The following is a 72,089-nucleotide window of genomic DNA, read 5'->3' as shown; positions in this document are numbered from 1 at the left end:
TCTAACCAAATTCAATAGAGTTTAACATATTCCAATGGCTGGAATTCCTTACCTTGCTAATAACATTACCCTTGAACTAATCTACCCCACAACCAGCTTTCAATTCCTTAAAGAACTAAGCCCAAAATCCTCCAATTAATCAAAGCCTTCAAACTCCAAAGAAGAGGAAGGAGAGAATTGGAGGAGAGAGAGATTTGAGAGTTTCTGCTTTGTTCTTTTCTTAGTTCTAGTATTTTCTCAAGCCACTAAGTGTATCCACTCTTAACAAAAAGTGTAAAATGCCCCTTAAGTCTACCTAAATCTTCAAGTGCCACCAAGGGTAATTCCATCATTTGTCAAATTCCGCTTATTCCTTGAGTGTTCCTACAAATCCCCGTTTAATCCCCAAATGTCTAAATAATTATTAAATTACTTCCTGTTGCTCAATAGTTCCCGAACACATATAACATTCCCAAAATACCCCTAGGCTTCTCCCGAGCCGGGTATTTGACCTCATTGTGACTTTCTAGCTAAACTGCTCCCTAGGACCGTCTCAGATCGTGCATCACAAATATATCACCACCCACTCGTGGTTTCAATCACAATTAACACATATATTGCATTTATGCCCTCATTGAGCTAAAATTAGAGATATGCCCCTAATATCCAAATGGGGCCCACATGCATATTTAATTCGCCTAACACATGCATTTCTAATCACATAATCATCAAATTCACATATTAACATAATTAAATCAATTATTGCCCACCCGACACGCTAATCAAGGCCCTAATCCTTATTACCAAATTTGGGACGCTACAACTATCCCCTCCTTACGAAAATTTCATCTTCAAAATTAGCTGAATAACTCGGGATGTCGATCCCGCTCAAGTTCCCAAGATGCCTCTTCCACTTTGCTGTTCCTCCACAAAACTTTCACTTAGGCAATGGCCTTACTCCGCAAGACTTTATCTTTCTAGTCAAGAATCTGAATCGACTTCTCTTGATACGATAAATCCTGATCCAGCTCCAAGTTCTCATAACTCAGCACGAGTGTAGAATCTGATACATAATTCCGGATCATGGATACATGAAACACATTGTGAACCCCTGATAGAGTTGGAGGCATCGCCAATCTGCAAGCTACCTCTCCAACCCGTTCCAGAATCTCAAAGGGGCCAACATACCTAGGGCTCAGCTTGCCCCGTACACCAAACCATTTCACCCCTCTTAAGGGAGAAACTCTGAGAAACACATGGTCACCGACTTGAAACTCCACGCTCCTATGTCTCAAGTCTGAGTATCTTTTCTGGCGACTCTAGGAGGCGAGCATTCGAGCTCTAATCTTTTCAATCGCCTCATTGGTCCTCTGAAAAACTTCAGGACCTAGATATCTCCTCTCACCCGTCTCATCCCAATGGTTGGGTGATCTACACTTCCTCCCATATAACATCTCATATGGAGCCACCCCGATGGTCTCCTGATAACTATTATTGTACGAAAACTCAAACAAAGGGAGATACTTAGTCCAAGATCCCCCAAAATCCAGGACACAGGCTCATAACATATCCTCCAGTATCTGAATCGTCCTCTCAGACTGTCCATCCATCAGAGAATGATAAGCGGTACTAAATTGCAATTGTGTACCCATAGCATTCTGCAGGCTCTCCCAAATCTTGGAGGTGAAGGTAGGGTCCTTGTCAGATACTATCGACTTCGGAGCCCTATGCAATCACATGATTTCTTTCACATATAATTCAGCATACTGCTCCACAGGATAAGTTGTCATAACAGGTAAAAAGTGGGCGAATTTGGTATAAATATCCACAATCACCCACACGGAATCATGTTGTCCCACAGTCTTCGGTAACCCAACCATGAAGTCCATGGTGATATCCTCCCATTTCCACTCCGGAATCCCTAGAGGCTGCAACTGTCCTGCTAGCCTCTGATGTTCAACCTTCACCTGCTGACATGTTACAAACTTTGCCACATAATCTATCACAACCCTCTTCATTCTTGGCCACCAATACAGAGTTCTCAAATCTTGGTACATCTTCGTCGTACCTGGATGTATAGAGTAGGGAGTGGTATGAGACTCATCCAAGATCTCTCGCCGAATACCAAAATCCATTAGAACACAAATCCGGCCTTTGTACTTTAGTTGTCCCATATCTGAAATAGAGAAGTCTTTAGTCGCTCCGGCTAAGACGTCCTCTTTATGCCCTCTCAACTGGGGATCCTCCCCCTGCACTTCCCTGATCCTCTCAAGGAGAGTAGACTATAGAGTGATGTTGGCTAACTGACCAACCACCAACTCTATACCCGCTTTAGTCATTTCTTCAGCAAACTTATCCTTATTTGCCTCCAACTGTCCTAGGCCCTTTTGACTCAACGTGTCAGCCACCACATTGGCCTTCCCATGGAGATATAAAATATCACAATTGTAATCCTTTACTAATTCTAGCCAACGTCTTTGGCGCATATTTAGATCCTTCTAAGTAAAGAAGTACTTCAAACTCTTATGGTCGGTGTATATTTCACACTTCTCACCAGATAAATAATGTCTCCAAACCTTTAGTGAAAATACCACCACCGCCAATTCCAAATCATGTGTAGGATATCTCTGCTCGTACTCCTTCAGCTGTCTCAATGCGTAGGCTATTACTTTTCCAGCTTGCTTTAGAACACATCCCAAGCCCCATCTGGAAGCATCACAATAAACTACAAACTTCTCAGTGTGTGAAGACAAACTCAATACTGGAGCGGTGATCAATTACTACTTCAATTCCTTGAAACTATTCTCGCAGTTGTCTGTCCACACATACTTAGTCCTCTTACACATCAGTTCGGTCAATGGTGTGGCTATTCTGGAGAATCCCTTGACGAATCGCCGATAGTACCCCTACTAATCCCAAAAAGCTCCTAACCTCTGGTAAAATACTTGACCTAGGCCAATCTCACACTGCCTCAATCTTGCTTGGGTTAATCAGAATCCCCTCCTTACTGACAATATGACCCAGAAATATTACTTGCAGTAGCCAAAACTCACACTTGCTGAACTTAGCATATAACTTATGCTCCCTCAACCGCTGTAATACCAGACGTAGGTGCTGCTCGTGTTCTGTCTCTAACTGAGAGTATACCAGTATGTCATTAATGAACACGATCACAAACTTGTCCAAATAGTCCTTGAAGACCCTATTCATCAAATCCATAAAAGCTGCTAGGGCATTGGTTAATCCAAAGGACATAACCAAGAATTCATAGTGTCCATACCTCGTGCGGAAAGTGATATTTGGCATGTCCTCTTTAATCCTTAACTGGTGGTAGCCTGACCAAAGGTCAATCTTAGAGAACACTGTCTTCCCTATAGCTGGTCAAACAAGTCGTCGATCATAGGTAGTGGGTACTTGTTCTTAATGGTCAACTTGTTCAGCTCTCTGTAGTCAATACAAATCCTTAAAGATCCATCCTTCTTCTTGACAAAAAAGAGCACCCCATGGAGAAAAGCTCGGTCTAATGAATTCCAAATCTAGTAAATCTTGCAACTGAATCTTCAGTTCTTTCAACTCTACCAGAGCCATTCTATAAGGTGCCCTAGATACTAGCTCTGCCTTTGGCGCCAATTCTATGACGAACTAAATCTCCCGATGTGGCGGCAACCTTGACACATCTGCGGGGAAAAAATCTGGAAACTCACACACCAACTTGGTCTCACTCGGCCCAACCGGCACAAACCTAGAGATATCCACAATGTTTACCAGGAATCCTATGCAACCCTCATGCGTCAGGTCTCTAGCCTTCAGTGCCAAAATCATAGGTACTCGCGGTCCACTCACTGTCTCCACGAATACAAATGGTACCTCTGTAATGACCCAACTAATTCTAGACTTGGACATAGATGTCTGCGTATTGATCTGTTGTGTATGAAGTCTTAATAGGCAGGAAATGAGCTGACTTGGTTATTCTATCTATTACTACCCAAGTTAAATCATGCTGCTTACTTGTTCGTGGCAAACCCGTCACGAAATCCATAGCTATATCGTCCCATTTCCATTCTGGTATGCTAAGCAGTTGCAATAAGCCTGCATGCCACTGATGTTCTGCTTTCACTTGTTGGCATACTAAGCATTTAGACACAAATTTAGCTATATCCTTCTTCATCCCTGGCCACCAATATATTGCCTTGATGTCGTGAGTCATCTTGGTCGACCCTGGGTGAACTGAGTACGGGGTACTGTGTGCTTCTTCTAGAATCATCATCTTAATCCTTTGATCATTTGGCACGCATACCTGATCCTTATATCTCAACAACCCTTGATCTGATATTGAGAGATCTGTGGCCTTACCTTCTCTAACTGCATCTATATATGCTACTAACGTGTCATCATGCCCTTGCCCAATCCGTATTTCTTCTAATGGATTTGACTGGATAGGCAAATTAGCCAACTTACTGATGACTACTTCTATTCTGGCAATGATCAGCTCCTGCTGTAGCGGCTTTTCTATTTTGGCTATTGCTGCTAAACTTCCATAATTCTTCCTACTTAGCGCATCGGCAACTACGTTTGCCTTTCTCGGATGGTATAGGATTTTGCAGTCGTAATCCTTCACTAGCTCTTACCACCTATGCTGCCTCATGTTGAGCTCCTTCTGAGTGAAGAAGTACTTTAAGATTTTGTCGTCTGTATAAATCTCACACCGTTCTCCGTAAAGATAATGGTGCCAGATTTTTAATGCAAAAACCACCGCTGCCAACTCCATATTGTGAGTTGGATAGCGTTGCTCATACTCCTTCAGCTGCCTTGAGGCGTAGGATATCACCTTGTCATCCTGCATCATCACGCAACTGAACCCCTACTTCGACACATCGCAGTAGACTACAAACTTTTCGTTGGGTGTCGGTACACAGAGTACTGGTGTTGAGCACAGCTTATCCTTAAGCAACTGGAAGCTCTCTTCACACTTATCAATACAGTTGAATCTTTGTTGTTTCAGGGTCAGGTTGTTGAGCGGAGTGGCTATCCTAGAAAAGCCCTTTACAAACCTCCTATAATAACCTGCTAATCCCAGAAAGCTCCTTACTTCTGATGCGTTCTTTGTTCTTGGCCAATCCTTCACAGCCTCTACCTTCGATGGGTCTACTGCAACTTCGTCCTTCGATATTATGTGCCCGAGGAATGCCACTTGCGAAGGCCAAAACTCGCATTTCTTGAACTTGGCGTAGAGTTGATGCTCCTTTTGTCATAACAAAGTCATTCTTAAATGCTCCTCGTGCTCAACTTCATCCTTTGAGTACACCAAGATGCCGTCGATGAACACTACAACGAATCTATCCAAGTAATCCTTAAAGACCCTATTCATTAAGTCCATAAACACAGCTGGAGCATTGGTAAGACCAAAAGACATAACTAAGAACTCGTAATGCCCATAACGAGTTCTAAAAGCTGTCTTAGGAATGTCCTCTTCCCATACCTTGAGCTGGTGATACCCAGACCGTAGATCAATCTTTCAGAATATGGTCGCGCCTTGAAATTGATCAAACAAATTGTCAATCCGGGGTAGCATGTACTTATTCTTTATCATCACCTTATTCAGCTTGCGGTAATCTATGCACATCCACATGCTTCTATCGTTTTTCTTCACAAATAGAATTGGAGCTCCCCATGGTGAATGGCTCGGTCTAATGAAATCCAAGTCTAGGAGTTCTTGTAGCCGCGTCTTTAACTCCTTGAGTTCTGTAGGTGCCATCTGATATGGTGCCTTGGAGACAGGCTCGGTGCCTGGTACTAATTCAATCATGAAGTCAATTTCCCAAATCGGCGGCAACCCTGTTAAGTCATCGGGCAATACTTCTGGAAATTCTCTTACAATGCGGACGTCTCCAACCTTAAGTGGTGTTTCCTTTACTACATCTGTGATATTGGCTAAGAATGAGAGATTCTATTAGCGGGGTGTGTAGTCCTGAAACTTGTCCCATGAAGCATAGTCTCTGACCGTCAGAAGTCTTGAACGTCAGTTTCTTGCGTTTGCAATCGATGGTTACGCAATGCCTTGCTAACCAGTCCATGCCTACTATCACGTCAAAGTCTTTGATCTCCAGTTCTATCATGTCTCTGTCTAATTCTACTTCCTCAATCTTGATCGGTACACGTCGTACTATCTGTGATGATAGAACTACTTTGCCCGAAGGCAACTCTGTTACAAACCTAGTTCTAAATCTTTCACAAGATTTGTCTAGTTTTTCTGTCATTCGTAACGAGATATACGAATGAGTGGCTCCTGGATCAAATAATACATAACATATATTATTGAGGATAGAAACCTGACCTGTGGCCACTTTATTGCTGGCATCAGCTTCCCCTTGGGTTAAGGAAAATACCCTGGCAGGAACCATCTTGTCTTCCTTTTCCCCCTCTGGCTTGAGCTGGGGACAGTCTTTCTTCCGGTTACCTTCCTGACCAAAGTTGTAACATCCCTTGGTGTTTGCCCGACATTCATCAGGATGTTTCTTCTGGCACTTAGTGCATTGCGAGTACTCTACATAACCCGACCTACTTCTTCCATTGTTCGTCCGTGCCTTTTTATCGCTATCGAACTGCTTATTGTCAGGATGCCTTCTTTTCTGACCGTTATTGTTGTTGCTGGACTGATTACTGTTGTTGTGGTGGTTGTTGTTCTGACTAGTCTGAGGTTGACTTGACTGTTTAGGCTTGGGCTTACTGGCTTCTTCTTTACTAACATTAGCCTCCAGCCTTTCTACTTCTATTGCCATTTCTAGAACATCGGCATAGGTAGTATTTTCCGGGTTTGCTAGCTTAAGCCCTAGCTCAATCTTCGGTCGAAGTCCTCTAACAAACTTGGTCACCCTCAGATAGTCAGTTGGAACCATTATCGGTGCAAACTTAGCTAATTGGTCGAACTGGCGAGCATATTCTGCCACTGATAAGCTCCCTAGCTTCAGGCCAGCGAACTCCTCGACTCTTGAAGCGATGACAGCCGAATTATAATACTTTTTGTGGAACAGATCCAAAAATCGGGTCCAAGTCATGGTGGCAACATCATGCGTCTGCTAGACTAAGTCCCACCATATTCTGGCATCTTTCTTGACCAGAGACGAAATGCAGGATATGGGGTCCGCGTTGTCGAGGTTCATGTGTGTTAGAATTGGCTCCACATTCCTGAGCCACTCTTCTGCCTCGAAGGGTTCGTGTGTGTTGCTTACGAAATCGCTCATAAACTGGCTCCATGTGCTAAACTGGATATGGCGCATAGTTCGCCACTGGTCATCCCCCATATGGACCAACTTGTTGGGGTGCTGGGGCCATTTGCTGCGGCTGTGGTTGCGGCGGAGGCGGAGGTTAAGGCTGAGCCTATTGTCATTGCTGCTGTAATAGTTCCTCAACTTGTTGTCGCATTCTGGCAATTTCCGCAGTGTTGTCAACCGGCGGCGGCGGCGCGTTTCTGTTGGCAGCAGCACGCACTCCTCTTCTGTGAGCTGGAGGGGCTTCGTTGCTCACTGGAGCAGCATTAGAGGCATTTCCATTGGTGCGAGCAGATATTCGGAGCAACATCTTCAATAGAGTTCTAACAGTTGAGAAAAACATGTTTGAACTTTACCCTAATAGGCTCTAAGACAAAACTTAATCTAAACAAACATAACTTGGACCTATTAATTATGACTTCTTATGAAAAATCACATAAGTCTTCTTTATTATTAGAGTGGGTTTCTATCCTTAGAAAAACAAGCCATCTTGATTATTTTCTAAGTCTGTTTCTAATCATCCTATATGACTTAATTCTTAGGCTCGAAACTCATCTTTGTTCCAAAGTTAACCATATTGAGGGAGGGCTGGGATTAGTAAAATCGTTCGCACTACTATGGCCCCCTAACTCTCAATATAGAGAACCTGGTTCATTGATTTGTTTCCATCCTCACCGAACATAGTCATTATTTATTAAATTTATTATTTAATCAAACCTTATGTTATAATTAATATTCTTAGACTATAGGTTAAACTTATAAAATCTATAAGTCTTGCTACGAGTGTTCAACTAAGTCCCGACTTGAACCAAAATCCACGGAAATAAACATACTATAACTACTACCAGCTATTGCTAGTACTACTACTACTACTAGCTAAGTAAAATTCTTGGACTCTACAGCCTCCCCTTCTGGTTCGAAGGTCACCATTCTGCGCTTACAGTCAATTGTCACCCTATACTTTGATAACCAATCCATCCCTAGGATCATATCAAAGTCATCCATTGCTAGCTCAATCAGATCCATAGACAACTCCCTACTGTCTATCTCTACTGGGAATTCTCTAACCCTAACCCATCTCCTAGAGACTACCAGTTCCCTAGTCGGCCAGAAAGTCTAAATCCCCTAGCTTACAAATCACTAGGTCTACACAGCCGATCTATCACTCTAGCAGAAACAAATGAATGGGTAGCCCCTGAATGAATCAATGCTATAAAATGAGAACCAACACTAGAAATTTGAACTGTCACTACTGAAGGGCTAGCCTTAGCCTTAGTCTGGGTCAAGGTAAATACTCTGGCAGGAGCGAGACTGTCGCTCTGTTTTCGCTCTTCCTTTCTGGCATGTGGGCAATCTTTCCTCAGATGGCTGATGCTCCCATAAGTAAAGCAGGCCCTGATCCTACACTCTCCTTGATGTCATCATCTGCACCGAGGACACACTGGGAAACTCCTCCAGTTGTCTCCTCTGCTCTGACGGCTACTAAAAGCACCCCATGCCATCCTATCCGAGCTAGGAGGAACAAAAGAGTTTGGGCCTTTCTCATCTGCTCACTGGGGCCACTACCTCGACTAGATCCAATAAAAGGAGGCACCATCCTCCGAGCATCGTGCCTAGCAGTGCCCTCTTGTCTACTACCTGTGCATAGGTGGTAGTCCCCGGATCCAAACTTATCTTGACATCACGGGTGATCATGACATTCAATCCTCGCACAAACCGATCTCTCCATGCCATGTCAGTCGGCACCAGATCTGGCGCAAACTTCATTAACCGGCCAAATTTTAGAGCATACTCAGTAAGTGTCATTCGATTATGAGTCAGGTTAGTAAACTCATCGACCTTCGCAGCTCGGAATGCGACACCATAATACTTCTCATTAAATTTGTTTCTGAACTATTTCCAGGTCATAACTGAAACATTCCTTCTCAGCGACACAACATCCCACCAGATGCGGGCATCTTCTCTCAACATGTAGCTGGCACAGGCTACTCTCTCATTCCCTTCCACCCTCATGAAATCCATCCTGGAAGAAATCATGTTCATCCACTGCTCTGCCCATAGCGCGTCTGGTCCACCCTCGAAGGTGGGAGGATGGTGCTTCCTGAACCTTTCATACAAAGGTTCCCATCTATTTTCCATAACAGGCTGGGCTAGCACTAGTGCCATAGCCTTTGGAACCTGCAACTCAATGTTGTGAGGAGGGGCATGTTCCCTAAACTGTCGAAGCTCTTCTTCTGTTCGGTGAAGTCTATCTTCCATCTCAACAAATAACTGTTGCCAATTTGGTGGGGCAGGTGGATGGTCCTGACCCTGGTTGTCATCCTCAACCCTATTGTCACAGAGTCTGATTGATTGCCGAGGCATCACAACAATATGCCTGCAATCAATGACGTTGCTCATCATGCATGATAACAACATCCAAAACCACCTCCCAAATTCATCAACCAATCACAACCAGCAAATCCACATATCACAAGCATCGTACAACAATCAAGGGGGCCATGCCCTAGCATCATGCACATACTGATTCATTCATCATGCTCTATATAAACACTTAGGCAAACAAGGCATTTTAACAAGCAATTAAGTATATAATTCATTAAATACCAACCAACCCCGAGTTTATCTTGTCACTGGCAGTGAGCATACATGTTCAGTTGATCTTTAGGAACCATAAACCTTGGCTCACTCTGATACCAAGTTGCAATGCCCTACTTACATAGAGTCGTTACCAAGTGACTTAAAAACGTGCCATTAGCTCGCTAATCGAGGTTTTAGGTTAAAAATGTAGCTAAACTGTGATAAAAGTAATTTAAGATAAAAATATGGTCATTCATTGAAAACATAAAGAGTTATACGTTCGGGATCCCAAAATACTGTTTAGAAAATACTTTACATTTCAAAATACATTGACGGTCGACTTAGGCAATAAATCTACCAATACGATACATTTTCCCAAAAAAATAGCCCTAGCTGTGGCGGCCAGGTAGGCCAAACATGTACCCGTCACTCCTTGCTCTCCGTACTCATGGTTGGTCGACCTTTTCCTTGCCCTTACCTGCACCATATAGCACCCGTGAGCTGAAGCCCAGGAAGAAAACTTAACACAAAACAAATAACGTATGCATATCTATCCACAACATATAACAGTTAGCCAAAGGCTAAAAACATAGCGACCATACCGTCTCAGGCGCTTTACCAGGCCCTGGGTTCGCGATCTTCACCGAGAGGATGTCTCCAGCATCCTAGGAGGGTCTCGCCCTAAAGGCCTACACTCCACGTGCTTAACACCAATCCCGACCCCTTTCCGTACACAGCTCCCTGCCATTCTTGGCCTTCGCCATTTCCGGGCTTCGTCCTTCCCGGCCTTTGCCTTTTATGGCCTTCGCCGTTCACTCAATCACATAACATAATAACAAATGATATTTAAACACATAATAAACTTAAACACTAAGGCTACACCCTGCAATTCAATTAATAGGGCCACACCTCATAATACAAATAATAGGGCCATGCCCTGCTCTACGGGTACAAAAGTTTTCTTACCTGTGTCCCAAGCTATCTGAGCACCGCAATCCCGAGCACAGTCCTTTAACACGAGCCTCGTTGAAAACCTAGTCACAACACATTTATAATAGGCATCCATCAAGTTCTAATACAATGAATACTTAAGAGACAAAAACTAGCCTCTGGGACCTCAATTTCTACTAAACTTGGTAGTAGAAATTGTCCCGAGTGCCTAGGTTCAAGCCCCCGAGCCTTACCAAACCTAGAAACCAACCAAAGGTAAAAAAGCCCCAGGCGGGCCGCGACTTGCCCCCTAGGGTCGCGACGCGCCCTCAAGACAGAGAGCCCGACCAGGCCATTCTAGGCACATGGGCTGTGGTGCCCCTGAGCTGGATCGCGGCGCGCCCCCACATACCCAAAATTTCTGGGTGTCTCCACCTCTTTCCAGCCAAAAACCACAAAGCTTCAAACTAACTTTCAGCCAAAATTCAAAACCAAGCCTAGAGTTCTTATTCCCACTGTCTAAACATCACAACTAAACTTCTAAGCAGTTCATACTCTCACAAGATACCCAAATTCAAATCAAATACAACTAACAAAACCAGACCTCATGCAAGCTTTAAAGTTCTAACAAAATTCAGTAGAGTTTAACATATTAAAATATCTGGAATTCCTTACCTTGCTGATAACATTACCCTTGAACTAAACTCAACCACAACCAGCTTTCAATTCCTTAAAGAACTAAGCCCAAGATCCTCCAATTAATCAAAGCCTTCAAACTCCAAAGAAGAGGAAGGAGAGAATCGGAGGAGAGATAGATTTGAGAGTTCCTGCTTTGTTCTTTTCTTAGTTCCAGTATTTTCTCAAGCCACTAAGTGTATCCAATCTTAACAAAAAGTGTAAAATGCCCCTTATGTCTATCCAAATCTTCAAGTGCCGCCAAGGGTAATTCCATCATTTGTCAAATCCCCCTTATTCCTCGAGTGTTCCTACAAATCCCCATTTAATCTCGAAATGTCTAAATAATTATTAAATTACTACCCATTACTCAATAGTTCCCGAACACATATAACATTACAAAAATACCCCTAGGCTTCTCCCGAGCCGGGTATTTGACCCCATTGTGACTTTCTAGCTAAACTGCTCCCTAAGACCGTCTCAGATCGTGCATCACAAATATAACGCCACTCACTCATGGTTTCAATCACAATTAACACATATATTATATTTAGGTCGTCAACGAGCTAACATTATAGATATTCCCCTAATAGCCAAATGGGGCCCACGTGCATATTTAATTCACCTAAACATGCATTTCTAATCACATAATCATCAAATTCACATATTAACATAATTAATTCAATTATTTCCCTCCCGACACGCTAATCAGGGTCTTAATCCTTATTTGCCAATTTGGGACGCTACACATAGTGCCCGTAGCAGGTTCTGAATGCAGTTTTAGGGATATCTCCTTCCTTCACTTTCAACTGATGGTACCCAGATCGCAGATCAATCTTTGAGAACACTGTTGCCCCTTGAAGTTGATTAAAGAGGTCATCTATCCTAGGAAAAAGATATTTGTTCTTAATTGTGACCTTATTTAGTTCTCGGTAATCGATGCACATTCTCATACTTCCATCATTCTTCTTCACAAATAGAACTGGTGCCCCCATGGCGAATGACTAGATCGTATGAAACCTTTGTCCAACTATTCCTATAGCTAGGTCTAGACTTCCTTCAACTATACAACTGTCATTCAAGAGGGTGCTTTGGATATTGATGTTGATGTGATTCAAGTTCGATTAGGAATTCGATTTCTTTATCCAGGGGTAAACCTTGTAAGTCCTCGGGAAATACTTTCGAAAACTCATAATCAATGTGAACGATTTATGGTTTTAACTCAGTCTCTTTAGATTTTTCCACAACATTTGCCAAATATGTTCAACACTCATGCTACATCATGTTCCGAGCTTTTAATGCCGGTATAATGGCTGTATGAAATCCCATCACTTCTTCCTTAAAATAAAAGAGTTCTCCTTCCTTCGGTTTGACCTCAACTGTGCTCCATATTTTTCTAACCAATCCATGCCAAGTATAGTGTCATATTCTGGTATGTCTAAGTCTATGAAGTCTGTTGGGCATTCTCTGCCTCAACTACTATGGAAGTTGAGTGTAACCTCCTAGTTGACAACATCATGTCTCCTGGTGGTAACATGGTACTAAAATTACACTCAAATAGTTTACAAGGCAATCCCAATTTATCAATTATAGTCATAGCATCATAAGAGTGAGTCACTCAAGTATCAATGAGGACTCTACATATCATACCAGAAATAGGGAGATGACTTGTGACAATGGTGTTACTGTTGGCTGCTTCCTTTTGGGTCAATGCAAAGACTCTTGTTAGCACTAGATTGCTAGTGCTGCCTTACAGATGGCCTTTCTGACCGCACTACTAACACTTGTTGGTGTTGGCCTTACATTCCCCTAAATGTCGACGCGAGCATTTAAGACAGCTAAGGTACTCAACGTTGTTGTTCTAGTCATTGTTGTTCTAGTGAATGGTACGGTTGTTGTGGTAGTTACGGTTGTTATGATTGTTGCATTTGGGGTCGGGGGTCTACGCCTCTTGTCATCGCCACTGCTCTGTTCCCCGCGGGCCTTCCTCTTGTTACTCTTCTAGAATCCTTTGTTTATATTGGCCTCCCTTCTTGCAACACTGTACTTCCATATGCGGTCCTCCAAGTATTCTCCATCAAGAGCCTTATCTAAAACTTCACTGTAACTAACCATCTCAGCACTGGTCATCTAGACATATCTAGAATTCATGGGCTTAATTCATCTCATAAACCTCTAGACTTGCATGGCCTCAGTTTGTACTATTTCAGATGCAAACCTCGCCAATATATTAAACTTCTGAGCATAATCAGTAACAGAAAGGTTTCCTTGAACCAAAGTCACAAACTCATCAACCATGGTTGTTAGTAAGCTGCACTATATACTTGTTGCTAAATGCTTGAACAAAGTCTACCCAGGTCATATCACTAGTCTACTTGACCACGTCCCACCATATCCATGCATCCATTTTGAGTAGGTGAGTTGCACATGAAACCCTTTGATGGTCTTTCAACTCCATGTGATAAAAGATAGCTTCTACCGACTTCAACCAATATTTTTGCCACCATAGAGTCGGCTTTCCCTTCGAAGCTAGGTCAATCTTGCTTCCTATAGTATTCATAGACTGACTCAAAACAATAAGCCATTGGCTCAGACTGTGCCAACAGTAGTTGGGGTGCATGGGGTACTTTTCTGGCTTGGGCCAACTCCTCGTCTCTCTGCCTTAACTATTCCCTCAATCTTGCTATCTCTGCAGCCAAATCCACAGCTGGTGCAGCTGGGGTTGCTAGATAGGAATGTGTCATTCTTAGGTCAGACATTTATGCAACATTAAGATTTACAGAGGCATTTATTCCTCGGCCTCTTCCCCTTCCACCTCTTCTTCCTCTTCCTCTTGTTGACGTTATGAAATTCTAAGTCACCAAAAGAAAATCATAAGAGGAGATAAATCACATTGTGTTTTGGTTACTTAAAAGCTAATCATGAAAGTTTCCATACATACTCACATTCACACAACATTTATAGTTTGCGAGAGAGAGAAAGGATGAAACTTATAATATCCAAGGTTTTCAAAAAAGTACTCCATAAATCAAACATCCAACAAAGTGTCTAAATAAAACCATAAAAAAGAATCCATAGGTTTTAAAGAGTCTCTATGGAAGCCCCATTTATTTTAAGTAGAATTTATTGAGGGAAATTGAGACAAAGTCTAGTCCTTGATCATGGACTCGTCCCCTGAATTGTAATCAAAGATGTTTTATGAGAAGTGAAGTAGTCTGGGGCGCTAGCCATAGCCCTCAACCTGACACCCACTTTTGGTATGGCGCGTATTGCTTCCTTACGCGCCATTTCTCCTTCAATGTTGTTTACCATCTCAAAATGTTCCTCCATATCTCCATCATCATTATTTACTAGGATCACCTCCAAATGATTGAATTCATAATTGTCCACAAGGTCGTAAATAGTGTACTCGATAGTATCAAAATCGAAGTCATCCTAGATGACGTCATGCCATGCTACGGTCAATTGAAGGAAAGCCTTGGGGTATATTGACAATGATTCCCTTAGCACCAATTATTTCTCAATGGGCCAAAGCAACACTCCTCTCTTGTTAATCATTCCTTCAGTACGCTCACATACTGCTACAGCAAATTTTCAGTACGACGATCCTCCAATCGTTGTTATCCCCGTCGAGTTGCACCTTAGGTGAATCTCTTTTAGCAATTGTTTCTTAATGGTCCTAATGATATGAGGTATATTTTCTATACTCTATTACAGAACTAAATATATAAAAGAAAGAAAGAAAATAACAATTAAAGCAAGTACTTACAACACGGTGAGGTGAGATTTTCCCGTCTTTAGCATGTATGCAGAAAGACCTTGGAAACATGGACAACCTATCTCTGATACCATTTGTAAAGTGCGTCCTAATCTATTACTTTACAAAAACTTCACTCAACTCACATGTATTAGAAAAATACCATTTTAAGAAAAAGTTATGTTTGGCCTTGGTAAAAATGAAATTTAAGCCCAATAGTTTGAAATAAAAATATTATGTCTTTATGCAGTATTTAGAAATAAAATAAACAAAATAAGCCCCACTGACAAAATTTGAAAACACAAGAAGAATATATTCGTATCATAAACACATGGTGTAGCATAATAAATCATAATCATATCATATTCATATCGTAATCATAAGACTTCATAAACATAAGCATAGTCATACATCATGTGATTATGGTACCCCTATTGTCCATGTCACATCAAGAGATACCGATAGAACCTCCTCTATTAGGTAAATAAGAACTCTGGTCCTCGAATAACCTCAGTGTGTCTGCCATATGAGTTACGTCATATCCTTAGCAACTCCTTTGGTGTGTCGCGTTCAGCACGCTAACAAGCCACTACTACAAAATACCCTTTACGGGTCACCATTTTAGGACACACACCTAAATGTAAGCCCTAAAAAATGTCTCAAGAGTTTTTAGGACTCTCTTTGGGAGTCCTTAAAAAACAGATTTTAGGACTCACAATGAGTGTCCTAATAAAATATGCGAGTCCTAAAAAAACATCAAGAGGGAATTTGAGTTGGGATTCTAATGGTGAATTTTAAGGGCTCACTTTGGGTGTCCTAAAAGAATATTAAGGGCACTCAAAGCGTCCCCTTAAAAATTTTAATAATTAAAGTTATTAAAATAATTACACTAAAAAAGGTTACTAAAATAATTTTGAAAAAGCATTCCTTACCTAGGGCACTCGATACTCACTTTCTCTCTCTATCTTATTCTCTTTACTCTTCTCTTCTCTGAGTTCTCTCTTTAGGTTGGTAGGTCTTCCTCTTTCCTCTCACACCCACAAGTCATAGCTCACAGCCTCTGCCTCACCACCAACTTACCTCACGGGTCACAACAACCTGCAATCCTCTCTCTCAATCACTCTCTGGAATCATAGTGGCTCACGACTTAGCCCTCTATCTCTCATATCAAGGTCGGGTGTTGGTACTCCAAGGCTCTCTCTGTGAATTCCCCTCTCCAGTGACATTCTCTCCCTATGTTGTTCACTTTGGTCCTGAAAGCTTCACATAGGCTAACTTCTCAAAGAGGTATAATGTAGAGTCCCAAAATTTTACTTAGCTAGTTAGATAGTAGTAGTAGTAGTATGTTTATTATTTTGGATTTTGGTTCAAGCCAGGACTTAGTAGAACACTCCTAGCAACACTTATAGATTTTATAAGTTTAACCTATAGTTTAAGAATATTAATTGTAACATAAGGTTTGATTAATATAGATGATTATAGGATGTCATTTATTATACTATAAGGTTTAGATAGAGCTAATAAGATCATGACACTTGTCGTGTGCATGTTTATTAAGGAATTAAGTATTTTTCATAAATAGTTTATACAAGAAATATTTAAAAACTCAAGGACTTGCCAGCAGCTTTAATACCATATTATGACTCAGTCAAAGCTATTTATCCAATAAAAATTAAGCTGAAAAAGTGCAATGACTTTTATAATATTTCAACATATGCCGATATATCGCAGCTATAGGGGCGTATATCGCCACACAGGGAATACAAAAAAACACGTCAACTTTGCACAAACGAATCGACGAGCACTCGGGACATAAGCCCAGGCGATATATCGCCTATGATGGGCGATATATCGGCCCTAGGGCCATAATTTCAAACGTTGTTGAAACCGAGCTTAATTCATTCCTTAACCTCTTGAGTAGCCTCTGAACGTTTTGACCAAGTCTTAAGCACCTGTTGAACGAATAGTCAAATATTTTTCAATTAATACTCATTATTTTTATTCAAGCTAAAAGGAGGTAGTTCACTCCTTGAACTTTATAAATAGGACCTAGTACCCAGCCATTTCTCTCATTCTTCAAGCTGTGTTCAGAACCTTCAAGGTGCTAGGGTTACTATAGAGTGATAAACACTTGGGTTGGGATATAAGCTTTATCATTTTAAGCGTTATAAACACTTGGGAAGTAAGATAAATAGTGTATTTTTCAATATCGAGGTGTAGTTCGGTTCTAGCACATCCAAAGGTATTCTTAATCTTAAGTTAATTTCTGTATGTTTCTTTAGTTTCCTTTTGTTTTCTTTTCTCAAATCTTAACTCGTTGTTTTCCATTATGGGTTAGGTATTTAAGTTATTTGAACTTAAAATTTCTTTTCCGTAAGCCCCTTCTTTGTGGTTTAGTTCTCTTTTTTATCATGTCTTATCTTTAGAAATATTCACTATTCTTATTGTTGGTTTTAGGAGTGTTCCAAATCCCATCCTTGTTCTCATATCCCAGTTTTGGTAAGGAAAATATGATAGATTCTATATGTTTATATGATATACTATGCTTATGTTATGTTATCTTATGTTGTGTTATGTTATGTTTACATTATGTATAGTATGTTTATAGTCCTTGGCCATATGACTTGTATAGCTAACAAGCCCCAGTAAATTATGGGCATATGACTTTCTTAGCTAGCAAGCCCCACCAATCTATTGGGCATATGACTTGTTTAGTTAACAAGCCCCAAGTAGTATGATGGCCATTGTAGTATATGACATATGTTTATAGTATATTTTTATGACATAGTTTATGTTTATGTTTTATGTTGTTAGTAGATTTTCCTTGCTGGGCATTAGGCTCATTCCTTTATTTTTATGTATGTAGGAAAATAGATAAGGCCGCGGAAGGATTCGTGGTAGCTTGGCTTGTGTATTGAGGAAGAATGAATTCGATGGACTGCATGGCGATTTGAGGACGACATTATTTTTAGTCTTTTTATTATGTTTTTATGTATTTTATGCACTTAGCTTTGTAAACACTTTCCTTTAGTTTAAAGTGGTTTTATTTTAAAACACTGGGATCCCATACCCCGTATTTATGTATTTTAATATTTACTTTGGAGTTTTTAATAAAGTAGTGAATATGTCTTATGTATGTTTTCTCAAAATGAGTAGCTATGTCTAATAGTTTTAATGGTCCAAGGTCTTAGAATTAGTTGGGGCATTACAGTTGGTATCAGAGCAACGATTCATTCGCATGAAGTTCTCCTTGATACACACGCTCAAGCTCCGAATCTAACCGCCAGTGTAAGTGTTTTTGTTGTAGTTATTATGTTTATATGTATAGCTAATGTTTTAGCCTTATGTTTTCAGTTAAGAATGAATGGAGCATTAACTTATGAGGATATCTGAGCCATTAAGGCCTTGAAAAGAATTAGAGAACCAAGAAACACCGTAGGAGTGCTAGAAAGAATCACTCGGAGACTACTCCTATTCCACTGGTAGATAGGTCACCTCAAAGAAACTAAGCAAATCATGATGAGAGCCACGAAGCAATATGTTTTAGTGATTAGACTTTTTAGAGATTATCCTACTATAATTACAGCCTTAGAAGATACATGGGAGACTATAGATGACGAAGATGAATTACCGGTAGCTATGAGATATTATTTTCTCATACTTAGGTTTACTTCTAAAATGGAATTCCAATTTACAAATGAGCAAAAACATAGAATTTTTACGAATCTTCCTCGAGGGCATTTTGAGGCTCAAGATAATGATGACTATGAGGAGATAGATGATTATATGTTAGTTGAAGGATCAGATGTAGAAGATCCCGATTTTTAGAATAGATTAGTTTATTTTATTTATTTGCATTTATGATTGTAATTAGTGAAAACCTTTTTCCAAATAAATATCATTGTTATTTTGATGACATGTATGAGTTTGATTTTTTTTTTTTTTGCAATCATAATAAATAATAAATTTAATAAATAATGACTAAGTTCGGTGAGGGTGGATACAAATCAATGGATCAAGTTCCATATTGAGAGTAGGGGGCCATAGTAGTGGGAAAGATTTTACTAATCCCAGCCCTCCCTCAAAATGGTTAACTTTGGAACAACGACGAGTTTCGAGCCTGAGAATTAAGTCATATAGGATGATTAGAAACAAACTTGGAAAATAATAAAGATGGCTTATTTTTCTAAGTATAGAAACCCACTCTAATGATAAAAAAAAGGCTTATAAAATTTTCATAAGAAATCATAATTAATAGGTCCGAGTTATGTTTGCTTAGATTAAGTTTTGCCTTAGAGCCTATTAGGGTAAGTTCTAACATGTTTTTCTTAACTGTTAGAACTCCATTGAAGATGTCGCTCAGAAGGTCTGCACCAATGCAAATGCCTCCAACGCCGCTCCTGAGAGTAATGAAGCCCCTCTGGTTCGCAGAAGAGGAGTGCGTGCTACTGCTAACAGAAATGCACCGCCACCGCCGTCGGTTGACAACACTGCAGAAATTGCCAGACTACGACAACAAGTTGAGGAATTACTGCAGCAACAGCAACAACAGGCTCAGCCTTAGACTCAGGCTCCACCTCTGTTGCAACCGTAGCCTCAGCAAATGGCTCAAGCACCCCATCAAGTAGGTCCTTATGGGGCATGTCCGATGGTGAACTATGCGCCATACCCAGCACAGGACATGGAGCCAATCTATGAGCGGTTTTGTAAGCAACATTCTCTTAACTTTGAAGGGATAACAGACCCCTTTGAGGCGGAAGAATGGCTCAGAAATGTGGAGCCAATCCTAACGCACATGAATCTCGAAAATGCGGACCGCATATCCTGGGCTTCGTCTCTGCTAAAGAAAGATGCTAGAATATGGTGTGACTTAGTTTAGTAGACTCACGATGTCGCCACCATGGCTTGGAAATGATTTGTGGAGTTGTTTCACAAAAAGTACTACAATTCGGAAGTCATCGCTTCAAGAGCCGAGGAGTTTGCTGGTCTGAAGCAAGGGAGTTTATCAGTAGCAGAATATGCTCGGCAGTTTGATCGATTAGCCAAGTTTGCACCAGAAATGGTTCCAACTGACTTTCTGAGGGTGACCAAGTTTGTTAGAGGACTTCGACCAAAGATTGAGTTAGGGGTTAAGCTAGCAACCCCAGGCAATACTACATATGTCGATGTTCTAGAAACGACAATAAAAGTAGAAAGGCTTCAGGCGAATGTAAACAAAGAAGAGGCCAGTAAGCCTGACCCTAAACAACAGAGTCAACCTCAAAATGGTCAGAACAATAACAACAAAAACAACAGCAATCGGTCTAGCAATAACAGTAATGGTTAGAAGAAACGACATCCTGACAACAAGCAGTCCAATAGCGATAAAAGGGCATAGACGAACAATGGAAGTAATAGTCCAGTTTTTATAGAATGTCGTGCCAACACCAATGGATGCTACAACTGTGGTCAGGAAGGACACCGGAAGAGAGAATGTCCCTAGCTCAAGACAGAGGAGAAAAAGGACAACAAGATGGTTCCTGCCAGGGTATTTGCCTTAACCCAAGGAGAAGCATGCTAGCAATAAAGTGGTTACAGGTTAGGTTTCTATCCTCAATAATGTATGTTTTGTATTATTTGATTCGGGAGCCACTCATTCGTATATCTCGTTAGGAATGATAGAAAAACTAGACAAACCTTGTGAAAGATTTAGAACTAGGTTTGTAAAAGAGTTGCCTTCGGGCAAAGTAGTTCTATCATCACAGATAGTACGAGGCATACCGATCTGGATTGAGGGCGTAGAATTAGAAGGAGACCTGATAGAAATGGAGATCAAAGACTTTGACGTGATACTGGGAATGGACTGGCTAACAAGGCATGGTGCAACCATTGACTGCAAACGCAAGAAAGTGACGTTCGAGACTCCGGACGGCCAAAGACTATGCTTTATGGGACAAGTATTAGGACTACGCACACCGCTTATATCATCTTTTAAAGCTCAGAGGATGATAAAAAATGGATGTCAAGCATTCTTAGCCAGCGTCACGAATGTGGTAAGGGAAACACCACTAAAGGTTGGAGACGTCCACATTGTAAAGGAATTTCCAGAAGTATTTCCTTAAGACTTACTAGGGCTACTACCGACTCGGGAAATTGACTTCACAATCGAATTAGTACCGGGCACCGAGCCTATCTCAAAGGCACCATACCGGATGGCACCTACCGAACTCAAGGAGATAAAGACGCAACTACAAGAACTCCTAGACTTGGGTTTCATTAGACCAAGCCATTTTCCATGGGGAGCACCAGTTCTATTTGTGAAGAAAAAGGACGGAAGCATGTGGATGTGCATAGTTTACCGCGAGTTGAATAAGGTGACAATTAAGAATAAGTACCCGCTACCCCGGATCGATGACTTGTTTGATCAATTCTGAGGTGCGACTGTGTTTTCAAAGATTGATTTACGGTCCGGGTATCATTAGCTCAAGGTACGGGAAGAGGATATTCCCAAGACAGCCTTTAGAAGTCGTTATGGACATTACGATCTTTTATTTATGTCTTTCGGTCTTAATAATGCTCCTGCCACATTTATGGATTTAATGAATATGGTCTTTAAGGAATACTTGGATAAATTCATCGTAGTATTCATCGATGACATCTTGGTGTACTCAAAGGATGGAGTCGAGCACGAAAAAACATTTAAGGTTGATCTTGTTACGACTAAATCAACTTTACGCCAAGTTCAAGAAGTGCAAGCTTTAGCTTTCGCAAGTAGCATTCCTCGGGCACATTGTATCCAAGGATAGAGTTGCAGTATACCCATCTAAGGTAGAGGCTGTGAAGGATTGGCGAAGACCAAAGAACGCATCAGAGTTAAGAAGCTTGCTGGGATTAGCAGGTTATTATCGGAGGTTTATAGAGGTCTTTTCTAAGATATCCACTCTGCTCACCAACCTGACCCGGAAACAGCAGAGGTTCAACTGGACTGATAAGTGTGAAGAAAGCTTCCAGTTGCTTAAGGATAAGCTATGCTCAGCACCAGTACTTTGTGTACCGACACCCAACGACAAGTTTGTAGTCTACTGTGATGCGTCAAAGTAAGGGTTGGGTTGTGTGCTGATGCAAAATGATAAGGTGATAGCCTACGCCTCAAGGCAGTTGAAGGAGTACGAGCAACGCTATCCAACACACGATACGGAGTTGGCAGCGGTGGTCTTTGCATTGAAAATCTGGCGCCATTATCTTTACGGGGAACGGTGCGAGATTTATACGGACCTCAAAAGCTTAAAGTATTTCTTCACTCAAAAGGAGCTCAACATGAGGCAGCACAGATGGTTAGAACTAGTGAAGGATTATGACTGCAAAATCCTATACCACCCGAGAAAGGAAAATGTAGTTGCTGATGCGCTCAGTAGGAAGAATTATGGAAGTCTAGCAGCATTAGCTGGAATAGAAAAGTCGCTACAGCAGGAGCTGAATAGTGCCAGAATAGAAGTAATCATCGGTAAGCTGGCTAACTTGTCTATCCAGTCAAGTCTGTTAGAAGAAATACAGATTGGGCAGGGGCATGATGACACATTAGTAGTACATATAGATGCAGTTAAAGAAGGCAAGGACACTGATTTCTCAATATGAGGATCAGGGTTATTAAGATATAAGGATCGGGTATGTGTGCCAAATGATCAAGGGATTAAGATGAAGATCTTAGAAGAAGCGCACAATACCCCATACTCAGTTCCCCCAGGGTCGACCAAGATGACTCACGACATTAAGACAATATATTGGTGGCCAGGAATGAAGAAGGATATAGCGGAATTTGTGTGTAATTGTTTAGTATGCCAGCAAGTGAAAGCAGAACATCAGTGGCTGGCAGGCTTATTGCAACCACTTAGCATACCAGAATGGAAATGGGACGACATAGCAATGGATTTCGTGAGAGGTTTGCCAAGAACAAGTAAGTAGCACGACTTGGCTTGGGTAGTAGTAGATAGACTAACCAAGTCATCTCATTTCCTGCCTGTCAAGACTTCATACACAGTAGATCAATACGCAGATATTTATGTCCAAGAAATAGTATGACTCCATGGAATCCCTAAAACAATAGTATTCGATAGAGGATCGGTGTTTACATCGATATTTTGGGGAAGTTTACCGCAAGCCATGGGTGCTAAGTTAAGTCTTAGTACAAATTTTCATCCTTAGAAAGACGGTCAGTCCGAGCGTACCATATAGACTTTAGAAGATATGTTGCGTGCTTGTGTACTTGATTTCAGAGGATCATGGAGTAAGTACTTGTCGCTGATAGAATTCTCCTACAATAATAGTTACCAGTCAATGATCATGATGGCACCTTATGAGTTACTTTATGGAACAAGATGTCGATCGCTGTTACATTGGGATGAGGTAGGAGAAAGGCAGCTTCTTGATCCCGAAGCTGTTAGAAAAGATCAGGAAGCAGTAGCGCTAATTAGAAAGCATATGCTCGCTGCTCAAAGCCGTTAGAAAAGTTAAGCGAATGCCAAGCGACGTGATGTGGAATTCAAAGTTGGAGATCAAGTCTTCCTAAAGATATCTCCTATGAAAGGTGTGAAGTGGTTTGGGAAGAAAGGCAAGCTTAGTCCTCGGTTTATAGGTCCTTTTGAGATATTGGACAAAGTGGGAGCAATTGCATATAGATTAGCCCTACCACCAGCTTTAGCAGATAGCCACAATGTGTTCCACATCTCGATGCTGCGTAAATATGTGTTAGACCCATCTCACACCCTCAACTATGATACGATAGCACTCCAGAAAGACTTGAGATATGAGGAACGATCGGTTAGCTTCCTAGATAGAGGGATGAAAGAGTTACGGTCCAAGAGTATTCCAATAGTCAAAGTCCTATGAAGTAATAGTTCTGAACGAGAGGCAACGTGGGAGTTGGAGGAGGACTTGTTAGCCTGGTGTCCGAAATTGTTTTTAGTAGGGGAGAATTGTAGAGTCCCAGAATTTTACTTAGCTAGTTAGATAGTAGTAGTAGTAATAGCTAATAGTAGTTATAGTATGTTTATTACTGTGGATTTTGGTTCAAGCCGGGACATAGTTGAACACTCGTGGCAACACTAATAGATTTTATAAGTTTAACCTATAGTTTAAGAATATTAATTATAACATAAGGTTTGATTAATATAGCTGATTATAAGGATGTCATTTATTATACTATAAGGTTTAGATAGAACTAATAAGATCATGACACTTCTCATGTGCATGTTTATTAAGGAATTAAGTATTTTTGATAAATAGTTTTATAAAAGAAATATTTAAAAACTCTAGGACCTGCCAGCAGATTTAAAACCGTATTATGATTCAGTCAAAGATGTTTATCCAATTCAAATTAAGTTGAAAAAGTGTAATGACGTGTCAATTATTTCAACGTATGCTGATATATCGTAGCTATAGGGGCGATATATTGCCACACGGGGAATACGAAAAACATGTCAACTTCGTACAAACGAATTGACGAGCATTCGGGACATAAGCCCAGGCGATATATCGCCTATGATGGGTGATATATTGGTCCTAAGGCCATAATTTCAAACGTTGTTGAAACAAAGCTTAATTCATTCCTTAACCTCTTGACTAGCCTTTGAATGTTTTGACTGAATCTTAAGCACCTGTTGAACGAATATTCAAATATTTTTTAATTAATACTCATTATTTTTATTCAAGCTAAAAGTAGGTAGTTCACTCCTTGAACTCTATAAATAGGACCTAGTACCCAACCATTTCTCTCATTCTTCAAGCTATGTTCAGAGCCTTTAAGCTGCTAGGGTTACTTGTAGAGTCCAAGAACTTTACTTAGCTAAATGTTTAGTAGTATTATAGTATGTTTAGTGTTATCTTTGTTACCTTGGATTTTTGGTTCAGACCGGGAATTATTTGGACACTCATAGTAGTACTTATAGATTTTCTAAGTTTAATCTATAGTTTAAGAATATTAAGTATAACCTAAGGTTTGATTAATGTGACTGATATTAAGAATTATATTTATTATATTATAAGGTTTAGACATCAACCAATAGGATTTTAAGCACATGTTATGAATGGTAATTAAGGATTAAGTATTTTTGAGGATTAAATTAAATAAGGGTAAAGTTTGAATGTTATAGGGTCAGTCAGCAGCTTTGAGTACGTTGAGGGCTTAGTCAAGGCTATTTACTCCATTCAAACTTAGCTAAAATGTGTAAATTCGTGTTTAAATATTCAGCGTATGTCGATATATCGCAGCTATAGGGGGTGATATATCGCAGCACGTAGATACGGAAAACACGAATCGATGCACGGTCGCCTCGGGAACAAAGGTCCAGGCGATATATCGCCTATAGGGGGCGATAGATCGCCTCCACCAGCATGTTTTCAAATACTTTTGAATTCATTTCCTTTCAGCCATTCAAACTCCTTCAATAGTCCAGCATCTTTTGAACGAGTCTTCAGCCTCTGCTGAACGATTATTCAAATGATTTTCACCTAAAAAGTCATTATTTTTATTCAAGTAAAATCAAGATATTTTCATTCCCAAACTCTATAAATAGGACCTAGTACCCAGCCATTATTCACCATTTGCTCTAAGTTCAGAAGCTGCTAGTGTTAAGTGAGTGTGAGAGTGTAAACACCTGGTTTGGGAAAATCATAAGCTTAAACATCATAAGCTTATCAAACACTTTGGGAAGTGAGATTCGTTAGTATTTCAGTTGTGGTTAGATTGATCTTGCAAGTCTTTGAGGTAAACCCGAAACTCTAGTTCATTTGATTTATGTTATGTTTCCCTTCTCTTAGTCTTCTACTCAGTTTCCTAACCTCATTCTTATTTTGGTTAGGGAATCCAAGTTCTTAAGCACATAAGCTGTGGTAAGCATAATTCTCAATGGTTTAGTCTTCCTATTCATTTTTATTTCTTCTTCTTAAGACTCACTCTTTCTCATATGGTTTTAGGAGTGTTCCAAAAGTCCCAACTCAGTCCATTATATCCCGGTAACTTTGGTAAGGAAAATAGGCTAGAATCTATATGTTTATGTTTATGTTATCTTATGTGTTATGTTATGATATGTTATGAATATGTTATGCATGTGTATGTTTGTAGGCTTGGGCATATGACCCATACGACTAACAAGACCCCAAATGGGTTATGGGCATATGACCTACTTAGCTAGTAGGACCCCACTAATCCCATGGGCATATGCTTGTTTAGTCTATGGGACCCCAAGTAATAATGGCCATTATAATAAGTGTATGTTATATGTATTATGTTAAGTCTTTATGTTTTCTTATGAAATTATGTATATGACTATGTGTTAGATTTTCCTTGCTGGGCATTAGGCTCATTCCTTTCTGTTTATGTGCAGGAAATAAGCTTTAGAGGTGGAAAGATTCGTGACGCTTAGAGGATGTGTATCGATGGTGAATGGAGTCAAGGGGCCGAGCGTTATTCGATTCGAGGATGTAGTCTTGTTTATGTTTTTATGGTTTTAAATGTATTTTCCGCATTTTCTATGTAACTCTTTTTAGTTTTTAAGTTATTTTTGTTTTAAAGACAATGGGTACCCATATCCTACTTATTTTATGAAAGTAAACTTTGTTTCTACAAGTTTCTGATAAATTATGGTATTTTCGCAAAAATGTAAGTTTTATGTATAGTTTCGTTAATGGTCCAAAAAGTCTAGAGTAGTGGGTCATTACATTACTATAGAGTGATAAACACTTAGGTTGGGATATAAGCTTTATCAATTTAAGCTTTATAAACACTTGGGAAGTAAGATAAATAGAGTGTTTTCAAATATCGAGGTGTAGTTCGGTTCTAGTACATCCAATGGTATTCCTAATCTTAAGATAATTTCTGTATGTTTCTTTAGTTTCCTTTTGTTTTCTTTTCTCAAATCCTAACTCGTTGTTTTCCATTCTGGGTTAGGTATTTAAGTTCTTTGAACTTAAGATTTCTTTTCGGTAAGCCCCTTCTTGGTGGTTTAGTTCTCTTGTTTATCATCTCTTATCTCTAGAAATACTCACCATTCTTATTGTTAGTTTTAGGTGTGTTCCAAATCCCATCCTTGTTCTCATATCCCAGTCTTGGTAAGGAAAATAGGATAGATTCTATATGTTTATATGATATACTATGCTTATGTTATGTTATGTTATCTTATGTTGTGTTATGTTATGCTTACATTATGTATAGTATGTTTATAGTCCTTGGCCATATGACTTGTATAGCTAACAAGCCCCAGTAAATTATGGGCATATGACTTTCTTAGCTAGCAAGCCCCACCAATCTATTGGGCATATGACTTGTTTAGTTAACAAGCCCCAAGTAGTATGATGGCCATTGTAGTATATGACATATGTTTATAGTATATGTTTATGACATAGTTTATGTTATGTTTTATGTTGTTAGTAGATTTTCCTTACTGGGCATTAGGCTCATTCCTTTATTTTTATGTATATAGGAAAATAGATATGGCGACGAAAGGATTCGTGGTAGCTTGGCTTGTGTATTGAGGAAGAATGAATTCGATGGACTGTGTGACGATTCGAGGACGACGTTATTTTTAGTCTTTTTATTATGTTTTTATGTATTTTCTGCACATAGCTTTGTAAGCAATTTCCTTTAGTTTAAAGTGGTTTTATTTTAATACAATGGGATCCCATACCCCACATTTATGTATTTCAATATTTACTTTGGAGTTTTTTAAAAAAGTAGTGAATATTTCTTATGTATGTTTTCTCAAAATTAGTTGCTATGTCTAGTAGTTTTAATGGTCCAAGGTCTTAGAATTAGTTGGGTCATTACATATAAATCCATATCTCTTGTTTTATCTCGTTTGTTTTTTTATCTATTGATTGCTTATGTCGTCGGCAACTGGCAGCGGCAACATTGTCGTGGAGGCCCCAGCTCGGAATTTTACAGTGGCGTCATGGAGGCTCGGCTCTGTAGTAGGCAGTGGCGGCATAGCTCGGCAGTTGGCAGCGGCGGCGTGGACAATGGCATGATCCTAGCAATGGACGACAACGATGGCAGAGGTGTGGGGGTTTATCTTGAATGAAAATTCTCTCTTTCTCTTCTCTATCTTTATGTTTGTTCATTTCCTTCTTCCTCGATGTAGATACATTTTCTTTGCTATGATTTTATTGTTTTGGTTTAACAATTTCTAAAAGTCATTAAATTTTATTTTGTATAGGATTCAAGGGATATCGAAAAAGCCAAAGTATTCATATGAATTTTGAGTATGTGTATGACTTGAAATACAATTTTATCAATTCCTATTTCTTAAGGATTGATAATAAAAAATTTCAAATCTGAGTTGGCTTTTAGAGGTTAATTGTTTCTGTCCAACGATATAATATAAAACAATTGTGGAATTTTTGGTTTTGCAATTCAAAATTTAGTGAAGTCCTATCTTGTCAATACTCTGTTTTTTAAGAGTCGTTTTGGTATGTAGTTCATAAATTGTTTAATTGTTTGTCTTAATGATATTGCATTTCACTTACTTTTATTTTTGTAATTATTAGTCTTGGGTATTTTATTTAATATGACATTGCTTTTATTTGTTAATAGGTAAATGGATATATGTATTTTGTTCATTTTGTCTTGTGGTGGTTTTGATGTGATAGTTATTTTGAAAATAATATGCTTTGCTTTAGGGAGCATAATTTAAAGTTTATACACACATTTAAAGTATCAGGATTTTAGTTAATCTTGTTCAAATTAATCATCATCAACTGTGGATAATAGTGTCTTTTATACTTAATTGCAATATGATGTCTGACTATTGTTGTTATTGTCGTGTTCTTATTATCTCATACTGATTTTGGTTATTTGTTATCTCATTTCTGATTTCTAGGCTCGTGGCTGTATTCTATAAATATGAATGTTATAATATATTGGCAGTTTTTTGCTTGTTTTATTTATAGTTTCATTTCTGCATTGGTTAGGCTTTGACTGTGTGTATTATAACTCTGTACTGGGTTTGGTTGTCCTGATTATTATTTTATGGATATAAAAACTCTTTGACCTTACTAATCTTAAGCTTGCTTAGCAACTTTAATTGTTTATCAGGTATTTATTGGGTTCTTTTCTTGTAATGCAAACCACATGTTAGTGAAAATGTCTCAATAGACTGATATTGTTAAATTAAGTGAGTGATTCTTCTATACGATGATGTGGGTGTTGCTTATTATTCTATGAAGCATTTTTCTGTTTCAATTTTTCTTATTGTTTTAGTAATCTATTTGGCACTGAATTTCAATGGCCTTATTGAAGTTGTTCTTTTGTCATATTTTTGTGGGAGTATGTTTGTGTAGTGTAATGGGACTCTAGGCCAAATATTCTTGACATACTTGCCAATTTCGAAGTTATCTAAAATAAAACAAAGAAGCCCACATGCCTATTTTGTCTCAGAATTTGAAGCACTGTAAGTATTGACTACTTACTTCTTCCCTGATAATCTTAAGATGTGTTGGTATTCTCATTTGGCATACATAATTTTGGTTTCTACGATATTGATTTAATAATGAACTTGCTTGTGAGTAACTATAAAATTAACATTTTATGGATTAGAGACTCATGCACATGTATGCCTTTATTCTTGTTATGTTCACTATTCTTGCTTACAAAACTAGTCAAACATTGAAGTTATTTCTCTTTAATCTTTATTATGTTATAACATTCATTTGCCTTGGAAAGTTAAAAGATATTTATTACTTTTCATTTGAGTGTAGGAGGCCTATTAAAAAATTTGTATATATTACGCTTTGGACAACTCAAAGTAAATGTCAACTAATAAGGAGTTAGCATCAGGATATCAAATGTTCCTTTAGAATTAAATTGCGAATGAATGCTTTTGTCATAGAACTAAAAAATTATTTAATTTCTAATCATGTATGTATTTTTTGAACATTTAAAGTTACAAGTATTTCTTAGAATGAACTGAAAAAGAATAACATGCTAGTTAAGAATAACTTTTAGGAATTGAATTTTTTTCATTCTAATAGTTAAGAAATTAGATATATACATATATATCTTATTTATATGCAAAGTTTTTTAAATTGAATAAATCGTGTGTTCTTTAATTGATAGAAGGGTTGTCCTCTTTGACTGATATAATGGAACCACCTTAGTTTATGTGTTGGGTTTATGAATGCTTGTTTCGTTCTTAAGAGTGCAACTTAAGAAAGATTCTTGTTATTGGGACTTGTTTTGATTGGCTACCATTAATATTATTATACTAGAATTTATATTGGTTTGTCAGATGATGCAATGGTAAGAGAAAAAGAAGTTTAGATATTTTTGTTGTCTTCTGTGTAAATCTGTACTCATCTTTATTATGTATGATATTGATCTAATTTTATTATGCAGGGTTGCAAAGAGCTCTATCATTGGGAAAGTTACAACAAAAAAAGTCATGATGCTGCCACAGTTAATTATTCCAATATTGAAAGTGGACAAGAAGTGTTCATTCAAAGAAAAAGATGGAGAGAAAGGTTGCTAGTCATTGATAAATTTAGTCAATTGAGTTATATATGCTCTTTTATATTGTACTAATAAATAAGAATTTCTTCTATTTTATATTGAATCATGTTGTCGTTTACAATACATGTTGAGAAATTTTAATTTCTTAATTTTTTTTTGTCGTTTTATTAGTATTTTCTTTTGAAATTTTAGAAATCTAACATATATAATACATTTTAGACACTCAATGCGACATACTTTTTAAATCAAAATGAAAAATGTAGCTGCATTTAAAAAAAAACTTTTAAGGGCATGCAAAGAGAGCTCTAAAAAATTTATTTAAAGATACTCAACGGGATCTTTTAGGACACACATTGCGAGTCCTGAAAATATTCTTTTAGGGCACGCAAAGAGAGCTCTAAAAACTTTACTTAAAAGTACTTAACGAGATCTTTTAGGACTCGTATTGCGAGATCTAAAAATATTGAGTCCTAAAAATATTCTTTTAGGGCTCGCAATGTGAGTGATAAAAAACTGCACTTTTTAAGGCTCTCAAATAAAGGGCTCGCGCCCCACGAGTCCTAAAAATATTTTTAGGGCTTGCGTCTTTTTTTGTAGTAGTGAGCTATTGCTTTTCAAAAAAAAAAAAATACATATACAAGTAGCCCAATCATTTCATAACATAATAGCTCATTCATCGCAGAACATAATAGCTCATTCAACTCATAACATAATAGCTTATAGCTTTCATAACATAAATCATAGAAATTCTAGCTAACTTCCTTACCTCAAGTCGGAGCAAAAAGTAAAGTGCAGGTACGTCACAACGAGCCCATAATCATAATCAAATGTTCTTTTTAAAATCATGTATAATCACACATGCCCAACATACATACCCCCCACGTGTGCACACGTGGCACAAGTCGCACTGTAACTCTATTCACATAACAACATCAAATAAAATCATAAAGAATAATGCTAATTCTACCAATTAATCCTTCATTGTAACAAAACAAAAATCATACGTTTGAATAATAGACATAGGCTTGAACGTAAAAATACACTTGTATGTACCATGCATACGTGAGAGTGTTCTGAAAATTAGCGTTCAAGTTAATAATTCTTCTTGTTCATTTTATTGCCACTTTCTTAAAAATTCAGCAAACATAAATAATTTGCCACATTAGTTAATACCACATTATTTCTTTAACTCACATATTTTCATTCATAAATTTTATTACAAAGTTTTAATTTACTAAAATAATTCCTTAGCTTTAATTTGCAAAAAAAATGGTTCGCGATGCGCCTCAAGTCAGAGGCTCCCAACCCCTACATTTCTTGGGACACAAGCCGCGACACAGGCCTGTTGGGTCGCGACGCTCCTCTACGAAACAGAACCCCCTTGGGACTTAGTACACGAAGGTTTGGCGCCCCAAGAACAGGGTCGCGGCGTGACCCTACGAACCCAGTTGTCCATCTTTTTCCTCAAGCCAAATTTTACCCAGAATAATCCTAAATAATTCCCAAAAAAGTAATTCAACCTCAGAACAACATCAACATACTACCACCAACAAAACCCAACCTAAAACTCGAAACTCACCAAAACTCATAGTCAACCCCTTCAGTCTCAGAGCTCAAGAACACTAGAAAACAAAAACAAAAATCAATCAAAACAGAGATTGCTTCTTACCATAGTTGTGTTTAATGATCTCCTAGCTGTAACCAATCCAACCCTAGATTCAAGCCTTCAATTTCCTAGAATTCCCCTAGTTTTCCTCAAGAAATCCACACCAAAATAGAGAGAGTGAGGGAATGGTTGGGAGAGAGAGACAGAGCTGATGAGAGTTCTAAGGCTACCGTGTGTTTTGTGTTTTGTGAGGTTACTTAGAGTTCAAGTAACTCTAAGTAAATCCCGGGGCTTGGGGTACCAAAATGTCCCCCAGGGGTAAAATTGTCAAAATTCCTGAAATTCCCTCCTTATCTCACTAACTTCGAGCATATCCTTCAAATATTTATAACCATTACTCGATATTTCGGTAATGTACTAAATACCCAAAACACCCCTTGACTCACCCCGAGTCGAGTATTGGTCCCGTTGTGACTTTCCCCGGTAACTTGCTCCCGATGATCATCTCGTGCTGAGTAACCCAAATATATCCACATAATAATATGGTCTCACACATATACCACACATATGCACCTATATTCCAAATATACTCGTAATTGGCCAAATTACTAAAATTTCCCTTCTAATAAGAAACGGGCCCACATGCATATTTAATATACCTAAACATGCATGTCTAGTCATATTATAATATAACTCACATAATCATATAATGATACACACATATATATATCACATAAGCACATATTTCATAATTAAATCACATAATTCTCCATAATTTGCCATCCTGGCCCCCTAATCAAGGCCCTAGGAATGATTAGGTAATTTGGGATGTTACAACTATCCCCTCGTTACAAGAATTTCTTCCTCAAAATTTTACCTGAATAGCTCAGGATACTGATTACGAATATTTGACTCTAACTCCCAGGTCGCTTCCTCAACCTTGCTGTTCCTCCATAATACCTTAACCAAAGGTATAATCTTGTTCCTCAGGACTTTGTCCTTCCTATCTAAAATCAGACCTGGCTACTCATCATAGGATAAGTCTGTCGCTAGTTCCAGATCCTCATAACTCAACACATGAGTCTCATATGATACATACTTCCTCAACATGGAAATATGAAGTACGTTCGACACATTAGATAGTGCTTGGGGTAAGGCCAACCTATAGGTAACCTGACCGATCCTCTCTAGGATCTCAAACAGTCCAACAAACCTAGGGCTCAATTTTCCCATCTTTCCAAAAAAAATCACCCATTTCAGTGGTCAAACCCTAAGGAAGACATAGTCTCCCACTTGGAACTCCATGTTCCTCCGCTTTGGTTCTGAATAACTCTTCTGTCTACCAAGAGACACGAGCATCCAAGCTTTAATCTTTTCAATAGCCTCCGTTTTCCTCTGAACTGCCTCAGGACCCAAATATTTCCTTTCACCCATCTCATCCCAATGAATGGGTTATCTGTAGTTCCTACCATACAACATCTAATATGGTGCCACTCCAATAGTCGACTGTTAGTTGTTATTATACGAAAAATCTATCAGAGGTAAATATTAACTCCAGGACCCATCAAAGTCCAATACACATGCTCTCTGCATGTCCTCCAATATCTGGATAGTCCTCTCAGACTGACCATCAGTCTGAGGATGATAAGTTGTAATGAAGGCGTACTATCTCTCTCACATAGTGATCTGCATACTGGTCAATTGTGTAGTCGTCCTCACTGGTAAGAAGCGAGCTGACTTCCTATACCAGTCAACGATGACCCAGACCAAATCGTGCTGGCCCACTGTCCTAGGAAAGCACACCACGGAATTCGCCGTGATGTCATCCCACTTCCCATCTAGGATATCCAGAGGCTGTAGTAGCCCTGCTTATCTCTGATGCTCTACTGACTGGTCAGGTACTTTGCCACATACTCAGTCACGTCCCTCTTCATCCCAGGCCACCAATATAAAGCTTTCGAATCCTGGTACATCTTCGTTGTGCCTGAAAGAAGATAATAAGGGGTAGTATGAGATTCATCAGAATCTTCTGTCTGATAACAACATCCATCGAAACACAGATCCAACCCATGTATCTCAGTAAGCCCATCTCTGACACTGTAAAGTCCCTAGCCACACCAGCTAGGACATCCCCTCCAATCTTCATCAACAGTAGATCATTCAACTATTAGGAGTATGTCCTAAAAGCATGTAAAGACATTTATTATTTCAATGAATAAATAAATACAATGGTCTATTGTTGTTATATTTAGATTATTAAATTATTGTTTGAATAATTTTTATAAATATCAGAAAAATTCTATATTCATTATTGAGGATGTGATTTTGTATTATTACGAGAGAATTAAGATCACATGAATGAATAAAAATAGTCAACAACAACAAATTAAAGTTATGGAATTATTTAATTGGGGTTGTAAGTACGGTTTTCTAAGTATCATGTTGATACAAATAATCTAGATTCAGATTATTGATGTGGTAAAACATCTCGGTAAATGTGCTTTATATAATATGATTATATATGACATTGACCGATATGAATAAAAGTCTTTATCCAAAAACCATTTAATAATAAAGACTTGTAATTCATATCATAACTGATGATCATTTATAGATCAACCTAAATCCTGAGTGTTCATGAACTCCTGTTCATGTTTATTAAATATTTTGATTCATTCGTTAAGGTCTCTTCAAAGAATGAGGCTAATGACTTTTGTTTTGGAGATTTAATATCATGGATGGCTGGGAACATGTATTAACAATACGGAATCTAATCTTTCCTAATGGATCGTATATTAGTTCCCTTAAGGGTTAATTCTGGAACTGAATGATTTTGAGCTCAAATCTATAATTAGATTATAGATTAATTATTCACTAGTGAATTAATGGTACTTAAGGAATAAGAAGTAAATTAGAAAGGTAAAATGGTAATTCTTCCATTCTAATTTATGAACTAATTAATTAGAGGGTTGAACTATTGTAAGATTGTTATATCAATGGACAACTTAAAATAAGATTTGTGTAAAAGTATATCTATAACATAAAGAGTTCAATTATAAATTTATAGTGGAGAAATATCAGAATTAATAAATTAACTATTATGATTAAAAAGTTTAATTATTTAGTTTTAATTTATTGGAGCTTAATATTATAGGTCCATGGTCCCTGAAATGGCTCAAACAAACACTGACAAAGATAAATACAAAAAGGGGCAAAAGGACTTGTTTGATAAGTAAAATATTTTTCTATGCACTAAACATAATTATTATATAATTATGTGTAATTAATTAATTATTTGATTTAACAAAAATTTAATTAATTTTGAATTAATTTATTTTTGGGATTTTTGGTATTTAAATAATAATAAAAATTGGGAAAAATCACATGCCTTCCTTGGCATGTGGTACACGTGTAGCACAATGCGCAGTCACTGTGCTACATGCACAAGAAGCTTATAGAAGTTTCTTTGTTCCACAGTTTTAGTTATTTAAATATTAAATAAATAATGAGATATTGTAATATGATTAAAATATTATTATTTAAACAAAATCTGATAACTGATTAGTTATTTTTCAAATTGTTTAAAAAAACTAATATTTTATTTTTAATATATTGGATATATTAAATATAGGAAATCAATTTTTCAGAGCGATACTTTTCAGTGATAGAAAACATATCGTGAAATCTCCCTGAGAGAAACAGAACAGTGCTACAAGCATAGGTCACTGTTCTTCACAAACTTAGGTAAAAACTTTATCAGATCTCATGTGTTAGGAACATCTGATAAATAGATTTTGCATATTATTTTGTATAGCGAGCCCACACTCGCTCTTTGTGTGCTGAGAATATTTTGGAAGATCCTGGTGTGAGATCTCAAGGATTTTTGTCGTACAAAAAGATAGTAGCAATGAAGGACTTGAGGTAATTTTCTATTCATATCGTTGATTCAATATATATATATATATGTATGTGAAGAAGTAGATCTAGAAATCGGGTGGGGTTAAATTAACAATTTTGATTGTTGTTCCGCTGCGTATAATCTCTGATTTGATCCATAAAAACCAACATCAACTTACTTTCCTTTATCCTCTCAAGAAGAGTAGACTACAGGGTGATGTAGGCTAACAGGCCCACCACTAACTTTATCACTGCTCTGGTGATATCCTTTGCCGATTCCTTGGATATCTACCTCGAACTACATAATTGTCCCGGACCATTCCGGCTTAAGGCATCTCCACAACGTTGGCTTTTCCTGAATGATATTGGATTTCATAGTCATAATATTTCACTAGCTCTAGCCAACGCCTCTGTCTCATGTTCCAATGCTTCTGTGGGAAGAAGCACTTCAGAATCTTGTGGTTAGTATATATCTCACACTTCGCACCATAAAGGTAATGCCTCCATACATTTAATGCAAAGATCACCGCTGCTAACTCGAGATCATGCATAGGGTATCTCTATTAAAATTCTTTCAATTGACGTGATGAATAAGCAATCACCTTCCCAACCTACATAAGAACACATCTCAAACCCTGTCTCTAGGCATCACAGTAAACTACAAATTTCTCCTGATCAGTTGGAAGACTCAGTACTGAAGCCATAATCAAACGCTGCTTCAGTTTCTGGAAGTTATTCTCACACCTATTTGACCACGTAAACTTCTAATTCTTTCGTGTCAATTCCGTCATGTATTGGTCTCGTTGTGACTTTTCCTGCTAACTTGCTCCCTAGGATCACCTCGTGCCGAGTAACCCAAATATATCCACATAATAATGTGGTCTCACACATATATCACATATATGCACATATATTCCAAATATACCCGTAACGGGCCAAATTACGAAAATTTCCTGCCAACATGCATATTTAATACACCTAAATATGCATGTCTAGTCATATTATAATATAACTCACGTAATCATATAATGATACACACACATATATATATCACATAATTACATATTTCATAATTAAATCACATCATTCTCCATAATTTCCCATCTTGGTGTTACAGATTTTCTACACGCAAGTATACGCGTTTGTTTAACAAGTAATATAACATAAGAAAGGTCGAACCCACAAGGACTATTACCAAGTACCAATCGTTAACCCTAATATTCTATTTAGTTAGTAATAATTTGTTTATAAGAAATAAGTACAACTTGTGAAATAAGAACGTAATTGCAGCAATAAAAGATAGCAAAGGAAATAGAATTCAATAATTATATGAACTAGGGCAATTAACTTCAGCTGTGTCTAATTCCCAAAGCCAACTTGACTCAATCCTTAGAATTCAAGAGTTCTTCAAGAAATTCAAAGCTTAGAGAGACAAAGAGACAAACTTGAGAGAGAGTTTTGTTTTTTTTAAACTAAGCTGATAAGCTTTAGCTAACTTAAGGCAGCCCATGGTCCAAATGACCATAATGCCCTCACTCTCCTAAAATCCTCTCAAAACCCCTCAAGGGAAAAATTGTCATTCACAATCCAGTCTCACATTATACTAAAAATTCCTAGCTAACACTACTAGAAATATAGGCTTTTACTTCGTTTTTTACACATAGAATATAAAAAAACTGAAGTAAAAGCCTTTCAATGGGTGTTTACTTCGCTTTTGGGAATGGTAGTACATAAAGATAGGCTATTACTTCGGTTTCTTAAAAAAATGAAGTTAAAATAGAAAATAGACAAGGGTCGTGTTTGGTTTGCACACTATATTGGGGCTTTTCACTTCGGTTTTTATGAAAAAACCGTAGTGAAAAGTGGAGCAAACCAAACGTGGCCCTGAAGGCTTTTACTTCGGTTCTTATATAAGAACCGAAGTAAAAGGGTTTTAATACCCTTAATATATAGCTCCCGCCCCTCATTCGTCTCTCTGAAGCAAAAATCACAAACGCCAAACCCAGAAAACCTCCATTGTTGTCGTACTCCCACGAGGGTTTCACCAAATATACCATTTTTTATGTGTTTTTACCATTTGAAACCATTTTTCTTACTTAAAACAAAAATATTAGTTCCATTTTTATTTTTGGGGGAGAAAATAAAGACTTTGGGTGTGGGTATTTTTAGGGTTCGAAAATGGGTATTGTTATTGGACTTTGACTAGTTTTCTTACATTAAAATAAGTTCTTGAGCTTCAAAAAAGGTATGAATTACTAAATCTTTGTTTGTATGATTATTTTTTATTTTCTATATTATTTTCAGATTTTTTTTTCTTATAGATATAATGTGTTTATTATATATAGGTTTTAGAGTTTCTAATATTGATTTAGAGGTTATTTTGAGCATTAAAGAAGGTTTGTTACCTTGAAATTTTGTTTGTGTTAATTTTTTTTATATTATTCCGAATTTAATACTTATTTTTTAGTATATTTGTGTTATATTTTTTTATTTATTTTGTTATTTTATATAATGTTATTAATTATGTATATATTAGTAAAATTTAAAAATTGTTGTGACTTGCTATTTAAATGTCTAAACATAGCTTCAATAGGTAATGTTGTTGCCAAAGTTAGAACTTGAAATGTTTGGATTATTAGTGACATTTGTTTTTTATTTTCTATAACTAGCTAGCTTGATATGTTGTTTGATGATTATGTAACTAGTTTAATTAATTATGTAATTAATTTTTATTTGTTTTTATTTAAGCTTTTTAGTATGATTGTTGATATAGTTGCCAATTTGGTATTGATATGGGGTGACTTCAAGAGTAATATTGGAGGTGAGTAATCTTTAAATTTTATTTATTACTATTGCAATATTTATTTATAAAATTAGAGTTAAATCATGCATGTTTTACTTTAGTGAAGTAGATTCTAGGAAATTTGTTGTTGGCGGTGATATAAGGATGGAATTATGTATGTTGATTTTGTGTTTGTTTGTGTTGAATTTATATATAACTATAAAATTGGTATATGCTACAAAAACAAAGGAAACTCTGCCAATTTTTTATAGATTTTATTAATTGTGTTCCTTTTTCAATTCACACACTATGTCGAGATATTCTGTGTGTTATTTACAGGTTTTAAAATTTTTGGAGATGTTAAAATGTAGTTGTTATGCTGCCGAAATTTTGTTAGACTTGGGAAAATTTAATAATTAAACTTCAATTATGTTTGATGTCCTAGAAAAAAGAACTAGGAGTGGAAGATGTAGATGGATATGAAATTTGGATAAGAGCGCGAGAAACGAAGAAGACTCTTGTCGAAGATAATTTGGACAACAAAATTGAAGAAAGAGTTGTAAGTGTTTTAAAGCAAAGTAGGACATTTTTGTAAGTGTTGTTACAAGTTACTAATTTAAACTATCATTGGTTTGTTTCGTAGAATGATCTAAATGACAAAGTTACTAGTAGTCAAATTGTCGCCAAGAGTCGGGAGGACATCTTGTCAATCCAACAAGAATAGTTAAGCCGATTGATGACTTAAATTTATTAGTAAGACTATTTTGTTTATACATACCTTTAGTTTTATGTGAATGTATATATAAATGTTTAGGTTATTTTACTTAATTACAATTATGTGAATGTATATATGAATGATTAGGTTATTCTACTTAACAATTATGTGAATGTATAAATATTTAATTTTATAAGAATTTTAATTTTAAGTGTATAGATTTTGTGATTTTTATTTCTGTTATAAATTAAATGAAAATAAACCAATTCCAATTGTAAAAATATATATAACTAAAAATTCATATAATTAGACTATTTAAAAAAAATTAGGGAAAAATATATATATAAATAGAATTGGGCCATTTAAACATAATTAGAAATAATTATTAAAGGGGGGGGGGGGGGGCTTTCTACTTCGGTTATTATGTAAAAATCGAAGTAGAAAGTGGGGATTCTACTTCGGTTATTACATAATAATCCGAAGTAGAAAGTATCCTGCAAGGAAGCGTACCCCACTTTCTACTTCGGTTATTATGTAAAAACCGAAGTAGAATCCCCACTTTCTACTTCGGTTTTTACATAATAACCGAAGTAGAAAGCCTATTTTCACTTTGGTTTTTAACTACTTTTTATTTCGCTCTGAACTACTGCGGTTGCGAATTTATTTGAAAATCGAAGTAAATCCTGCTTAAAAACCGAAGTAAAAGCCATTTTTTCTTGTTGTGTAATTCTAAAATATCACTATTTTTCCCAAAATACGACACATACTCTAGTGAGTCCTAGTAATTCACAGAATTATTGAAATACCCCTTGGCTCACTCGGAATCGAGTATAAATCACATGTTGTGACTAAACCGCTATCTTTCTCAAAAGGACTGACTTCTGCCGAATATCTCAAATATATCCACATAATAATGTGGTCTCAATTATATAATCACAATTATACCCTCAACAGTTCAAAATTACAAATATATTCATTTAAATAAAAGCGGATCTATTTCACACATTGAATAGACTTAAACATGCTAACCAATCATATAATAATATAACATTTGCAATTCACATAATCACATAAATATTCAATTAATTCACATATAAACACATATTATTCATATATTGCCCTCCTGGATCCCTAATCAAGACACTAAGCATTATTAGGAATTTTGGGACGTTACACGTAGTTGAAAGGATTGGTTTATCTTGGTGTATAAAATTGGTTTGGTTTTGAACTTTTGTATGGGTGAGCTGGGTTTTTTTTTTCATAATAAATGTTATGGTTTATTCAGCTCTAAGATGATTGTGTTTATTAATGAATTATGTGGTTTATTTTTCGAATTTGTATTATTGTTAGAGTTAGTTGATCGGCATAATGATTTGGTTATTAGTATGGTTTATTTTTCGGGTTGTTGTTTTTTTGGGTTTTCTTAGGTATAGATAATTTTGCTATTTTTAATTTTGGAAATAAATAGTTTAGTTTAGTAGTTCAATTTTTTTTGACGTTATGGTTGATTTTTGAGGATTATGCTATTTTTTTTCTTCAGGTTTTTGGGTAATTGAGTTTTGGTAATTTTTTTTTCTTTACTTAATGCTTTGTCGTGGGCTATTTATTTATGGTCTAAAATATTTTAATTTAGTTTATTTTATTTATTTTTTTTACCTTTTTGAGTGTTTAATATGTTGTTTATTTGATTAATATATTTGTTATAAATGATTATGTTTATTTTAAATCGCTTGTTTTGGTTTAGTTTTTAAAAAATATTGGTGCTAGTTTATTTTAAACATTTATATCTATTTAAGCCAGATGTGTTATTAAACTAATTAGTTTATTTTTAAATGTTTATAATATATCGTAACTAATAACCAAGTTTGCTATTTTGGTTTATATCTTATTGTTGTGCTCTATTTTTAGTTTATTTTTTTGAGTTTCTTAATTTTTTAAATGAATTTATTTTGGTAAATATAAACAGGTTTGGGATTTATATTTCAAACCGGAGCATAGGCCTTGTGGGAAGATTTTGTACACATTAGATTATGATCCTAGAAAAGTGATCAAGGCAAATCTTTCCGATGAACAACTTGCTATGTTGAAGGAATCGGGTTGTACTATTTCATCCTAGTATTATTTTCAAATATTGTCTTTGTTACGGATTTTGTTATCCCAATTTGGTTCATTAGCAAGATCTTCATGTATACGAAACTGCAATAAATAATGCATGTATTGAACGATAGTATAAAAAAAATCTTAACCTTATATTTCAAAATAAACTTTATCTGGCTATTAGGTCTGGATGTACTCGCTATATGGTGATGTTGTTCAATTTCATTGATGATTGATTTCTCTTTAAAACATATTATTAAATGATGTTGCGTTTGATCCACATTCCTTTTGTGTAGTTCCCTAAAAATTACATCGAATCATCATCACATATCATCATTGGAGGTATAGCAGGACTTGGTTGAAACTGTATTTCAAGACATGTGAAATTTGGATGTAGTCTCAATTTCTTTGAAATCATATCATTCAGTTGTTGTAAGATATATTCACGTGCTATGAGTATGTCGGTCACCTGAAATTCCTTGTAGGTAAAACAATCTTCCCAAATACCATTGTAGTAAACATAAACAATGGTCATTGTTTGAATGTTATTGAATGAAAATAAACAAGCATTATTTAATAACTTATAATTGGCATTATAAATTTAATTTCCTAGCTCATTGAAAAATATAAAAATATAGACAAAATATAGATACTGTATATATGATTTATATATATAACGACATAAATTTTTTATTTTATTTTTCTGTCTCTTTCAAATTGATTTTAATATGTTTCTAATTATGTTATTCACTACAACAAAATTGACATTTAATGACTATCTATAATGACTTACACTAATGGTGTAAGTCATTAAAAATATTCAGTGATATTTAAAGTCTAGAGGTGTAAGTCATTAAAAGTTTTTGTTGATGACTAACTAGGTAAGTCATCAAAAGTGGTGGGAGACGTTTTACTTAAAAATATGATATAATTTTTTATTTTTTTTAAATATCAGAAATTATGCCGAATATAAATAAGGGAAGACTTTTAACGTCTCCCCTGAGAAGACATGCCACATCGGACATCTCTCAAGGGGAGACGTTAGAGGCTAGGCACGTCTTCCCAGGGGTGACGTTAAAGGCCTCCCCTACTATAGTGCTTAGCCCTTTTTCTTCTTCTTCCCCAAGAGCATACGCACGAAACAGAGAGGCAGAGAGGAGGCGTTTTCAGGTGATTTTTCAGGTTCTCTTTGACGATTTTGGCCAATTTTAGGCAATAAAATTCCATTTGATGTATGATTTTATCATTTATAAGTGTTATATAATAGTTAGGATAACTTTTATGCTTATTTTCTCTAAATATTAAGGGATTGATATTGAGATTTTAGGGTTTATGATAGTTGCGGTTTTAGGTGATTTTTGGCTCATCAAAGTGGATTTAAAGCATATTTGAGGTATGATTTCAAGATTAAACAATGTATTGTAGTTATAATGGTTGAAAAAATTATTTTTGTGCTTATTTTTTTATAGTTTTTGTGGGTTTTATTAGAAATATTAGTTTAAAGTATGAAAAATATTTTTTTTTATGTATATTTGAGATATTACATTGTTTAATTTTAACATGTTACCACATTATTTACTATTTATAAATTTTTATTTACTATTTATTCCGAAAATTATATATTTTTAATTAATTTTTAATGTTTGTTAAGTATATATATGTAAATATGTTTTGCTAAAATGTATTTAATAACTTTGTCTAAAATAAAAAAAAATTTACATACTAAATAATAATTCAAGTTAATATGTTTATAAAAAATTTTAATTTATATTATTATTTAATTAGAAAATTATATATATATTTGTAATCTTTATTAACATTTAAGTAGGTTATTTATATATAGTTATATTTTTTTTATTGATTTACTAATATTTTATTATTTAATTAATAACATAGTGCGCGCATTGCAAAAGTGAAGTAAATTTGCTAGTATGTACTATTAATTGCAAGAGGTAATTACATTATCTTATTTCTTGTTTTAGTATTATTAAACTTTTGTTAGAAGAGTTTGTATATCTTAAATATTCATCCATAGTGAAGTAGGTTCTGAGATTAAAATTGTGTGTTGCAGTGATAACAGAAGGTTGAGAATTGTGTGTTTTAGTGAAGTAGATTCTGGAAAATATGGTTATGTGCTGCAGAGCTATAAGGAAGAAACTTATTGTGTGTTGTTTGATTTGTTTGGCTTATTATTCACAGATGGTTAAATCACTATTATAGGGGAAATGCTGCTCGATTTTGTCTAGAATTATGTATTCTATTATTATATTTGTATTGTGTTGTACTTATTTGATTAGATTCACAGATGTTTAGGTTACTAATATAAGGCAAATGCTGGCCAATTTTTCATATGCTTATATAGTTTTATTGTTTAATTTTTCATATACATAGGAAAAGATATGGATAGACCTAGACGTTACTTGAAGAAATAGGTATGTATATATATAAATTTATAAAAAGTTTACGGTTTATTTATTATTAAAGTAGATATAATCAAATAATAATAATTAAATAATATATTGTACTTTATATTTTTTTGTAGCTGAACACTCCGCCATATACACCAGCACAAATTAATGAAATGCGACAACAGTGGGCGAACGAGATATGGTGCCGATAGTTCAAAGTCATCGTCCCAAAAAATAGGTTTTTATTGTTTATTTTTTCTATCTTACTATATGTCTAGCTAGCTACTGTAATATTTGTTAATTTTGTATGTTTAACAACAAATATTACAATTTTGTATATTTAGCTAGCAAAAACATATTACATACACATTTCAGTTTTATTAATGAAAATTCAAAATTTAAATTTGCATATAATTTAGATTTTTTAATTAATATATTTAATTCTATTTAAAAAAAAAATATATTTAATTCTATTAATTAATATACTGAAAATAATTATTTAATTTAAAAAAAAAATACAAAAACCAATGATGACTCGTTATATGAGTCATTGAATGTCTACAAAGTCTCCCCATGAGAGACGTCATAGGTACCTACAACGTCTCCCATGGACATCCAACGTCTCCCCTTGGGAGACGTCATAGGACCACTTTAGATGGCTCCTGCAATGTCTCCCCTAGGGGGAGACATTAAATGTTTACAATGTCTCCCCCATATAGCCATTAAATGCCTATTTTGTTGTAGTGTTTGTAAATATACTTTTATGTAGATATTTTTATATGCCTTATATTGAGTAGTTATAAACAAATTTAATACAGGTACTATATATATTATTTATAAATTGTAGCGCACCAATTTTTTTTATTTATTTAAATTTTGTGCTTTATTTTTATTTAATTATTAAGTGTTATGAATTATTTTATTTATTTGTATAAATTAATTGTTAGAATTGTTTGGTAGAATTTTTGTGAATTTAATTGTTAATTGTTTATTTATTTATTTTAATATGTGAATAATTAAATTTTGGTTGAATGCACCAATGTGCATGGTAGGTAGTGATACACCTTAGTTATTGAGTATATGCATGTGCATGGTTTCATGGTGTATTTGAATGAAATTTTCTACACACTTTATTTTTTTTCCTTTTATTAAATTTATTTAGTCAATATAATTAAAAATAAATAAAAGAAAAGGTAACAAGGACCAGAGTGGATGACAAGTGGGAAAAGAAGGGAAAGTGAGTTGTCTCATTTATTTATTATTTTCTTTCAATCAAATAAATCAAAATAAAAGAAAATAGACACAATTAGGAAACTTACAAATTTTTCCCTTAGGCTGTTTTGGCTAGGTTAGAATAAAGAGGGAAGGAAAAAGGGAAGATACACTACTACAAAAATGGGATTTCCCGACAGTTTTTAGCTGTCGCTATTGAGACAACGACAGTCAACTAACTGTCATATTTGCCTATGCCAACGTAGGAGTAGATACACCGACAGTTATTAAGTGTCACCGTTGCTGGCAACGCTAACAGTTATTAAGTGTCGTCGTTGCTAGCTACGCCGACAGTTATTAGGTGTCGCCGTTGCTGGCTAAGCAGACAGTTATTAGGTGTCATCGTTGCTGGCTACGCCGACAGTCATTAAGTGTCATCATTGCTGGCAACACCGACAGTTATTAGGTGTCGCCATTGTTTACAAAAAAATTATTTATTTTTATTTTAAATTAAAAATTATAATTTAAATAAAACATTTACATACAAATCTAAAAAATTATAAATTAAAATAACAAGACTTATACAAAGTATTTACAAATCTAATAATACAAATTTTGGACAAATATAACCCTACTACTTGACTCAAAAATCATAGTCTTGTCTATAAACATAATCGTCTTGACTTTAAAACTATATAACTAGATTTACAAAGTAAATAATTAATAACTCAAAAAAGAATCATTTACTCAAATAAAAAATACAGGTTCAATCTCCTAGATTGAGACCCTATTACACCTTTCCCTAGCAGTTGATTCGTCCCAACCAACCTAATCAAGTATACAAAAAAATGACGTTAGTATTCTAAAATAACAATAAGAAAAATACTAATAATATCAAATGAAGAGAGGACAAAAGAAACAAGTTGCCCCATAAGCTAACCCGCAAATTACGCCATTGTGAATTCTTCCATCTAGCGGGTCAAGATCACTAATATCCGTGATTGTACCTATATACCTGTCAAAGGAATTCATTTTGCTTTCAGCCCAAAATTATCCTTATTCATCAGTATTACAGAAAATATTCTTGAATTTTAGAAGGCAATATGTTAATTTAGATCCAAAAAAATCTAAACATAAACCAATGTCAGATTCTTTTGTCCGACTATTATCAGAACATGAATAAAGATTCAAGTATAGCTACCTTCTTGTTCCAGACTCTTCGGCTTCAAACATCATATGAAAATGCATGCCAAGAGATATTTGGTTTCAACACACTGTCTTGTAGTGCTTGGCTAAAGGAATAACAAATTTTTATGGACTAGCCCTGTACATGCAAAGAAAAATTACACAATTCACTTTGCAACCTAATTATAATGCCCTCTCAAACTGATCAAAATGTAATAAGATATTGAAATTTGCAATCATGAAAAATTAAGAAGAAAAAAAATGTAGAATCCCAACCTAGGATTGTAGAACACAGTGAAGGAACAAAACTAAATACATGCAGTAATACACACTAAATATAAGAAACACCAGCATTGAATCCAATCCTTGTTTGAGTAGAAATTCTTAAATTATTTCAGGAAATCATAAATCTTAATTCATGCAAACATCTAATGTCCATACATATATTTTGCAAACAACTCTGACAAGATATATTAATTTGTATGTGAGTTCTATTTTGTGTGGTTAAAGTTTAATAAAACATAGCTTTCCTAAATCCCAATTTTTTCCATCTAAAAAACATAGTTAAACAACACTAGTTTCAATTCTTTGGAAACCACAAGCAATTTAAACAATCGACACTAACTGATATAATAAAAAACTTTATCAGATCATAACTATATCTACTAATTAAATTTATTAATGAACACTAATATATGTATCTATATGTGTACATAGTTACAACAATAGCAGCAGGAACAAAAGGAAGGCATTTCTTGAATGTATATTGACTATGAAGACGCCAAATCCTAAGTAAATTATCAAGTCAGTTGTGATAAAATTATACACCATAAAATTATATAGATCTTTTTCCTTCAAGCCTCAGTATTGCAATTATTAGGAGCCTGACTTTCATTTCACTTGTAAATATGCTTGGTCATTCAATACCAGCCCCATCATGCTTTGATCGAGTAATAGTACTTATCCATGGAGATTGAGTAAAGTAACACAAGTGGAGAACATCAAGACACATTACTAACACACATTTAATTTACTATATAAAAAGTAGAAACAAGAACTAATCCAAGATGGCTGACCTGCAAGAGTATCATGTCTATATTTGAGATACTTGGACTTTTTAGTACACACAATAGACTTTGAGCCTCCTTTTCAGTACTTTTGTTTGCATTTTTATTTTGTAATGCCTACAAAATTAAAAATAATGAAAATTGTCAACTAAAACATATGTGTAAATATAGATATCATTTGGTATAAGTCATTTAAAGCTACACTTAAGACCAAAGGTGCAAACACATAATATAGTAGAAAGGGATTTTTTATATTTTTTCTGCTTATACAATTTATCATCATTCCAACATAAAAAAAAGAATAAAAAATAGATTTCATCAAACAGAATAAAAGACAATTAGAAAAACTAAATCATTAAACCATAAAAAAAGTATGATAATTGACTCACAAACACATATAATATCATAAGACAATATATATGATATAAATATATATATATATATTTATATTTAAAACTATGATCATAAAAGACTTACCCACTAACGGATCTTAAGTCTGAACAACTCGTGACAAAGGAGATGCCAAGAGAAAATAAAAGCAATCAACTGTTATGAAAGCAAACCCACAACCTTGACTGCATTGAAATTGAGGAGTCCATCTAGAAAGAAGATAGCAATACCACGTACAAGGCCTTAAACCTTGACTGCATTGAAATTGAGTATTAATTTTTGAGTAACAAGAATCACTCTTCTTCGTGTCCATACAAAAAATTCTGGTTTCAAATATTGATGAAATACATCTATGCATTCATCTTCAATCTTGGCCAAAAAAATACAAATAAAAGGAACAAAGGCATTCAAATAAGCTTTCCATAAGCAACATGACTTGAATTTAAAACACAAAATAAATCAAAAAGAAAACACCTCTAAATCATTAATAAAAATTTGTATATAGTCAATGGAATCCAATAATACATATGAATATATATATATATATATATATACTCAATGGGACATGAAAGATTATAGCAAATAACAACACTAATCCATTGGCTCTTCTCAAGTAAAGATTATACTATATCACCACTAGCATGATAGGTTGGTTAAAATATACACACACAAAAAATAGCATATTTATTGTCCCAATCTTAAAAACCAAAACAAAACAAACAAATAGAAAGCAAAAAATAACATGTCAGCCTCAAGTAGTTTGCATATTTATTGTCGAAATCTCATAACTATCAGCCTCAAGTAGTTTCATAATCAGTCAAAATATAGAAACTGTACACTCCTAAGAGGGCAATTCTTCGGCGTGTATGGGAGGAAATCTACGATCCCTCAAAGCACTACAAAATATCACACCCCAAGAACAACCAAAAATATAAGCTCTCATTTGTTAAAATAGAGGGTAATTATTTTTATTTGAAATGAACAAAAACAACTAAGTATATATTAAAAACACCATGAAAGATAACATCATAAGCATAACAGGTCTGAATTTTTTATATATATATTATAAATATATATTCTTTTGTGACACAGGGCAGTCCATGCCAAGAAAGGAAATGGTTACAATCAATTGAAGTGAGTTAAGTGACATAGCAAAGGCAATCAAAATGCACTTTTTCATTTGTCAGAATTTTTTTCTTCTTCTTTTTTATTTCATGTTCATATTCTAAGGACAAAATTGTGTACAGAAACATCATAAAGATTATCAATTTGAGAACGAGATCACAAGCTAGCAGCTCTAAAGTTATCCATTACATAACTTTGAGACTCTATATTGTCGATCGCTGCATATAGGTTTAAATGGTTCAATAATTTAGAATCCGTTATAAAATGAAAAAATCATTAAAGATATATGCATAACATGAAGTCCCTCATTCAAAAACTCTCAGAAGCACCATAGAAAAAATATGTGCAGAACTTTCCGTGAGAATCTAGTCTCTAAGTGCATCTTCTCATTAAATTAGAGTATGGAAATATAATTTTGTTTAAGCAATGATGACGATTAGCTCTTTTGTTTTGTTTATTCTTGGGGAGAATGGGGGTTAGCATTGTCAGCTTACAACCATGTTCCAAGTCAGAAAAATACAAACTAAGAATTATGCAGAGGTGCTTGTTGGAAATAATTTTAGTAGCACATAAGGATTAGAAAATTCGATCATAAACAGATTAAAAGTATTAAGTAAAAAGGAACACAAAAAATACCATAAAACTGTAATGTCATCATCAAGAGCCTGAAGTAATATAATAGATATATCAACAGGCAATAAAATAACATTCCCAGCAAACAAATAAGACTAGAAATATCTTAAAAGAACATATCAAAGAAGGTAATATCAGGAACAGAAAGTGAACAAAAGTTCAAAAGATAGCATCAGAGCCACCCAACCCAATTTCAATCATATATAATTCCTTGATTAAAGCAATATGTTTCAAAAATAACAATGGTATCAAGGATAAAATATATATATATACTTAGTTGTTTTTGTTCATTTCAAATAATTTTGGACTACCCTGTGTCACAAAAGAATATATATATTTATATATATAATACTAATAATAAAAACTAAATATATATATATATATCTATACCGTAGATGGAGAGGAAGATCGGAAGAACCGTCTACGATGGAGCTTGGAAGAACGTCTCCGATGAAGCTTCGAAGAACCGGAACCGTCAATCTCAACACTTGATAGTCTTCTTGTAGACAAAATCTCAAATTAAGTTAAGAATATTAATAATAAAATAAACTATATATATATACCGTAGAATGCCGAGAGGAAGATCGGAGGAGAGCTTGGAGACGCCGTCTATGATGGAGCTTGAAGGAGCTTGGAGGGGCCGTCTGTGTTTGGGGTTTCGAAGATTGGGGTTTGGGTTTTAGTCTGCAAGACGTTTGGGGTTGAGTCGTTTGGGGTTTGGGGATTGAGGTCTGAGAGGAGAGAGACTTACAGAGGGAGTCGTTTGGGGTTTCGGAAGAGACTTACAGAGAGGTTTTGGGTATGGGTCTGAGAGGAGAGAGAGTTACAGAGGGAAAATAAAATTGGGTTTGGGTTTTTTTATTTGGTTTGGCGCTAAATAAAAGAGATATACCTGCATGTCTCTCAAAGTACCTCTAGCGACAAATTTTTAATGTCGTCGCTAGAGGTGTAGTCGCTAAAGCCTATTACTCTTGTAGTTAAAGAATAAAATAGTTTATAATATAGTTAATTTTGTAAATATGTTGAGGAATAATAAATTTAAATTTTGATATAGAAATTATTTTAAATACAAAAGTTAATAATATGAAAAATTTAGAAACAAAAAAAATACAGTTTTAAAAGTTTTTAATAAATACATAATTTTTATAAATATACATGTTCACATAATTTAGTTTATTTTTAAAATTAAACTATTCATTAATTTTTTTACAAGTCGGCTCACTTCCTACCGGTGCGCATGACTTATTCTATGGATCAGTTCGCCGAGTTATACATGAATGAGATAGTACGGCTACATGGGACACCGTACTCTATTGTGTGCGATCGGGATGCTCGGTTTACATCATCATTCTGGGAGAGTTTGCAGAGAGCCATGGGAACTCGGTTGAAGTTCAGTACAACTTATCACCCAGAAACGGATGGTCAGACCGAGAGAACAAATCAGATCTTAGAGGATATGCTCAGAGCGTGTGCCATTGATTTTCAGGGATCCTGGAGTAGATACTTACCACTGATTGAGTTTTCGTACAACAACAGCTACCAATCTACCATCGGGGTGGCACCGTATGAAATGTTGTATGGAAGAAAGTGTAGGTCTCCACTTCACTAGAATCCACTGGGAGAGAGAAAATTTCTTGGACCCGATGCAGTGCAACACACCAATGAGGCTATTCAGAAAATTAGGGCTAGAATGGTCACAGCTCAGAGCAGATAGAAGTCTTATGCAGACCTAAAGCGCAAGCATGTTGAGTTTGAAGTTGGTGATCATGTATTTCTGCGCGTGACTCCAAGGAAAGGAATCTCAGTGAAGAGGTTTGGCAAAAAGGGAAAGCTTAGTCCCAGATACGTCGGACCTTTTGAGATTTTGGATAGAGTGGGCAATGTGGCTTACAGGGTAGCTTTACCACCATCATTGTCCGGGGTACACAATGTATTTCATGTGTCACAACTTTGAAAATATGTATCCGACCCATCGCATGTGCTGAGCTACGAGACCTTGAGTTTGCAGGAGGATTTTTTATTCGATGAGCGTCCAGTGAAAATACTCGATCGAAAGGACAAGGTCCTAAGGAATAAGACTATTTCCTTAGTGAAAGTGATGTGGAGGAACAGTGTTGTTGAGGAAGCAACTTGGGAACTCGAATAAGATATGCTACAGCAGTATCCAGAATTGTTTCAGTGAAATTTCGGGACGAAATTTTTTTTTGGGGGGGATAATTTGTAATATCCGTTTTCCCGGAAGGAAAATTTCATAATTTTTTTCCACTATGTGCATTCTTGTCATTTTTTTTCCTTTGATGGAATATTGGATATGCATGATTTCCAATGGTGATAAAATTCATGGTTTCTTATGTTTAAATATATCGGAAATGATTGTAAAATCCCGGCATGTGCATAATGCCAAATAAATAATTAATGACTCGGGTTAAAGTTATTATTTATTTTATGAATATTATTATTATTATGAGTATAATAATAATAATAATAATAATAATAATAATATGGTATGAGTTATTTTTTTTATTTTTTTGAGCTATTATATTACTATTATTTAAATGGATTAAATAATAGTTGTTATACCCAAAAATTGGAGAATGCATCCTAGGAGGCTAAGGAGAATGCATTCTAGGAGAGCTAAAGGGATGTGGTCCTAGGAGACCCCAAGGGAGTGATCCTAGGAGAACCCAAGGATGAGGTCCGAGGAGAACTCAAGAAAGTCATCTTAGGAGACCCCAAGGAGGATGTGGTCCTAAGAGACCCCAAGGGTGTGTAGGAGGCAAGCCTCCCAAGGTTTCCTAAGTGTTGGCTCGAACGTGTCCAAGGTAAGTAGCTAAGGAGGAGGAGTCTCATGCAAGAGAATGGAGACTTAGATTTTGATAAGGAGAGCCTATACAATGTTCGATCGGACATGTTTGGGAGATGCTAAAGGTGGTTGCCTCAATGTTGTCCAAGGTGAGGTGCCAAGGAGGTTGCCTCAATGTTGTCCAAGGTGAGGTGCCAAGGAGGTTTCCTCGGACCACCTTGGTCCGAGGAGAAGCCAAGGAGATTGGTTCAAGGAGGAACATGGCATGCTAGAGGAGAGTGCCATGTTAGAGGAGAGAAGTGCATGTCCTACCACCATGCACGTTCAACCCACGAAAACATGTCCTACCACCATGCACGTTCGACCAACACTTGCATGAGTGGTCAATAGGAGGTGGATCAACTAGCTAGAGGAGACTAAGTCAAGATTCCCAGAGACAGCTTCAACAACATACGCGGGAATCTCTCATTCTTCCCACAAATGGGGGGTTTGTTAGATTTCGAATTTTGAATATTTCTTTGTAATATAAATATAAGATGAATAATAAAATATCCCTATCGTAAGGGGATATCAGTTGAGGATCTCAGGCCTATAAATAGAGAGCTTATGGGATGAGAGAGGGGCTTCTTCGACTTCTTCTTTCTAGAGAGAGAAAATTTGGACTGTATATTCTAGAGAGAGAAAATTGGGTCTGAGTATTCTAGAGAGAGAATTCTTGTATTTTTGCCATCAGTACTGAAGAAACTCAGTTGACTTAGTCCATCTGATCTTGAGTACAGATATATAAATCATAACTCTAAGTGGATTATGCTATTACCGACAATCGGGGCTGAACCACTATAAAAATCTCTTGTGTGTTATTTACTTTTCTTGTTTAAACCGTCTGTGTCGTTTTTATTTCTCTTGAAGGCTTGTCGTATTTGACGTTCTCACGTCGTTGGCTAAAAGCGCAGTCAACAATAGTAATTATAAACAATTATGAAATGACTATAATGTCCTCATTTTTAGGATTTGTTGATGGATATTTTTGAGGACATTTTATGATAAACAATATCTCAAATATCTGATTAAAAATTCATGATATAACAAGATATTAGTTATTTTAGTTGTTTAAATTTTTTTTAAATAAATGAAAAATCTCTAGTTTTGTGGGAATTAGAGGAAGAATCGTTCTACTATTAACAAGTTCTGTTTTACTCATTCATTTATTGTTTTTTTTACAATACCTAGAGAGAGAAAGTATAATTTCGGGTTTGGGAAGCTTAGGGAAAATCTGGGTTGTTTTGATCATTTTAGATACATTATTTATGATCTAAGGAAGGTTTTTGATGTGGTAAAAGGACCTAAAAGTGTTGTTTTCGAAATCCACAATTTTTCACCATTAAAGTTAGGGTTTTTGCATAATTTCGGATTTGAGAGTGTTTAGATGAATTATGGGTGTATGGAGGTGTGTATACAAGCTTAGGGGACTCCAAGGATTGATTTGGACGTGAAGAATCAGAGTTTAAAGGCTTAGAACGCAAAGTGCATTTTTTTGCTCCATTTTTTGCGGTACACCGGACTTGGAGAAGAAGACTTCGGAACAAGGGGTTACAGACATCTTTTTGGGACGGGGTCTATTTTTTTGAAGTTCTGGACACAAGGGGATCATTTTCCAAGCAAGAGAAGGGTTGGAATGCAACAAAACTCAGCCCTAGAGTCGCCGTCACCGGAGAAGAAGACAAAACCGACGATATTTCCGGCGAACCCGATCTGGGCATTTCCGTTTTTTTTTTTTTTTTAAATTTTCTTGTTTTATATTCTACATGATAATTTAGAGTGTTTGGTCAAGTTTGGTATTTTTTTGATAAATCCTTGATTTATTATGAATTATTTAAATTTTATTAGGAAATAATTATGAAAAATACTTAAATTGTTCAGAAAATTCTTAGATAATTTTTATATGATCGGTGATTGATACCAAACTGTTCTGTATGTTTTGATTGAAGATTTAAACGTTTTTTGAAATTTTCATGAATTTATTTGGTTATTTCTTAAATAATTATAGAAAATACTTAGGCTAATATAAATGACTCAGAATAATTATAGTAAGCATATTTAAGGGTTAGAAGCTATTCTGTGAAATTTGGAATAATTATTTACTGTTTTATTATTTATCTTGAATTATTTGAATTAAAATGGGTTATCTACGTAGATAAATTATAGAAAATAACTTGGTGTTGCTAAAATTATTGTTTACTGTTTGGACACTGTTCTTATAAAGTTAAAATGGTATTTTAGTGTCTGGTACTGATTTAGAACTATGTTAGGTCGATTTGTTATTTTTGGTTAATTATTTGGTATTTTATGCATGAAAAAAAGGGGGTAATTTATGCATAAATAATTACAATAATTTGTATAAGTTTCTAAGTTGTTTAATCATGTTTCATAATCTGTATAAATGGTTAGGAAGCATGTTAGTTTCTGGTTTGGGTAATTTTATTGAGTATCCAATTATTTTGGGAATTATGTGTAATTAAAATGATAATTATTGAAAATAAATAATTATAAGGAAATAATTAGTTCAATCTGACTTTACAGGCGTAAAAAATAAACTTAGAAACCGATTTAGTAAGTTGTGGTCATTTATTTGATTATTTGATTATGATATATTTGTTCTGTGCATAAAGATGATAAGAAATGTGATGATTAGTATTATAGGTTGTAATTTTGTGGTGAAACCTTGATGTGGTTCATAATTGTGTTTTGAGTGTGTCATTGTATTGTTGGGTGTTTAGGATCTAGTTCTCAACAAGGACATTCAGCGAGGAGTTCGAGGTAGAACAAAGGAATATTTTTGCAATTGAGGTAAGAAGAGTGGACATCTGTGCACTGGGTGTATGTTTAAGCATACAACCTTGTTCCTTGGTTTGTATTTATTTTATGTTATGTATTGTGGTTAATTACTGTATACACTTAGTATTGTTAGCATGAGAATAGTGCTAGGGTTTTCGTTGCTTGTGTGAGCATAACACTTGCAGGTACACTAAGAGCTTATCATTGGTGAGTACAACTTGTGGTAAGTGAGTGCCCCGTTGGATGCCAAGTGTGAGAATAACACGAGGCAGGGCATATTACATTTCATGTCTGATTAACATGAATGTATGGTTGATTATCGTATGTGAGCATAATGTGCGGTATGAGACCTTGTTTTTTATGTGTGTGAGTATAACATGCATTGTATCAGTATTATATGAATTATTATTGCTTAAGGTTTTGATTAAGCTATGTTGTATTATCTGGTTAAAGGGGGGTTATGTCCTACATAGCTCTTCTTACTGGGCGTTAGCTCACGGGTACTCTGTGTGCAGGTAAAGGTAAAGCAACACAGTGAGTGAAGCGGGCTCGAGGCGTGGATATTACATGTTAGTGGAGGGTTCACAACGTTTTAATGTTTTAAAGACTTACGGAATTTTATCACTTTTGGAATATGTTTTTTTTCATTTGTTGGATTAAGTTTTAAGACTTGAAAATGTTTTATTTTGAAGAAATAGTGAGATCTCATGCCTTGTTTATTTCAATAAAATAGTATTTTAAATGGTTATTTAATTTATTGATTTAAATGGACTTTCATAAGTGACGTCTCGGGAAATCGAGGCGTTACAACGACAGTCAACAGAGTTGACTGTCGTGCTAGGGTGTCAGGAAAGCCCAGTTTTGTAGTAGTGAGAATATTATGCTCATTGGAACCATCGGCTAGGAGAAGAAGGAGAGAGAGAGTTTGCGTGAAAGCTAGAGAGAGAAAGAGAGAGGAAAGGAAGAAGAGAGGAGAAAGAAAGGTAGGTTTTTCCAAAAGACCCCTAAGTATGTGTTCATGTTTTTGTTTTATTTTCTTTAGTCTTGAATTCCCTTCCTCTTGAAAGAATCTAAGAGAATATTGGTGGTTTTTCTTTTCTTGATGTTCGAAAACTTAGGGAAGTATTTCAAGTATTTAAAGGAACCTCTATTCTTGATTTGGTTCTTATATTTCTAACTTTTTGATATATTTATATATTCATGGTATGTGAGTTTTGGAATGATTGTTGATGTTATGTTGCCTAAGGTTTTTCCTATAATTTGATGCTATGTATGTTTTGGCTTAAATGTTCTATGTGTAAGCATGCTAGGGATTAGTCTATTTTGGCTTGTGGAATTTCGGCCTAGGGGTGGTTAATAAAGCTTGTTAATTCACCTTTATGTGTTCATATCAATGTACTCTTAGAAGAATGATATGTTTGTAAGATCTTAAATAAAATATTTTAAAAAATGTTAATAGATGCATGCTAGGGTTTCAGTGTTGTCTTGACCTATTTTATGCCAATGTAATTCCCCCCAATATTTTGTAATCATGCAAAAAGGAAACATGAAATCTAGATGATGAGGTTTCGACCATAGGTGTGATGTATGATGAGATTGTTTTATTTTTTTGCCATCCATGCATATTAAGAACATGCTAGCTTAATTGGTTAAATTAAAGATTTGTCTTAAATCCTTGATAAATTGATGTATTGGTGGAACATGAATATTCATAATTGAGTTTTGAAAAGCATGAGTTTGAAATGAAACATTATGATGAGTATGTTTGTTGATTTTGTGTTAAGTGATGAGAAATATGATGAAATAAATTATTTTGCATGCTTAAATGATTTTGCAAGTGCTATAATGTTTTTAAGAAATTAAAGGGAATTTTAATATACATTAAAATGATATTTTTACTCAAATAAATACCTACAGTTTTTTTTATATTTTATAAGGAAAATATGAGTTTTAAATTTTACGATGGTGATTTTTAAGGGTTTAAATTGTTTTTGGAAGATTTGGTAAAAATATGAAAAGTCTTTTAAATGAAAGAAAGTTTATGTGTTGGTTGAAATAATATAACACCTAAACTATGTAAATATTAAAAATGATATTTTTTAAATGTAACCATGAGTGTTCATTTTAATGGATATGATTTTCTTTATTTTTAATTAAGAAATTTTTTGAGATTAATTTACTTGTGATTTTGAAATAAATTAAATGGTAGCTAAAAGTTTAGTTTAATAATTTAAAAATAATTATTTGATTGTCACATATGAATTTATTCTACTTAAAATTTAGTCTTAAAATAATACAAGCAAAATATAGTTTTCTCACACCTAAAAAAATTATATTTTCTCACATCAATTTTGTTACTTCATTAATTTAAATAAGATTGTTATTTTCTAAGGAAACGTGATAATTATAAGTATTTTAAATAAATTTAAGCCTTTATTATTTCAATGTAATTTTAAAATAATAACTGGATTTATTATACTTTTAAATGGCTAAATAAATTTATTTTTATGAAATAAAATAATTTTTTAAGAGGTTTAATCAACTTAGTGATTTTAATCAGATAAATAATAGTAAGAAAGTATGTTGCCAAATCCTTATTTTGAAAATGATAGAAATAAGCACGTAGAAATTATCATTTTAACGTCACTTTTTAACAACGTTCCCACGTATGAATGTTGCATGCAAATGCACTTTACGTTAAAAAAATATGTCTAATATTCAACCATATGATTTTTACTTAAAAACCATGCCTATAAAATAGGTATAAGTTGCATTATTATGTTGGTGATTTTATGTATAAATATGCAGGTTTGGAAAATATGTGTAGTTTTCACCATGTGTGCATTGCCCATGCACACATGGGGTATATGATTTGGGCACAAGAAAGTCCTATGTGATGCTAAAGAATGATATTTGATTATTGTTATAGGCTCGTTGTGAAGTTCGTCAATTTTTGCTTTGCTCGGACCTGAGGTAAGGAAGTTAGATAGAATTCAATTTGTTTATGCTTTGTATGAATATAAATGATATATATGATTATGTGCCATGTATTAAATGCTATATCCGATATGATATGATGATTGTAGAAATTAATGTAGTTTTCCTTGGATTTGAGATGACCGGATTGCATGTATTTCTGTATGTTGTATGATATGTAATGGTTGTTAGCATGTTGAACGCGACACAACAAAGAGGTTACTAAGGATATGAAGACGTAACCCGAGTTACTAAGGATGTGAAGAAGTAACTCATAGGGCGGACGTGCCGAGGTTATTCAAGGACCAGAGTTTCTCGTTACCTCAAGATGTGAGATGGACAAGATAGGGGGCCATGTTCACAAAGATATGATGATGATGCTTATGATGATAATGTTCATGATGATTATGTATATGATGATGATGCTTATGATGATAATGTATATGATGATTTTGTTTATGATGATGATGGTTATGATAATTATGTTTATGATGTATAATGATGTATGAATGTGAATATGTTTTGTTGTATTTACTTGTGTGTTTGCAAAACGCCCTAATCTAGTACTTTATAAAACATCTGCATACTTATGAATTTATAAGAGAAAAGTCACTTATTATAAAAATCTCAGTGGGGTCCTGCTAAAACATGCAAGTTGGGCCCAATAGTGTAAAAGAAAAAAATAGTAGTTTTCATGCAATATTCTTAAAAACAACCAAAGTTCAAGTCCCATTGATAAGTTTAGATAGTCCAATTTAACATAACATTATTTTTAGAAAATGGCGTTTAAACAGATCGTTTCTCGTCCATAGGATGCCCCCACGCCATACACCCCATGGCGATAGAACTCCCCACATCACCACGTGTGCCATAGAGAAACCTATTTGCTACCTGGAAGGGAATGTAAGGGGGTGAGCTAGAAGCCCAGTAAGGAAGAACAAACAGTGGACAAGTAAATCACAACAAATCATCATCACATTCATACATCATCACACATCATAGCATCATTATCGTAATAACATCTGTATCGTAAACATAAACATAATCATCACAACATTTGCACCATATGCAAAGTCATCCTCATTATAACATCATAACATAAACATCACATCTTTGTGAACATGGCCCGCTAACTTCTCCATGTCACCTCTTGAGGTAAACAAGATCTTTTGTCCTTGAATAACCTCGGCGCGTTCGCCTTTGGAGTTACGTCTTCATATCCTTAGTAACTCGGGTTACGTCTTCAAATCCTTAGCAACCCCTTTCATCACGCTACCATCCATTCATATCATACATCATTCAAAATGACATACAATCCAGTCACGTCATCATAATAAAGCATTTCATAATTCATAGCGCAAAGTATCATCAATCATAACATTCCCATTCATACAAACGATCTTACCATTCACAACTTAAATAAACAAAAATTATATTTAACTTCCTTATCTCAGGTCCAAGCAAAGAAAAATGACAACTTCACAACGAGCCTATACCATAACCAAAATAACATCCCTTAGCATCACATAAACTCCATTTTGCTCACTCTTATAACACATGTGTGCATGGGCCATGCACACATGGTCAAAACTACTCACAACATCTAAACACGATATATTTACACATAAGGTCATAAAAGAATAATGCAAATTCTACCTATATTACATGCATGGTCTCTCTGTAAAAACTACATGGTTGCATAATAAGCATATTTTTTAACGTAAAAGTGAAATTGCATGCGATATGCATACATGGGAATGTTGTTAAAAATTGGCGTTAAAAACGAAAATTCCTACGCGCTTACTTCAATCGTCTTGAAAATAATGAAATTGTAATATGCTTTGATTACCAGTGTTTGACATTTTAAAATTACTTGGTTGATTAAATCTCTCAAGACATTATTCTATTTCATAAAATAATTTATTTAATCATTTAAAATAGGGTATATTTAAAAAAATATACTTTTTTTTAGTGTTTTTTGACTTTTTTACAGTCCCTTATATTTTTTTTTCAAAAATACTATCTTAAGTTTTCAGAAAATACATTTTTAAACTTTTATATTTACAAAAATACGGTGTCAATGAAACAACTAAGAAACAACAATAAGAGAACAACGAAACATTAATCCTATTTTTTTAAATTAAAATATATCTACAAACAACTAAACAACAAATAGACAACACCACAATAACAAACAACTATAAATAAACTTAAACAACTAAAGACCAACATGAAAACAACTATACATAAAATCTAAACAGCACAAAAACAACAATAAGACAACAACTAAACATTAACTCACTGCATACTACACACATTTAAAAACAACAAATAAAGAACAACTAGAAGTCAACCTATTGCATACTAACATGTTTTTTTTTATATAAAAAAAATAAAAATATATTTGAAACAAATAAACAACAATTAGACATCAACAGAACAACAGAACAACTATATATATATATAAGCTTAAAACAAATAAAAATCAATGTGAAAACAACTATACTTAAATCTAATAAACTAAAAAACAACGTGAAAACAACTATATACATAAATCTAAACAACTAAAAAACAATGTGAAAACAACTATACATAAATCTAAACAACAGAAAAACAAGCCAACATATATTAAATATAAACTAAAATTATAAGTATATTTAAAAAACTTAAATTTCCTAACTCAATAAATTAAATAATCAATATAAAATGTGAACCAAAAGAAAAATAAGATTTTGCCATGTGAAAAGTGGGTCCCAATAGAGACACTAAAGAAAAGTGGGTCCAAGTAAAGATATGTGTAAAACCAAATTATAGGCCAGTAAAAATACTATGAGATCTAGGAGGATTTTCTTGACAGAAGGTTCGAGCGAAGTGGAGGATTGAATAAGGTGGATGACATGGGTGTAGGGAAGAACGTAAGTGTTCTCAGAGTTGGGAGGTAGGCCATGATCAGAGCTGGAGAAAGGGATCTTGAGGAGGCGAATGGAGGAGTCCGGTGGAAGAGAAGATCAGAGCTTTTTGATGTATAAAGGGGTGTTGAGAAAAGTTACAGAGAAGCCTTTTTTGCGTTCTATGTGGAGAGCTAGGGCCAATAAGGGAATGATATGGCCTTGAGCCATGAAGGGGAATATGACTACGTTTTCTTTAGTTTCCACCATTGTTGTGATCTCAACCAAACTTTGTGCTTTGCGAAGAAAAGTATGGAAACTTAGTGTTGAATGTTTATTTGACTTGTGTCAGCTTTGGTATTTCCTTAAATATATTAGAAAAGTTGTACGATAATGGCTGGCTTGCCTTTTCTGTATTGTATTTTTTGGGATTAAAACTGGAGTGGTTATTTACCCTTGAGTTGCTTTCGAAGGAGGAGACTCGCTTGTGTGGCAGCCATGGAAGAAGAAAATATAAAACCGTATAAATGTAATGTTGAGAGTGAAATAGTAAAATTGAAAAATTTTCCGTACCACCGTAAATATGAAAATTTTGAGAGACAAATAGTTTTCTGTGTAAATATCTCTTTAAAATATAATAACTCCATTACTTACTTTTAAATTCCATAAAATAACCAAGACTAAAAATTATGAAAAATACTCATAATTTAACATGTTTATTTAGAAAATAACATTATAATCCAATTAACTAATTTACAATTTTAATGTGAGAAACAGTATAATTTTTAGATGTGAAAAAATACATTTTTACTTGTATTATTTTTAAGACTAATTTTTTAAATAGAATTAACTCACAAGTGATAATTCAATAACTATTTTAAAAATATTTTTATAAACATTCAGCCACTATTTGATTTACTTAAAGATTCACAAATAAATTAAATTCATCATTATTTTAATTGAAATAAGGAAAAATCATAACTATTTAAATGAACACGCATGTTATACAAAATATACTGCTTTTAATATTTCCATAGTTTAGGACATTAATTTATTTCAATATATACATCAAATTTCTTTTATTAAAAATACAACTTCACATTTTTTACAAACATCACAGCAACCAATTATAATATTAAAATAACCATTTTTATTTTAAAAAAAAAAAGTATTTTCATCAAAATATATAAAAAAAAATCTATAGGTAATTATTTGTGCAAAAATATCATTTTAAGTGTGAAATAAAAAACCCTTTTTATTCTCATAAATACAACATATCATTAAAGACATTTCTTATGCATGTATATAATTATTTCACCAAACTTTTCACCAATTATTCACAAAATCAGCAATTATAAATCATCATGAAATTCATCTTTAGTTGATGTTTCTCAAAACCCAATCCATAACTTTCATGAAATCATTAATATATCAATTTATAGAAATTCAAAACAATAATTTCTTTTATCCAAATTAACCTAGCATGTTCCTAACATGTATAAGTGACACAAAATTAAAAAAAAAAAATATCACAACATGCTCCATACCTTATAGTTCGAAACACACCTAGGTTTCACAACAAAATACATCACAAAATTCTCATGAGCATATTCATCAACCTTCATGGACTGAAACAAGAAATCCAAATAATTTATCATACCAATATTTACATAGGATCCTAGAACATGGATCTAACCTAAAACAAAATAAAATAACAAAAAAATATATAGAGAATCCTTAGACATGCATAGGCCGAGATCTACATATACACAAACATCAATACTAACAATTCTCATATTCTAATAGATCAAAACAATACCCTTGACAATTCTAATCATACTTCCCTCAATTAACAAAAATCACAATCTTACATCATTATGTATCATATTCATGTATCTTGTAACAAATAAAACTAACACATGCCAAGGATTTCAATAGACATCAAAACTTTAAAAAAAAAATCCTTTCAATAAACAATAACAAAAATCAAGCATAAGGTTTAGGATCAACTACCTCCTTGATAGAACAAACACCCAAATGGCAATCACCCTTGAATACCCTAGGGTTTTCGACACTACTACAAAAAAGGTTTTTTAGGACTCGCAGGGCGCGAGTCCTCTATTTGAGAGCCTTAAAAACTAAGGTTTTTTAGGACTTGCGTTGCGAGTCCTAAAAAATCTGGTTGAGTGCCTTTATGTAATTTTTTAGGACTCTCATTGCGAGTCCTAAATTAATGTTTTTAGGACTCGCATTGCTAGTCTTGAAAAAATTTATTTTTAGTTTTTTAAAAATAATTTATTTTTATTTTAAATTAAAAATGACTTTTTAAATGAAACATTTATATACAATTTTGAAATCTTATAAATTAAAATAACAAAATTTGTACATGATTTTCAATGAGACACAACAATTAACAACCATTCTAATTAATTCTAAAGATAAACAACAATTTTATATAATTAAATCTACATGAGTCCATAAATTTTCTTAGAAAAATCGGCGGCATAACAACTGCAAATCGGACATCCCCAAATTTTAAAAACCTGCAAACACAACATATAAACAAAATCAGACAGTCCAGAAACAAACACAACATATTAGTTAAACATTAACTAATTTGAAAATGAAACACAAAATGCCTAAACTATTAATATACCCTAAAAACATACCCAAAATAAAATAAATTGATAATCTGAAATATTAATCTATACACTAAAAACATACCCAAAATAAAATAAATTGATAATCTGAAATTATTATCTATACACTAAAAACATTCCCAAAATAAAATTCAAATCAATATATATATAATTCAGAAATAACATTTATATATTAAATAAATATTAAATCAATACATATATAACATTCAGAAATAACTACCGTGGTGGACGGAGGCCCCGAGAACCATCAGTCGCCGTCGACGTCGAGCCCCAGCCAGAAGCCTTGCACCGATGAGCTCCTACATCGCCTGAAGCCGTCGGCGAGAAGAACCACCTAGACCGAGCATGTGTCGGCCGAAGCTTGAAGTCGTCGCCCCTACGTCGCTCGAAGCCATAGTCATTGCCGAGAACCACCCAGCCCGAAAGTTCTCGCCCCTGCGTCGCTTGAATCCGCCGCCATCGCCGAGAACCACCCAGCTTGAAGATTTGCGCCACCGTCGGTCGTCGTCCGCAACTGTTGATGATGAGTGGCTAAGGGTGTTGTGATCCGCAGCTGTTGATGAGAGTGGCTAAGGGCTGAGTTCTTTCTGTTGAAGAAGAAGGAAGGAGGTGACAGATCTATTAGGTTATTAGGTTTACGTATTATATATATGATATAACATTTACAAAATAAAAATGAAATGTAAAATAAAACATATTGTTAAATATTATTTCCCAACACATAATAATTATTTCTTATTAATTATTTCCCAATAAATAATTAATTAAATGACAACACTTAAATTTTCTATTTAGGTTTTTTAAGACCCACAAATTTTTTTAGGACACTCATTACGAGTCCTAAAATGTTTTTTTAAGGACTCTCAATGAGTGTCCTAAAAAGTCTAGGAACTTTTGTTAAAAAAAATCAAACTTTTAGGACACACATAAGTTTTTAGGACTTGCACCGCGTGTCCTACAAAAATTCTTTAAGGACTCGCAATGAGTGTCCTAAAAAGTCCAGCAGGTGTTTTTTTTTTTGAAAATAAATCAAACTTTTAGGACACACATAGTTTTTAGGACTCACATTTAGGTGAGTTCCCTAAAAAAGTGTCCTAAAAGAGTGTTTTTGTAGTAGTGTGAAACCCAAGACGGAGAAGAAGAAGAACACCAATAATTAAAAACAACTCTAATAAACATACTATAATTAAAAGGAAGAAAATCATAAAACAAAGTCAAGAGTCATACCCTAACTTGATCTCTTCTCCTACTTCTTCCTTTCTTTCTTCTACCCCTTCTCTCTCTAGCTCCCGCCTCTCTCTCTCTCTCTTCTTCTCTCTAATTTCAGCAGCCCAAGAGCATAATGCTCTCTATTTCCTCTTTTTCCTTTTTATGTTAATTCCCTCATAATACCCCAATAAAATAATTGGTAAGTTCCCCTTATTATTTAGTCTAATTAAGCCTAAAAAACAATAATAAATAAAAGAGTTAACTAAAAGGGAATGTCAACAATCCCCTTACCCAAAATAACATTTGTCATCTAATATTTAATTTATTTGATAAAAAAAATAAATGGAATAAATCATCTTCCTTTTCCACTCTATGCCGTCCACTACACCCATTTCCTTCTCATTTTATTTATTTTTTTATTTTTTCTAATTAATTCAATAAATAAATCCAATAAAAGGCAACTACAAAGTGTGTAGAAAATTCTACAGATGTGCACCATGCAACCATGCACATGCACACACTCAATAAATAGGGTGCATCACTACCTGTCATGCACCTTAGTACATTCAACCAAAACTCAATTAATCACATTTTTAAAATAAATAAATGACAATTAACAGTTAAATTCACAAAATTCTGCCAAACAATTCTAACAATTAACTTCAAAAAAAAAACAATTAAATAAAATAATTTTCAACACTTAACAATTAAATAAAATAAAACACAAAAATTTAATAACTGAAAAAAATTATGGTGCACTGCAATATACCCTCCTTAAAAGGAATTTCATCCCGAAATTCTTTCTTACCAAATAATTCAGGGTATCTTTATTTCATGTCTTCCTCCAACTCCCATGTTGCTTCTCGTTCCGTACTATTCTTCCACAAGACCTTAACTAGTGGAATCCTTATGGATCTCAGTTCCTTGATTCCCTTTTCAATAACGCGCACAGGCTGTTCATCATAACTCAGGTCCGGCTTCAGTTGTAATGGCTCGTAACTCAAAACATGAGAGGGGTCTGACACATACTTACGCAATATCGAGATGCGAAAGACGTTATGTGTTTCGGCTAATGCTGGGGGCAGTGCCAAACGGTAAGCAACTTGCCCGACTCTGTCCAAAATCTCAAATGGACCTATATATCTAGGGCTTAACTTCCCTTTCTTTCCAAAGCACATGACACCTTTCATTGGCGAGACTTTCAAGAAAACAAACTCGCCACTAAAAACTCGATGTCCCTTCTCTTAAGGTCAATGTAGCTCTTCTACCTACTCTGCGCGGTAAGCATCCTTTGGCGAATCTTCTCGATTGCCTCACTGGCTTCCCTAACTGCCTTAGGGCCTAAATTATGCTTCTCCCCAACTTCATTCCAATGCAAAGGAGATCTACACTTACGCCCATAAAGCATCTCATTGGGAGCCATCCCAATAGTAGATTGGTAACTGTTATTATAAGAGAACTCCATTAGGGGTAAGTATCGGTTCCAAGACTTTGAAAAGTCCAAAGCACAACCCCTCAACATGTCCTCTAAAATCTGTATAGTCCTCTCAGACTGCCCATCAGTCTGAGGATGAAACGTAGTGATAAAATTTAGTCTTGATCCCATAGCCCTCTATAGCCCTTTCCAAAAGTTCGATGTGAAAACTGACCCTCGATCAAAAACTATTGACTTTGGCACCCCATGAAGTCTCACCTTCTCACTTACGTACAATTCAGCATATCGGTCCGTCGAGTATGTGGTCTTGACTGGCAGAAAATGGGAAGACTTAGTGAGTCTATATACTATTAGCCACATAGAGTCATGTTGCTTGGTGGTTCTGGGTAACCCTACCACAAAATCCATTGCTTTATCTCTCATTTCCATTTAGGAATGCAGTGTTAGGAGTGTGTCCTAAAAGCATGTAAAGACATTTGTTTTTCTGTGAATAAATAAATACAATGGTTTATTATTATTGTTATATTTAGATTGTTAAATTATTATTTGAATAATTTTGTAAATATCAGAAAAATTTCATATTCATTATTGAGGATGTGATCTTGTATTAGTACGAGAGAATTAAAATCACATGAATGAATAAAAATAGTCAACAACAACAAATTAAAGTTATGGAATTCTTTATTGGAGTTGTAAGTATGGTTTACTAAGTATCATAATGATACAATTAATCTAGATTCGGATTATTGATGTGGAAAGACATCTCAGTAAATGTGCTTTATATAATATGATTATATTTGACATGGACCGATATGAATTAAAGTCTTTATCCAAAAACCATTTAACAATAAAGACTTGTAATTCATATCATAACTGATGATCATTTATAGATCAACCTAAATCCTGAGTGTTCATGAACTCCTGTTCATGTTTATTAAATCTTTTGATTCATTCGTTAAGGTCTCTTCAAAGAATGAGGCTAATGACTTTTGTTTTGGAGATTTAATATCATGGATGGCTGGGAACATGTATTAACAATACGGAATCTAATCTTTCCTAATGGATCGTATATTAGTTCCCTTAAGGGTTAATTCTGGAACTGAATGATTTTGAGCTCAAATCTATAATTAGATTATAGATTAATTATTCACTAGTGAATTAATGGTACTTAAGGAATAAGAAGTAAATTAGAAAGGTAAAATGGTAATTCTTCCATTCTAATTTATGAACTAATTAATTAGAGGGTTGAACTATTGTAAGATGGTTATATCAATGGACGACTTAAGAAAAGATTTCTGTAAAAGTATATCTATAACATAAAGAGTGCAATTTTGAATTTATAGTGGAGTAATATCAGAATTAATAAATTAACTATTATAATTAAAGAGTTTAATTATTTAGTTTATTTATTGGAGCTTAATGTTATAGGTCCATGGTCCCTGAAATAGCTCAAACAATCACTGACAAAGGTAAATACAAAAATGGGCAAAAATGACTTATGTGATAAGTAAAATATTTTTTATGTATCAAACATAATTATTGTTTAATTATGTGTAATTAATTAATTATTTGATTTAACAAAAATATAATTAATTTTGAATTAATTTATTTTTGGGATTTTTGGTATTTAAATAATAATAAAAATTGGGAAAAATCACATGCCATCAGTGGCATGTGATACACATGTAGCACAATGGACACTTATTGTGATACACGTGTAGCATAGTGCACAGTCATTGTGCTACACGCATAAGAGACTATGATCAGTTTCTAGGTTCCGCAATTTTAGTTAGTTAAATATTAAATAAATAATGAGATATTGTAATTTGATTAAAATATTATTATTTAAACAAAAATCTGATAATTGATTAGTTATTTTCAAATTGTTTAAAATAACTAAGATTTTATTTTAATATATTTGATATATTAAATATAGGATATCAATTTTTTAGAACGAAACTTTTCAGGGATAGAAAAATATCCAGAAATCTCTCTCAGAGAAAGAGAACATTGACACAAACAAAAGTCACTATTCTTGACAAAACCTAGGTCCAAACTTTATCAGATCTCATGTGTTGAGAACATTTGATAAATAGATGTTGCCTATTTTTGTATAGTGAGCCCACACTCGTTCTTTGTGTGCTGAGAACATTTTGGAAGATCTTGGTGTGAGATCTCAAGGATTTAGCCATACAAAAAGATAGCAGCAAGGAAGGACCTGAGGTAATTTTTCTATTCATGTCTTTGATTCAATATATATATATATGCATGTGAAGAAGTAGAGCTAGAAATCTTATGGGATTAAACTAACAATTTGATTGTTGTTCCGCTGCGCATAATCTCTGATTTGATTAATAAAAACCAACATGTAGAGCGGTTGAAGTAGCCCCGCTGGCCTTTAGTGTTCTGCTTTGAATTGATGGCATGTCAAGCACCTAGCAACAAACTCATCAATATCCCTCTTCATTCCATGCCACCAATATAATGCCTTAAGGTCTTGATACATTTTCGTGGACCCTGGGTGTAAGGAATAAGGTGTTGTGTGCGCTTCTTTCATAATACTTTCCTTAATCTCAGCATTTTCAGGCACACAAATCCTATCCTTATATCTCAGCAGATACTGTGAAATCACTGCTATCACCTTCTTGTACCAAAGCCTCTTGTTTAACTTAGGCTTCATCCACTTTCTGTCCTTCTCAAATTTGTTCTAGTAGGGAGGATTGCAATGTGAGGTTCACTAAACTTCCTGTCACAATTTCGATGTCAGAATTTATGATCTCTTTTCGAAGAGTCATCTCTATTGTATGTAGTGCTATGACATTCTCATGTCCCGGCTACTCAAAGCATCTGCAACCACATTGGCCTTGCCTGGGTGGTATAGAATTTCACAATCGTAGTCCTTCACTAATTCCAACCACCTTCGCTACCTCATATTCAGTTCCTTTTGCATGAAGAAGTATTTCAGACTTTTGTGGTCAGTGTATATCTCACACTTGTCTCTGTACCGATGATGTCTCCATATCTTTAGTACGAACACTACTGCTGCCAATTCAAGGTCATGAGTGGGATACTGTTGCTCATAATCCTTGAGTTGTCTGGAAGCATAAGCTACCACCTTCCCATCTTGCATCAACATACATTCCAAACCATTCTTTGATGCGTCACAATACACCACAAATTTCCCGCCCTCAGTGGGGACACAAAGGATAGGCGTAGAAATCAACTTTTCCTTCATGGTCTGAAAGTTCTCTTCACATTTTTTCAGTCCATGCAAACTTTTGATGTTTGCAGGTTAAGTTGGTAAATGGTGTGGCGATCTTTGAGAAACCCTCAACAAACTTCCTATAGTAACCCACTAATCCTAAGAAGCTTCGAACTTCTGAGGCATTCTTTGGCTGGGGCCAGTCTCTAATGGCATCGATCTTTGATGGGTCTACTACTATTCCATTCTTGGACACTACATGCCCTAGAAAAGTTACTTGTTCCAGCCAAAACTCACATTTAGAGAACTTGGTGTATAACTGATGTTCTCGCAATCTGTTCAGAGTCAACCTCAAATGCCCCTCGTGCTCCTCCTTGGTCTTCGAGTAAATAAGGATATCATCTATGAACACTACCACAAACTTGTCCACGAAATCCTTAAATACCCTGTTCATCATATCCATAAATGCTACTGGGGCATTTGTGAGTCTAAAAGACATCACTAAGAATTCATAGTGCCCGTAGCAAGTTTTGAAAGACGTTTTCAGAATGTCTCCCTCTTTCACCTTCAATTGATGGTACCCGAATCGCAGATCAATCTTCGAGAACACTGCTGCCCCTTCCAGTTGATCAAAAAGGTCGTCATGCCTAGGCAAAGGATATTTATTCTTAATGGTGACCTTATCGAGTTCTCGGTAGTCAATGCACATTCTCATACTCCCGTCCTTCTTTTTCACAAATAGGACTGGTGCTCCCCATGGCGAATGGCTAGGTCTTATGAAACCCTTGTCCAACAACTCTTGTAGCTGGTTCTTAAGTTCCTTTAACTCCGTAGGTGCCATTCAATAGGGTGCTTTAGAGATCGATGTTGTTTCTAGTGCAAGCTCAATTACAAACTCGATTTCTCTTTCTAGTGGTAATCCTGGTAATTCCTCGGGAAACACCTCCGGGAACTCACAAACAATATGTACATTTTCTGGTTTTAGTTATGACTCCTTGGATTTATGCACTACACTAGCCAGGAATGCCAAACAACCATGTTGCATCATATTCCGTGCTTCCAGTGCAGATATTATGGGTGTTCGAAAACTTGCTACTTCACCTCTAAAGGAAAATACCTCTCCTTCTTTTTGCCTGAACTCTACAGTCTTCTTCTGACAGTCTATTTTAGCCCTATGCTTGGATAACCAATCCATGCCAAGTATGACATCATAATCTGGTATACTTAGTTCTATAAGATTTGTTGGGCACTCCCTGCCTTCTACCGTTACAGGTGTTGACGGTAACCACTTATTTGATAACATCATATCTCCCGAGGGCAACATTGTACTAAAGTTATGATCAAACAGTTTATAAGGCATATTTAGTCTATCAATCACATTCATGGAAACAGAAGAATGAGTCGCTCCAGAATCAATAAGGACTCTACACATCGTACCAGATATAGGGAGCTGACCTGTGACTACGGTGTTGCTGTTGGCAGCATCATTCTGAGTTACGGCAAAAACCCTTGCTGGCACCAGATTGCTGTTGTTATTCAGTCCCACCTTCCATTTAGGCAATTCTTCCTCAAATGTCTTGCATGATCGCACTTGAAACATTTATTGCTGCCGACCTGGCATTCTCCCGGGTGTCTTTTCGAGCATTTAGGATAGATGGGATGCTCCACTCAGTTGCCTTGATGATTCCCATGGTTCTGGTCATTGAAGTGATTGTTGCAATTGGTGTGGTTCTGAGTGTTGTGATTGTTGTTATTCATGGCCGGAGGTCTGGGTCTCTTATCAGCACCACTGTTCTGCCCTTCATTAGGTTTCCTTTTGTTACCCTCATTGAAGCCCTTGTTTTGATAGTTATCTCTTCTGGCAGCATTATCCTTCGATATTCGTTCTTCCAAATATTCGGCTTTAAGTGCTCTATCAAGTACTTCTACATAACTGATCACTTCAGCACTGGTCATCATAACGTCCCTAGTGATCATCGGTTTGAGTCCCCTTGCAAACCTTTGGACTCGCAGAGTTTCAGTTGGCACTACTTCACAAATTTTTTTCCAACGTATCGAACTTCTGTGCATAATTAGTGACAGATAGGTTCCCATGTACTAGAGTTACAAACTCGTCAACCTTGGTTGCTAGCACAGCTGCCCTGTAATACTTCTTACAAAAAGCCTTGACGAATTCTGCCAAGTCATGGTATTCAGGTCACGGGTCTGTTTAATTACATCCCACCAAATCTGTGCATCCATCTTAAGTAAATAAACTGCACAGGAGACTCATTGGCGATCATTCAACTCCATATGAT

General features: G+C 35.1%; 1 long non-coding RNA gene across 2 annotated transcripts; it reads right to left on the bottom strand.

Moving 5' to 3' along the window:
• Window positions 1–45,926: 45,926 nt before the first annotated feature.
• LOC133801191 (uncharacterized) lies at window positions 45,927–50,649 on the bottom strand. Of its 2 annotated transcripts, XR_009876775.1 has the most exons (7): window positions 50,348–50,649; window positions 50,175–50,280; window positions 48,114–48,280; window positions 47,646–47,753; window positions 46,586–46,708; window positions 46,325–46,399; window positions 45,927–46,212 (listed from the first exon to the last, which is right to left on the bottom strand). It is a non-coding gene; the product is annotated as an uncharacterized LOC133801191 (long non-coding RNA). The 2 variants fall into 2 exon arrangements; XR_009876774.1 differs by having other exon boundaries at window positions 50,175–50,648.
• Window positions 50,650–72,089: the final 21,440 nt, after the last annotated feature.

Source organism: Humulus lupulus, chromosome 9, assembly GCF_963169125.1.
Source record: "Humulus lupulus chromosome 9, drHumLupu1.1, whole genome shotgun sequence".
Taxonomy (NCBI): Eukaryota; Viridiplantae; Streptophyta; class Magnoliopsida; order Rosales; family Cannabaceae; genus Humulus; species Humulus lupulus.
The sequence above is the reverse complement of the archived record's forward strand: the minus strand, read 5'-3'. Positions and strand labels throughout refer to the sequence as shown.